The sequence below is a fragment of the Vicia villosa genome, linkage group LG6 (assembly GCF_029867415.1).
Source record: "Vicia villosa cultivar HV-30 ecotype Madison, WI linkage group LG6, Vvil1.0, whole genome shotgun sequence".
NCBI lineage: Eukaryota > Viridiplantae > Streptophyta > Magnoliopsida > Fabales > Fabaceae > Vicia > Vicia villosa.
This window is the reverse complement of record NC_081185.1, coordinates 77,762,176-77,834,264: the sequence shown is the minus strand read 5'-3', so window position 1 is coordinate 77,834,264 and position 72,089 is coordinate 77,762,176. Positions and strand designations below refer to the sequence as shown.

Genomic DNA, 72,089 nt, shown 5'->3' with positions numbered 1-72,089 from the left:
TAGAACCAAGAAGCAAAGCTGCAGAAGCTGGCAGTCTCAAAAGCAATGGATCAGAAGATCAAGTTGCTGCATCCTTGGAAAATCTGAGAATTTCTGAAGAGCCAACAGTCAGAAGATCACCTAGACTTGCCTCAGCTCATTCAGAAGATGTGATCCTTGGGAAGAAAGATGATCCCATCAGAACAAGGGCATTCCTTAAGAACAATGCAGAATGTCAATTAGGTCTTGTTTCTTTGATCGAGCCAACTTCTGTTGATCAAGCTCTAGAAGATCCAGACTGGATAATTGCCATGCAAGAAGAACTCAATCAGTTTACAAGGAATGATGTATGGGACTTGGTTCCTAGACCAAAAGGATTTAACATCATCGGCACTAAGTGTGTGTTCAGAAACAAGCTAAGCGAGAAGGGAGAAGTGGTAAGAAACAAAGCCAGACTGGTTGCTCAAGGTTATAGTCAGCAAGAAGGAATTGACTACACAGAAACCTTTGCACCAGTGGCCAGGTTAGAATCTATTCGTCTATTAATTTCTTTTGCCACTCAACATAACATCACTCTTTATCAGATGGATGTCAAGAGTGCCTTCTTAAATGGTTATATAGATGAAGAAGTTTATGTCCATCAACCTCCTGGTTTTGAAGACTCCAAGTCTCCAAATCATGTTTTTAAATTAAAGAAATCATTATACGGATTGAAGCAAGCTCCTAGAGCTTGGTATGAACGTTTAAGTTCTTTCCTTCTGGAAAATGGTTTCACTAGAGGAAAAGTGGACACTACTCTCTTTTGTAAAACCTTTAAAAAGGATATTTTAATATGTCAAATATATGTTGGTGATATCATCTTTGGAACATCTAATGCTACACTTGGAAAGGAGTTTGCTGAGTCTATGCAGGCTGAATTTGAAATGAGCATGATGGGAGAACTCAAGTATTTCCTTGGGATTCAAATCAACCAAACTTCTGATGGAACATATGTTCATCAAACGAAGTATGTGAAAGAACTTCTGAAGAAGTTTAATCTTTCTGAAAGTAAAGAAGCCAAAACTCCTATGCATCCAACATGTGTCCTAGGTAAGGATGAGGTAAGTAAGAAGGTAGATCATAAGTTGTACAGAGGTATAATTGGATCTCTTCTATACCTAACTGCTTCTAGACCTGACATTCTCTTCAGTGTTTGTTTGTGTGCTAGATTCCAATCAGATCCGAGAGAATCTCATTTAACTGCGGTTAAGAGAATTCTGAGGTATCTGAAAGGTACTACTAATGTTGGTTTAGTTTACAGAAAATCCAAAGACTACAACTTAATAGGATTCTGTGATGCTGACTATGCTGGAGATAGAATTGAAAGGAAGAGCACTTCTGGAATAAACCCTAGTTTATTCATCTTCAACCTAGCATACACCATGAATCCGTCTTCAAGTTCCTCTCAAGAGGTTTCTTCACTGAAAACTCGCTACATTCCTCCATCAGAAATGGAAGTTTTGTGTAAATCTTCTGTGGACTCTGATGACTTGGGTGCTTATGGTTTCAAACCAAAAACGAAGACGAAGGCTCAAGGGTGGTCGATCTATTTGAATAGAACGGTTGGAAGGGTTGTCTGGTTCCAGGTTGAGAAACAAATCTCGGGGATCACTGACATTGATTTCAAGACGGATCTCTCAAGATTCCAAGAAGTCTCAAGTCAAATCTCTTCTGTGATGCTGTTATCAACATTTATCCAAAGGAAGAAGACTTTCTTGAGATATTGGATGAAGTTACGGATCATGTTCTTGACTTCTATGTTAAGGGAAAGCCCCGTTTGAGACATTAACTCTCTTCCTGTGAACTGTCTCTCACTTCCTCCTTGAATTCATGCATCTCTCCTACAGTGGAGGTTCTACTCTGGACAGGCTTATGACTAGGCTAGGGTTGTAGTCCTTAAGTCATTGTAGTTTTCTTTCCTTGATTGCATCTGTTATTCTGCATACATCTTTTGTAATCCTGCTTGTTTAAATCAATGAAAAGTTTGATTCTGTTTCTTTCCTTTGTCGTTTTCTTCATCTGAATCTTTTATATTCTTTTTGATGTTATGACAAAAAGGGGGAGAAAATATATGATAAATGATTTGATTAAATATTATCAGTTACTGGGAAGAAAGCCCCCACATTACTAACAGAAGCTGCAAGCTTCATATGTTTCTAAGTTGTTTTGCAGGATTGAAAGCTCAACATAAGAAGCAACAAGATGAGGAAAAGTAATCCTTTAGAGAATCAAGCTCTTGGATTCATGAAGCAAGCTGAGTGCTATGAAGCTTCAGAATCAGAAGCAAGAAGGAAGAATGTTCAGATATTCTGATGATAGAATATGATCTGAAACATTATGTTTTTGTGTTCTGACACATACCATATGGCTCTGATACATATTATGTGTTATGAAACATACTCTATGTTCTGATTCATTCATGCTGACTTTTGTCGTTTAGTTTTGTTCTGTAATATTTCAGGACGTAGAGATGCTCTGATGATACTCTGGTACATTCAACAATGTTCTGATACAATCTAGCATGAAGTGATGTAAGAAGAAATTCAAGCTCTGAAGCTGTCCAAATGGAAGCAAGAATCAGAAGCTGTGGATGTTCTGAAGATCTAAAGAAATTCAAGTTCTGAAGCTGTCCGATGGAAGCAGAAGTCAGAAGCTGTGAATGTTCTGAAGATCAAAGAAATTCAAGTTCTGAAGCTGTCCGATGGAAGCAGAAGTCAGAAGCTGTGAATGTTCTGAAGATCAAAGAAATTCAAGTTCTGAAGCTGTCCGATGGAAGCAGGAATCAGAAGCTGTGAATGTTCTGAGGATCTAAAGAAATTCAATGTTCTGAAGCTGTCCTATGGAAGCAGAAATCAGAAGTCATGAATGTTCTGAAGATCAAGCACTGTGAACGTCTCTACTGAAATACTCAGGGAAGTCTTTTATTTATAAAATTCTTCTAGTATTAATCTCAGGGGGAGATTGTTAATCTCAGGGGGAGACATATTCACATGCTTATGCTATAGCTATGTAAATTGTCTTTAGCCGTCTGCTCTTTCTGATCGCAAATTCATATCATTTATATATGTTTTTGTCATCATCAAAAAGGGGGAGATTGTTAGAACAAGATTTGTTCTGTTCAATATTCTTAGTTTTGATGATAACAAGGATATGAATTTTGTGTGAGATAATGTGGTACTCTAATACATTGCAATTTCCCTTTCAGGAAATATATAAAGGGTATGCACAAATCAGCGCTCAGAAGCTTTGTCTCAGAAGGTTCAGCATGCAACATCAGAACATGGTCTGGCAAGACATTAGAAGATGGTCAAAGCAGAATCAGAACATGGGTCTATGGAAGCATCAGAAGAACTTGAGATCAGAAGCAGAAGCACTGAAGTTCTCATGGTATCACGCTCAGAAGCACTTCAAGGTCAGAAGACAAGAAGATGCTATGCACCAAGCTGTTTGACTCTGATGATATTCAAACGCTGTATACACAAACATCATATCAGAAGAAAGTACAGGTGGCAGGCTACGCTGACTGACAAAAGGAACGTTGGAAGCTATTAAAGGCAACGTCAGTAGACACAGCGTGAACAACGCTCGAGGTAGTTGACAAAAGCGTGAAACATTAAATGCAATGCTGTACGGAATATGCAAAGCATTAAATTCTCCCAACGGTCATCTTCTCAAGTGCCTATAAATATGAAGTTCTGATGAGAAGCAAGGTAACCAATCCTGAACGAAATTATTCTGAAAAACTTGCTGAAACGCTGTTCAAATCAAAGCTCTGAAACTTCATCTTCATCAAAGCTCACTACATTGCTGTTGTAATATATTAGAGAGATTAAGCTTAAACGTTAAGAGAAATATCACTGTTGTGATTATAGCTTTTCCAGAAGCATTGTAAAACTCTTATTTGATTACATTAATTTGTAAGTAACTAGAGTGATCAAGTGTTGATCAGGATACTCTAGGAAGTCTTAGCTTGTGTCTAAGCAGTTGTAATTAGAGTGATCACGTGGTGGTCAGGATACTCTAAGAAAGTCTTAGCTTGTGTCTAAGCATTTGTTCCTGGAGTGATCAGGTTGTGATCAGGATACTCTAGAAGACTTAGTCGCGGACTAAGTGGAAAACCATTGTAATCTGTTGCGATTAGTGGATTAAATCCTCAGGTGAGGTAAATCACTCCGTGGGGGTGGACTGGAGTAGTTTAGTTAACAACGAACCAGGATAAAAATAACTGTGCAAATTGTTTTTTATCATTCAAGTTTTTAAACTACACTTATTCAAACCCCCCCTTTCTAAGTGTTTTTCTATCCTTCAAGTTTATCTTGTAGTTAATGGTGTAAATCAACAATCTGGTGTTAATTGTTGTGAAATATTCAGCCACGTTGTTAATCAGGCCACTAAGAAAAAACTCAGTAGATCTTCTGGAAATCCATATCATGACCCAACAGAATATTGGAGTCTTGCAGATGTATTGCAATATTTAATTTTAACAATACCAGATATATTTAATGTAATACACACTAAGCCAAAGGAGTGTTTAGGAAATACCCCTTCACCCACGCTTAATTATAAAAGCGTAGGTAAAAAACACGAGGGCATATTAGGCAGTGCATTTGAAAATAAGCATTTAGACATCTACTTAATATAAATCCAAGGTTAAAATGATGACAACCTTGAACACAACCCTAACCCTAATGTTGACATGTCATCTTCATAGTAATTAAATGCTGAGATGTCATCTTCATATTAACTTTGGAAAAAAACACTAAATATACTAATTAGCAATTTCAATTATAAATTAAAAAAAAAAATAAAACTCACAATAATAATACTATACATACTCCTATTCATATTCACTTATAAATTAAAAATAAAAATAAAACTCTTAATTCTTTTTATTTTAATTAAAAAAATAAAAAATTATTTTATAAAATTCATTTTAATAATCACTTAAATTATAAATAATATACTACAATTGTGATAATATAAAAAGTAAAAAACAAAAAAAAATAATATATTAATAATTACTACTCAACAAAAATTTAAAATAAAAGAAATCAAATAAGATTAAAAGTATTTAAAATTTTATTCATATTTTTATATAAATTGTAATTTAGTGACTAAATCATATATTTAATTTTATATTATAATATAATATTTAGCTAATAATAATAATAAAAAATAATAATAATAATAATAATAATAATAAACATAATAATAATATAATATAATATTCTACTAACACTATTAAAAAAAATATAATCGACTATCACTATTAAAAAAATTATAATATAATATTAAGCTAATAAAAATAATAAAAAAAAAAATATAATATAATATTCAACTAACACGATTAAAAATAATATATTTATAAAAGTTATAATTATTTATCTATTAAGATATATTAGAAAAGTAAAAAATCTAAATACAATTTTAATATATATTAATCATTAAAAAAGTAGAATAATTAAAAATAAATAACTTTTATATAAATAATGATAATAATGTAATATACTGTTATAACTATTTAGATAATAATATTAATAATAATAATATAATTAACTATCACTATTATAAAAAATTACAATATAATTTTGAAAACAATTCTACTAACAGTAATAAAATTTCAAAACCGTATTCAATAAAATAAAACATTTTAAAATATTTTTATTGAATAATTTTAATGACAATTAAGAGTGATGAATGGTTAAATTTGCTTTTAATATTAATTAAACTTTTATTGAACGGTATTCTTAAATGTCGAATATTTATTTTCAATACTTTGATTTTGAAACCAATTATTTTCTTAATCAGTAACTAATCTTACCAACGTTAATGTATTATATGAAACGTTCCATTTTGTTGAATGAGTCTTAAATGCAGTAATAAAATTTCATTATGAAATTTTCTTTTTAAAACCAAAAAACAAGAGGTCTTTAATATATAGATTTTGGGATGAAAAAATAGAAAAATGTATACGAGAAAAATTATCTTTTCAAAAATTAATGTATTTTGGGTTAAAATATATCTTTGGGATAATATTTCATACAAATTTTTGTGTCCTCCATCTTTCGAGAAGAGTCTTTTAAATCGTGGAGAATTAGTATAATACTCATAAAATTCTTGAGGACATTGCACTCTACACGTCTCAAACTATCTCATCAGTTTTTATTTTGCAGGTCTTCATAGCAATATCAACTGCAATCCAAAAGCTCTAGGATAGTTTCATTTTTTTTCATCTATTCAAATTAATTCCAAGCACGTACTTTTCCGTATAAATTTTAGTTTTATTATTTTGATCATATTTGAATTTATGTCATAAATATTATTTTGATTCTATTCTAATTCATTTCATACTCATATTCATATTGTGTAATATAATTTCTAATTATTATTTTTCAGGCTTTACAATTTGAATGAGAGTCTAATCGACTTCGCCTTCTACAAATAACAATCTTAGAATGAATTTAAATATATGCTTTAGTTTAGTTTTTTTGTATTATTTTTTTGTCTAATTTCCTTACTCTTTCTTCCCAATTCTAGAACAATAGTACTTATGTTTTCTTTCGAATATAAATTTTAATTATTATTGTAATCATATTTTATACTCATTATTATTTTAATATAGGTTGTTTAGTGTTGTTGTAATTAATTTCTGGTATTTATATTTGAAACTTTATCGTCTACGAATAAAAACCATAACCTTAGAATGAAGATGGAAATATAAGACTGTTGCAATCATTTAGATTGTCAAAATTTTAAAAGTATAATACACATGCTTTCATCCGGATATAACTTCCAATTAGATTGTTTTTGTTTAATTTTCTTCTTCCACCTATGATTTTCTTTTGAATATAACCATCCAAATAATATTTAATTTATATTTAATTGTTAGTCTTTGGTTTAATTTCCTTCATCTCAACTTCAAAATATTTACATGGAATAGTTGATTTGTTATTCTTTATAAAAAAATAATTTATTTCTTTAAACGTATTGTTTCTAACAATCTAGATTCTTACACTATAATTAGTACATATCAATAATATTTAATTTTTATTTTAATTGTTATGAAGTTTTATTTTTTTATTTCTTTTTAATTGTGACTAATAATAATTTATGAATCTAAGTTCATATTCAACCATTGGCGCTCAAGATTGATATAAGTAAGGCCTACGATAGAGTGGATTGGGGATTCCTGAAGGGGATGCTGATGAGATTGGGATTTGCTGATAAATGGATCCATTGGATGATGATGTGCGTTACTTCGGTTAACTATTCTGTGCTGGTAAACTCTGATAGTGTTGGACCTATCGAACCAGGAAGAGGCTTGAGGCAAGGAGACCCACTGTCTCCTTATCTCTTCATTCTTATATCAGAAGGACTTACTACTCTTATAAAGAGCTCGGTGGCCAGGGGCGATATCCACGGTATCCAAATCTGCAGAGGGGCACCCAGTGTGTCCCATCTGCTTTTTGCTGACGATTGTTTTCTTTTTTGCAGGGCCAACATTTCAGAAGTTCACCATATCATGAAGTTACTAGATTTATATGCTAAGGCGGCTGGACAGGAGATTAATATGTCTAAATCGGAGGTTTTCTTTAGCCGTAACTTGAGCACCCCTGCACAAGAGGATCTAGCTAAAATCATGGGAGTCCGACACGTCTTGGGTACCGGTAATTATTTGGGTCTACCATCTTTGATAGGCAGGAGCAAGAAGGCAACTTTTTCTTTCATCAAGGATCGTATCTGGAAGCGTATTAATTCATGGAGAGGTCGGTCTTTATCCAGAGCAGGTAAGGAAAACCATGATTAAGTCTGTTCTACAAGCTATCCCGGCATATATTATGAGTATCTTTCTTCTTCCGGATGGCGTGATCGATGAGATTGAGAAAATGATTAATTCTTTTTGGTGGGGAGGTGGTGCTAATAGTAAGGGCATTAGATGGATGTCGTGGGATAAGCTGACTTGTTTGAAGGCGGAAGGTGGATTGGGTTTTCGGGATTTTAAAGCTTTTAACATGGCAATGGTTGCTAAACAAGGTTGGTTTCTCATGTCTAATCCTCAAGCTCTCGTGTCCAGAATATTTAAAGCAAGGTATTTTCCAAGAACTTCTTTCTTCGATGCAACTCTTGGTTACAATCCCAGCTTTGTTTGGAGAGGTGTTTGGAAGGCTCGAGAGGTTCTAACATTGGGTTGTAGGTGGAGTATTGGCGATGGAAGCAATATAAAAGTCATGAATGAACCTTGGCTCCGTGGCACCCGTGAGGGATGCTTAAGTGGTCCACAAGTGCAAGGTGCGTATAATATTACAGTTAAAGATTTGTTGTTGCCTAATACTAAACAATGGAATATGAGGACTCTTCGTGATTTGTTTGATGTTACAGTTACAAAAGACATCTTGCAAGTCCTTTTAGTGGATGATGTTATGGTCGACCGTCTGGTTTGGAAGGAAGAACATCATGGTTCTTATAGTGTCAGGTCGGGGTATCGCATTTGGAGGAAGGCGAGGAAAAGAAATGGAGGGGTAGCCGTGGATGGAAATTGGAATAGCCTATGGCAGATATTCGCACCGGCTAGAGTTAAACATCTCCTTTGGAGAATTTGTAGGGAATGTCTCCCGACGAGAGTGCGACTCCGATGGCATTATGTTTCATGTGATCCAAATTGTCCGTTTTGTGATAACAACTATGAAGATGATTGGCATGTTCTTTTCGGGTGTGTGGAAGCAATTAGCTCTTGGCGGGCAGCAGGTTTGTTTAATGTCATATCCCCCCGTCTCCAATCTTTTCAGGATGCTAAATCGGTTATTATGGATATATGCAGCAAGGAAGATAGAAATATTGCTGGTAGAGTTGCGGTTATGATAGAGGGATTGTGGAAGAATAGAAATGATTGGGTTTGGAATAAAGAGAAGGAAGAAGCTACTAAACTTGGTTGGCTAGCCTTTCACAAGTGGCAAGAATGGTTCACCGCTCAACAAGTTCGCCATTATCAAGGAAATAATGAGAATCTGCTTCAGTGGAATCCGCCGCCGAGTGGTCTCTTTAAGTGTAACGTGGATGCGGGTTTTAACCGTCAGTTAGGCACAACAAACCGTGGGTGGTGTCTTCGCGATGATCATGGGGTTTTTGTTGTTGCGGGCACTGCTTGGGATGGAGGTACTTTATCTATTTTGGAAGCGGAAGCCTTAGCCCTTAAGGAAGCCATTCACGGTGTTAGTTCTCTAAACTTTGTTCATGTTATCTTTGAAAGTGACTCTCAAATGTTAGTTCATGGACTTAGGTCAGACTCCTGTGGTAACTCAGAGTTTAATGTTATTATTTCTTCTATTGAGATGTTGTTACTAGAATTTCCCCACTTTGAGGTAAAGTTTGTAAAGCGTCAAGCGAATTTGGTTGCCCATACATTAGCCAAGGCGGCCAATTCTTGGACTCGACGCATGTTGTTTGATGAATTTCCTCCTTGTATTTCCTCTTATTTGAATAATGAAAGAAGTTAAGTTTGATTTTGTCAAAAAAAAAGTTCATATTCAACCATTAATGACTTATTAAAAGAATTAAAACTCATTTCTCACTATTTATGAGTATTCATCATTTAGTATTATATTAAAAACAAATACGTTAGTACAATAATTTTTAAAGTTGGATTAGTGTTTCAAAGCAAAATCGTCAAATTTTCCTTTTATTATTTCAATTAATTGGTATTCGAAAGGGTAGTGTTTAAAAATTGATAATAACGCTAATAAATAATAATGTTAATAAATAAAATATTTATTAAATAAAAGTTATATGATCTAATCAATAAAATAAAATCAATAATAGTGCTAATAAATATATAAATTTATGTAATCAATACTATATGATCTAATTAATAAAATAAAATCGATAATTGCATATTTAACCGTTTGTACATTATATAGATTTATTACATGTAAATGTTTTATATATAGAATAACATGATTTACTACAACATAATTTTATAATTGTGCTTTTGAAATTTTGATATCTACATATTTTTAACTACGATTGTTACAATTTGTATAATTGTACTTTAAAATTTTTAATATCTACATATTTTTCACTATGATTGTTACAATTATATTCATTTGTACTCAAATTAATTTAAATTATAAATTAAATGTTAAAATTATTATACTTCAAGTAATATTTCTATACTCATAATGTTTTAAAATAATTTATAAATGAAATCATAATAGATCTTCTGATAATCTAGAAAAAACAATAATTTAAAACACTTTTTGCATTATTGTTTCTCATTAAAAAATTAAAAGTATAATTTCAAACATAATCTAATTGGATTATAAAATAATTTTATATCCAAATAAAAAATTTAATAAGAATAATTATAAAATTATGTAGTTTTATTTCTAATATACTCGTGCGGAGCACGGGTGGACAATGTAGTTGCTTTATTATATAAGGGTTGTTGTATGTGTAACAAGTTTTTTGAATTTTTAATATTATATATTAGACAACGCTATTTTTAGAGAGCACTCATAACAAAAAAACGTTATCTTAAATTGTACATTAGACATCGCTTTTAAACAAAAAATCCCGTCTAATTTAGAAAATATATTAACGCCCTCTTTACTAGTGTTTATTTTAGAAAGCTTTGTCTTATGTAAAAAATATTAACGCTCCTTTATCGGAGCTTATTTATGAAATTGTTGTCTTGTGTTAAAAATATTAACGTGCCTTTAACGGCGACGATTTTTAAAGTTATTGTTTAATGTCAAAAACATTAATTTCCCTTTACCAACACTTGTTTTAAAAAAGGTTGTCTAATGTCAAAAATATTAATGTCTCTTTATCAATGCTTATTTTAAAAAGTGTTGTTTGATATCGAAAAATATTTTAATGCTTCTTTACTAGCACTTATTTTAGAAAGAATTGTCTAATTTCAGAAATATCAATGCCTATTTACCCACATTGGTTTTAAAAGTGCTGTCTAATATCAATAATAATAATAATAATAATAATAATAATAATAATAATAATAATAATAATAATAATAATAATAATAATAATAATAATAATAATAATAATAATAGTAACAATATTTTATGTAATCCGCATAACTTTTTAAATTTAGTTTGGGTTTAATGGATATGCACTGATAGTGTAAAATAGTTTTACACTGTCATCCAATAAAAAATAAGCAATTTGCCATGTCATTAAGAAATTTTAAAGATACAAGTGTGATGGAATTGGATACATGGTTGTGATTGATTGACAGTGTAAAACTATTTTACACTGTCAGTGCATCACCCCTTTTCTCATTTAGTTTTAGTTACAATTTTTTTAGTTTTAATGTTTATTTGATTTTCTCTTATATTTCAATATAACTCTACTATTTTAATTAACTATTCAAAATATATTATTAAATTTTATTACTATTGATTATAATAAATAAGAAAAATAATTTATATTTAATTCTGCCCTTGATATATGAGAAAAATAAATTTATATTTTTTAATTTTCATTTTTCCAAAAGCTCTAGAAGTTTAACTAATTATAAATTTTAAAAAATTGACATTAAATATAATTAATATAATATTAAAAAGTTTCGTATGAGATGGTTTCAACCTCCAAACATTTCGGAAGAGATAAGTTAACTAACCATGCATCTAAATTAACAGGCTTTTGTAAGTTAAAATTTTCCAATACATAATGTATATTAACGGACTTTTAACATTAAGAAATTCAAAAACATCACGTATTATATTTAAAAAAATATATTCTCAATTTTTTCTGAAACTTTAAAATTTATTTAATTATTAAATTTAAATACAATTTCACATTAGAAACTTAAAATTTTAAACTAATTATATAATAAAAAGATGGCATTAGAAACTTCTAAAGTATCACTAATTATATTTTAAACAGTATATTCTTAAAGTGTTAATATAATATTTATTAGTTTAATATTTGCATAAATTTATAAATATGATTTTAATTTAATATAATTACTTTAATAAAGAATATTTTATTTATAAATGAATAATATAAATAAGTGAAAGTGTATAATTTAATTGGGGCAAGTGTTAGAAATAAAGGGGTGTTAGTTAATAAATAAAGGGTTAAATTCATAATTCAATTATTATATAAATAAAGAAAGGGTAGTGTGCAAATGTGCAATTATTATATATATAAACCTTTATAAGATTTTTATATCACGATGAGCCGGAAATGAATGTCACTATTTTTATAAAAGGGAAATGAAACTTGTATTCACTATAAAGTTTATTAAATATAAGAAAAAAAATTTTACCCCACTTTTTGTTTCTGGCTTATCAATTTACTAATGGACCATTACTGTTCTTATAAATTATGTATCCAAGAATGAGTTTATTAAGTTCTTTATTTTGATCCATGTCTTATGCTAAGCTATATCCTTTCAATGTCTTCTTGCTTTCCACATTCTGTAATTATACATTTTCACTATCTTCTTTTTTTTTGTAGAAAAAGACAAAGTGTAAAAATTAATAGAATTGAGAGCAGTTACTAACTTTTTATGAATATGTATATATTTAATTTTTCTTTCAACTTTAATTTGCTCTGTCATATACAGGTATGTTCTGGATGATGAAGGTAGGTGCAATAGAATGTCTTGGTGTTTGTTTTCCATTTAAGAAGGAAGCATGTTGCTTTTCTGGATGTATTTGTGTCCCCCTTACACCAGCTTTAGGCTATTGCAAATATTCAAATGGACCTCAATTATAACTTATGCCAGTCTCATAAAAAGAAACTGGGAGCTTTTGTGCTCATTATGGTAATTCTAATATGAAAATATGAATTCTGTTTTGTTTCTAACTTTGCATCAAAAGGCATGTTTTAAAATATTTCCTCTAATTTGGAATATGTAAAAGTATTTTAAAAAAAAGCCTAATACCATAGTTTGAAATATTTCTTCTGTTTTGTTTTTAACTTTGCATCAAAAGGCATAGTTTGTCGTATTGTGAATGCGCATTGCGATTGTTGCAACATGAATGTTGAATGGAAAATATTAAAATACACAATTGAAAGATCTACTGAAATACAAATAAGGATTCACTCCATTTCTTATATTTCATTTTTTTTCCATTACTATAGTTTTGTGTATATATTACACGTATTTCTAAGACATGTGACATATATTTACTATTTATTGAATTTTATGCACACAAAACTATAGTAATGGACTCTCCATTTCTTTTTAGGAAATGAAGTGGATCCTTACTCCTGAAATACACCATTGAACAATCATTAAAATTAATATTTTTCATTGAACTTAAAGAAATTTTAGTTTCTAATTAAAAGAGTTAAACAATTATCAAAATTGATCTTTAAGAGTTTTTAATGGGACCGCACACTGACATAAAATTACAGTGTTTTCGATAAGCATTTCTATTAAATGCACAATGGGTGCAAATCAATATAAAATAAACGAAACAAAATAAGGAAAACCAACACAAAGAAGAAAAAAACTAGACTACACAAATACATACGCACAAGGATTGACAGATCAAACCTCTCGTGCAATTTCCCATACCTCTAGCAAGAATAGAAAATCAATCCCAACCAAAATTCTTAAGAATGATCAACATTTCGGTTGTATTCCAAACACAATCATTAAAAACCACTTTATTCCTTTCCAAATAAATGCACCAACAAACCAAAAGTTAGAAGAAAGCAAAGAAGGAAGGTTTGACAATCCCACACAAATTAAAACGGATGTATTCCACCATACAAAAACCCGATCCATCCTTTCAAAACCAGCCACCGCCCCCACATCCTCTTCCATACCCTTCCCTAACCAAGCAAACACCTCCTTCCAAACAATTCTCAAATGACCACAACCAAGAAAAACATGACCCACCGATTCCTCCTCCAAATCACATAAAGGACATAAATGATTCCAGAGGAGCATTTGATCCATATCCCAAATGTAAAGCGCCAAATAAGTTTTTTCTTTTAATAAGCAATGGAATTAAAGGGAGCAAAAGGGATGCTCCTCCCTAAAACAAACGGAAAGCTCCTGCATCTCAAAACACGAGAGCGGTAGAATATTCCAACAACAAAAAATTACAATGGTTAACCTTTTTATAAGAAGTGAAAAGTCAACTCTAAGATGTGAAAACAATCTCCGTCATGCATTCGGTCAAACTAAAATACTCATCTTTGAAAATTACCTCATTACGCTTGAGCCGTATACTCCAAACCGTAGCTATCCAAACAATCGCCCCTATCGTTCTCTTAGTCAAGCAATTAAGACTACCACAATTGCGGAAACAATCCACAAAATCCTCTAAAGACAAATCCTCACTGACTCCAAGTCACATAAACACCCTTCGCCAAATACGCAAGGAAACCTTACAAGATCTAAATAAATGCGGTAACGATTCTTCCTCCGATAAACAAAGAACACAAATAGAATTATTTCCCTCAACCAAAATACCCCTTCTCACCAATTGATCTTTAGTTGTAAGTTTATTGAGGATAAATCTCCAACCAAACAACTAAATTTTTGCAGGAACTTTAATCTTCCAAAGATGAGTTAAAGCCTTTACTATGTTATGGTTCATAGGCGGCCCGAAGAGTTTGGCTTTGAAAAGGTCATAACACGATCTAACCGTGAAGATTCCATCCGGATTCGTTCTCCATTTAGAGTTGTCTACTCCATTTTTCTGCACAGAATGTTGCTATAAAATCGCTGCCATACTCTGCATACTAGCTGAAAAAGGATGCCCGACAGCAACAATATCACCAGCGCTGCCAGCCCCGACAGTGGAAACAGGAGCCGCACTCCCAGCCCCAAACAGCAACTCAAAGTTCCATCTCCATTTGCCTCCATCACGAGCACCTGAAAATTTAACATCTTACAAGTAATTTTAAGCCGATAAAAAAAGATCATGATAGGCTCCCATTAACGGTTGCTGACCCGTCCAATTTGCCTACCACAATGGTATCTCAGCCCCATTTCCAATGCTACAAATAATTGCACCCGTGAAATGATCAATAATAAGATTCTCTTAATTATTCGATATGATAATATCTCTCCATCATATGGAGTGTTTCTTATCCAACACCGAACCATCCCCTGTCAAAACTTTCAACTTCGGGCTACCGTATCTAGCCTCTAGAATATCACATCAAACCGCCTCCTTGTCCGTAAGGATTCTCCACTTTCATTTGCTAAGCAAATCCACATTTATTATTTCCAAACTTTTAACTCCCAAACTTCCTTCCCGAGTTTTACTCACTGTATCCCAACACACCCAATTAATCGATTTTTTAAGATCACCTCCACTCCAAAGAAACTTGCTTTGAAATGATCTAATCTCATTCAACACCTTCTTTGGGGCCTTGTAAAAGGAAAGTGAATATATCGGAATAGCATTTAGAGCCGAGTTAATCAACACCACTCTACCCGCAATACTAAGATGCGAACCTCTCCACACGAAAAATCTTTTCCTCTTAACATCATAATAAGATCTTTCCACATTGAGAGCTTCCTAGGATTGTCACCCACCCTCACTCCAAGGAATTTGAAAGGCAATGATCCCACTTTACAAGAAAGAAATGAAGACGCGGCTTCCAAATACCACTCACCCACATTAAATCCATAAAAAATACTCTTATGAAAATTAATCCGAGAACCCGACATCAACTCGAAACCTCTAAGGATAGATTTCATACTCCACAAATTTGCAGTATTTCCTTCGGCTATGATAATGGTGTCGTCCGCAAATTGTAACAAATCCACCTCTTTGTCACCTTTAATCTTAAAACCGCAGAATTCCCCCAACTCTTTTGATTTCTTCAATAAGGCCGTAAGAACCTCCATCACTAAAATGAACAAGAAAGGTGACAACGGGTCACCTTTCCGAAGACCTTTCTCCACTATAAATTCCTTGGTAGTGCTACCATTGATATGAATGGACATCATGTTGGTAAATATACAACTATCCATCCATCTCATCCACCTCTCACCAAACCCCATTCTCATAAAGAACAGAGTCCCCCCTCCCACTAACAATCATCTTCTTCCACTCTACTTCAACAAACTCCTTAAAACCCTCATGTTTAAACCATACATTATTAAACCTAAAAGGTTTCGGTCCCCATTCAACTCTTCCCACATTTAACCCGATTAACGCATGATCCGATATATCTCTTATATCAATTCTTTGATCTAACACCTCCCAATCTTCTACTAATTTCCTCGAAATCTTTTATCAATTCTTTCATCTAACACCTCCCAATCTTCTACTAAAGCATTAAACAAAAATCTCCAACCAATCAGTATTATGACAGCAAAAGAGGGTAAATTATTTCCCTATATTACTACAACATTTTAAAACAAATAAAGAGTTTAGCTATACCTAAGGGTCCTTTAATTTCACAAAAAATTTGTCTTGCGTGTGATTTACAATACAGTTAACTGTATTAACTAATGCATGTTCTAGAAATTTTCAATAACACATGGAAAGACTCATATTAAAAATAATAATAGTACTCAATGATCATTGGACCCAAACCTTATTTATTGAATATCTAAATATTGAACGATATTCGGGGAATACCGAGTTCGATTCCTGGCAGAAACAATGTTTGGCTAGTGCACGTGACTCCATAGCACAAGCCGGATTAATCGATCTACTATGTAGGTCGAACCAGTGCGAAAGCAAAAAAAATTATTGAACTATATTTGAGCTAGATTTCCATCTTTCTTCGTTAACATTCCTTTAGTCTCTTTTAATTTCTATTATATTAACCATTCACGTTTTGGTACATAGTTTTATTCACACATAATTCATATTTATCATAAACAATGTAACAGTTTTTTTTTTTTAATAAGCAATATATTGATGGGGAGTAAAAGGGTTACTCCGCCCCGAAACACAAGGAAAGTTCCTACACCTCAAAACACGATAGTGGTAGGATATTCCAATGATAAAAATTACAAAAAGGAACCTTCTTATAAAAAGAATTAAGCCACCTCCAAGAATTGAAAACAATATTCGATATGCACTCGGTAAAACTAAAAGCCTCATTCTTGAAAATCCTAGCATTACGTTTGAGCCATAAACTCCACACCGTCGAGAGCCAAACCACCGCTCCAATAGCCCTCTTCGAAATGTTCTTGATCTTACCACAATTGTGGAAGAAACACACAAAATCCTCCAAAGACATTATAGACCCAAGGTCCACCCAACCAAACATTTTCCTCCAAATTCCTAAAGAAACCGGACAATTCACGAATAAGTGATTTTGAGTCTCCTCCTCCGATTGGCAAAACACACAAGCTGACTCCACTCCTCCTACTAGGATACCCCTTCTCACCAATTGGTTCTTCGTTGCCAATTTCCCAAGAATAAACCGCCACGAAAAAAACAGGATTTTGGAAGGCGATTTAATCTTCCACAAATGGGCCAGCGTTGCTACAATATCCTGGCCTAATGGAGGACCGGACAGCTTCGCTTTGAAGCGATCATAGCATGAGCGAACCGTGAAAACGCCGTCGTCACACAACTTCCACGTGAAACTATCCTGGCTGCTGACATTAATATGCAGCCTCTGCATAATAGAATGCAGTTCGGCCAGCTCCACAAAGTGATGCTGCTGCATTACTCCTCCAGTGCATGCAGCCACTAAATTATCAACTCTCCAAACCCATCTTCCATTGTGCACTGTACCTACCTTACTAACAGCCTGCAAATGATTAACAGCAGAACGGAATAGTTCCGGAAAAGCCTCCATTAGAGCTTCCGGTCCTAACCAACAAGCATACCAGAGAGGAATATCTTCTCCATTCCCTACCGAACAATCAATTGCTCTCGCAAAATGCTCGTTTTGAAGATACTCATAATTATCCGACAAAATTAAATCTCTCCACCATATAGAATCCTTTCTACCCAACACCGAAATGTCTCCCACTAGAACCTTAATTCTTGTGTTGTCGTATCTAGCGTTAATAATGTCCCTCCATATCGCTTCCTTTTCCACAAGCAACCGCCACTTCCACTTACTAATCAAAGCGACATTCATTATTTCGACATTTTTTACTCCAAGACCTCCCTCCTCACGGGATTTACACACCGTATCCCAAGGAATCCAACTAATAGATCTTTTGAGATCCGTCCCACTCCAAAGAAATCTACTTTGGATGGACCTAATCTCATTTAAGACCTTTTTAGGGGCCTTAAAAAAAGATAGAGAGTAAAGAGGGATCGCATTGAGGACGGAATTAATCAACACAACTCTACCCGCCATGTTTAAGAATCTCCCTTTCCAAACGGCCAACCTACTTTTCAACATATTCAATAAATCTTTCCACAAAGATATCTTCCTCGGATCTCCGCCCACCCTCACACCAAGAAACTTGAAAGGAGTAAGGCCAACTTTACACGAAAGAAAGGATGAAGCGGCTTCCATGTAACCATCCCCCATGTTCACACCATAAACATTACTTTTATGAAAATTAATTCTAGAACCGGACATTAATTCAAAGCCCCTAAGAATAGACTTTATGCACCATAAGTTCTCGGTATCTCCTTCGGCTAAGAATATCGTGTCATCCGCAAATTGGAGTATGTCCACCTCAACTTCATCTTTAACCTTGAACCCTTGAAACTCTCCAATTTGTTTTGACTTTCTCACTAAAGCGGTTAGCACCTCCATGACAAGGACAAAAACAAAGGGGGATAGCGGGTCTCCTTGTCTATGGCCTTTCTCTACCGAAAAATCCTTCGTAGCACTACCATTCACAAGGATAGATAAATGGTTGGTAAAAATACTCCCCTCCATCCAACTCATCCACCGATCACCAAACCCCATCTTCCTTAAGACATATCTAACAAAGTTCCAACTAACTCTATCATAAGCCTTTTCAAAATCGACTTTTAACACCACACATCCTCTCTTCTCTCTTTTAGCTAGGTCCAAAGCTTCATTCACCACAAGCACCCCATCCAAAATATTCCTCCCGGAAATGAAAGCCGTTTGATTCCTAATTCCCAATAACACGTTTCAACCTAGCCGCCACCAATTTTGCAAGTATCTTGTACAAGCTACCTACTAGACAAATAGGCCTAAACTCATTCAAGGATTGAGGATTAGACACCTTTGGCACAAGCGTTATAAAAGAGGATGTACAAGCTTTAGTAAGAGTAGCCTTCCCATGAAAATCCCTCACAAACAACAACACGTCCTCCTTAATCACATTCCAACACACTTTGAAGAACTCTAGAGAAAACCCATCCGGCCTGGGACTTTTATTACCATCACAAGACCACACGGCCTCTCTCACCTCCTCTTCCGAGAAACTACTTTCCAACAACCCCGCATCCTCCTCGGACAATCTTTTAAGATCAACACCTTCCGGCACCAGTCTAGATGAATCCTCTTCCTTATACCCCGAATGAAAATGATTTCTCACCTCATTTTTAATATTTTCCACCCCTTCTACTAAACCATTCTCGCCTACTAACAACGTGATAACGTTCCGTCTTTGTCTTTCTTTGATTGCGTTGTGATAAAATCTAGAGTTTTTGTCACCTTCTTTCAACCATAGATTCCTAGATTTTTGCCGTAGCATTGACTCCTTTATTTGCAAATGTTTCCATAGCTCCTTACTTGCTTCTCTTCTATCATGAACCAAAGGATCAATGAACCCACCAAGATTATCCACCATCAACCTATCCAACTCATTAATTGTCTCCACCTCCTCCTCCATCTTTAGATCTATCCACCCGAACACCTCCCTATTCCAAATACGAAGCTTCTCCTTCAAGGCTTTAAGTTTTGCACACAACACAAAGTCCCCCCGCCCCTTAAAACTCAACTTACCCCATTCCTCTTCAATAAACTCCATAAGCCCCTCTTGTTTGAACCAAGCGTTGTTGAACCTAAAGGGTTTAGGCCCCCAATCGATATTCCCTACATTCAAACGGATAGGCGAATGATCCGAAATGTCCCTCTTCTCTATACGTTGATCAATCACCCCCCACTCCTCCTCAACGTTCCTTGATAATAAAAACCTATCAAGTCTACTCATTGCTTTGCCGTTATCCTTAAACCATGTGAACCTACCTCCCACACAATTCACATCAACCAACTCCATATCCTCCACAAAACTCCGGAAATCTTCCATTCCCCTAGCTTGCTTGTTTCCGCCCACACCTATTCTTTCATCCTCATGTAACACTTCGTTAAAATCCCCCCCTAAACACCAATCCTCTAACCCTCGACGCTGCCTACACAGCAACAAGGTGGACCACACCGAGCGCCTCTCTAAAACATTGCAAGGAGCATAGATATTGACCAAATTGTAAACTTTATTCTTCCACATGACATTAATACCAACAAAACCAATACCAATAAAACTGAAGTTAACTGTAAAAACACCCTTCCTCCACAGTATCACCATTCCACCTGCTGCTCCCACTGAGTTGCTCGCCGTCCATTCCACATCACAACTACCCCAAAAAGCCCCTGCTAAAGAATCATTAAAGCTGGATAATTTTGTTTCTTGAATGAAGCAAACATCAATATTTTTAGCCTTGATCAAGAAACTGACTCTCTTCCTCTTAGTAGACATCCCCCCCTCTTATGTTATATGACATAAGATTCATGGAAAAATTCTAAGTTTCTCCCTCTGCCCACACACCCCCTCTTTGTCCCTCAACTCCATTTGCTCGATCTGCTTCTCTAAGACACAGTTTTCTTTCTCACTCACCACACCCAATTTCGCAATCGAAGACCATATCTTACTTCCTGCCAAGGTTTTACCCACCAGCCTAGAATTGCATCTGACTATATCAGAATCATCCACAGATTGACAAACAGAAATAGACTCACCTGGGGAATTCGGGTCTTCAATAGAATCAGGAGAAGAACTCAATTCTTCGCTCTTGTTCGCGGCAGTGTTAGCTCTCGGTCCAATGCAAGCAAAGTAGGAAGAAGAAATATTGACATTTTCGCCTAACCCGCACACAACTTTTTTCTTCTTTTTCTTTTTTAATGGGGCCGAACAAACTAGGCAACAAGCTTGGTCAAAAGAGATTGGGTCAGTTAAATGGGCCTCTAAATCAGCAGGCCCAGCAGGAAATAAGCCTTCAACCATACCCCCATAAACCCCATTCTCCCCTTTTTTGATACCCTCCCACTTGTCACACGACTCCCCCACTCTACTGACATCACAAATTTCCATGTCTGATGACCCTTCATTAATAGCCGCCTGCTTTACTGCCGCACAACTCTCCACACCCCTTAATACATGTAAGTCAAAATCTACCTTTTTATTGATAGACTTATAGCCCTCCTTATTACAAGAAAAAACCTGGTCCTGTACCAATCTCTCTGCCACCGCTTCATTAAAACCTCCTGTAGTCCCATCAACAGCTACATCCTTCTTCCTGCCCCTAACCTCCAAATTATTATCCATAGCCTCCTCTTCCTCTCCGACGTCTTCACGCAAGGAAGAATCAGACTCCGACTCTCCCATATCCCACGAAGAACCACCTGACTGAAGCTCAAAACCCACCCCACAATCTTCAAAGACACCAATGGTATACGATATGCCGTCGATGACCAGATCGAATGTTCCATTCAAGGAAACCTTTCTATTTGTTTTGATAAAAATCCTAGCCTCATCCATACTGGTTTTCGCCATAGTTCCTTCTGCGCTCTTGATATAAGACCCACGACTTCCCGCTATACTTTTAAACAAATTCTCGCCCCATGCATGACACGGGATCCCTATCAACCTCAGCCAAGTAAACCTCTCATGATCCACGTCTGACGCTTCCCATGGTTTTATAGAGCTAAACCATTGGGACCACCACTCCTTCTTTTCCGAGACAAAAGCCTCCGTATCACCACTAACCAGATCTTCTAACAAGCATAAGTTTGGGCCCAAAATCGTGACTCTTATGGAAAATAAGCCTTCTTCCAAAAACTTCCTCTTCAGACTAAACACCTCTTCTGAATGGGAAACCACCGCCGTAAAAGCACTTTTGAACCTGATAATGTCTTCTTGATGAGGAGTATAATGCATTACTTTATTGATACCCCCAAGTCTATCGCCACCCTCTCCGCTTTTTTTATTTTGAAGAACCTCCACAAAAGACCTGTTGCCAACCCAACCACCATAACCATGACCACGTAGCGTACTACCTCCCCCTCCACTGACCTTTCCTGCATTCGCCTTTCTGCTCCACACTCCCTGCTTCCTCACAACCGACTCAGAATCCCTTGTTCCTCTTTCAAACCTTGGAATGTTAGCAAAAATCTTCTTACCATCTAACATCACGTTGTCCATTTTTATGGATAAAAGCTTCACATCCTCCACGTTAAGGAAACGAACAAAGCCATACCTCCTACCGTATTTGTCTCTCTTGGGCGGGATGACCACCTCATCAATCTCTCCAAACTCTTTAAATTCGAAGAATAAGTCTTTCGCTTTCCATTTGTCACTGAAAGACTTTATAAAGAACGATGTTATCGTGCTCTTCAAATCACCAACCCTCCCTTGTTTTCGCCTACCTCCTTCTATATCCCACTTCCCGCCGTTCTTCCACCCACTCCTAAAACTTCTTGCTTTGGTCCAGCCCCTTTCACCTCCCAAACCCACCGGTTCTTTAGACCCCATGGCGGAGCCCTAGCACAAGCCCCTGAAGAGAGAAGGAAGACTCTCTCTCTCTAGAAAGTTCTTTTTTAAATTTAAGCAATGTAACAGTTATAAAATTTTCAGAAAAAAAAACTAAATATTAAAGCTCAACAATTTCTATTTATCATAAGCAAACGAAATATAAAACTTGAAACAAAATGTAAATTTTTTAAAATTGTTAAAATGCAAACGAAAAACTAAAACTAAGATAAACAATAAGTAAATAAACACTTAAAACAGAGAGGGGTTGAAACTAGCAATAAATAAAACAATAGAGAAATATAAAGAGGTTGTGTGTATTTTGTAAAAAAAAAAAATTGTGTGTAAGAATTTGAAAGAAAAATCAAAACATGTTGGACTTTTTGGGAAAAGCAAACAAATCATAGAGAAAAAAGGAATAGAATCACAACACAACGGATAGAAAACCTTCGATCACGCTGCTTCTACGTTAGAAAACCTTCAATCGCGCTACTTCTACATTAGAAACTGTTCAGGGGTAGCATTTTCAATTTTGACGAGTGTGTCCGTACTATGGTGTTATCCTCTTGAAAGTAGTCTAGAGAAGTTAGTGTTTCATCTACGTCCTGTAATTTTCATTTTTGGAACATTTTACCTCTAACATGTATGAAGAGGTAATTGTTCGTTTATTGCAGCCTTTTGTTCCGTAATTTATACCATTACCTATTGAAAAACAAATCTTTGGATATCTAGCCTTCATGATATGGTTTGATCCTATTTACATTCACTACGAGAATTGTATAAGTTTCTAAGTCGTGTAGTTCAAGACCTCCATGGGGCAACATAGCATTCACCACAAAGGGACTTGACAATTTAGGCTTGAGTCTATTCAGAAAATTCTTCCATTAGAATTAAATATTACTGAGTTAAAGATATTGTTGGTCCCTGTAAATAACTCATAATGCGATTTTAATCTCTATAAAATTTTCTTATAAAAATATTCCTTTTAAAGCATTTCGTTCACATTTTTAATTCATGTTGACTATTTGGTTTAAAGGAAGCTGACGTGGATTTATGATGGAATTTTTTTTTAAAAATGTTGAATAATCAACTTATTGCATGGTAGTTGATTATTCAGCAAATTTTTTAAAAACATCGCCATCGCCATCTGTAGGTCCATGTAATAGAAAACGGGGGCTAAAAGTATAGATGAAAAAATTTAGGATGACTATTATTTAAAGAAAATTTTGATAGAAAATAAATCGAATTTCGGATTATTTATATTATAGGGACCATATACATATTTAAGCCAACAATAATACTTGCTTAGAATTATTTCCTTTAATTCATTCAACTTAAGTAACTGAATCTTATTTGGGTGGCTGAATCAAAATTCATGAATTTAATATCCCAATAAGATTTATGTTCAAGGTTCATCAAATTAATGCAGTCAAATGGTTCGACCTCTACCATGTTGTGGAGAGGCATTTTATTCGTCTATGAGATACCGGCCTTTGCGAATGTTCTTTATTCAATGTGTTGGCCTCCATTAGTTGGGTTATGACAGGGTCATAGTATACTACTTGCTTCTTTTCAATGCACACATCTCTTGATAAATCCATCCACCCTATTTTGAAAATGTATGGATCATCCTAAAGATACGATTTTAACATCATGATATAACTTTTTCTCTACTTCCATGTTTATGTTGTGGTTCTATATTTTGAGCTTAACAATTTGATATGTTAGCAAATCATGAGATATTTTAAATCATAAACAACTTTTTGTATATGAATTCTTCTACTATGCTTCCTCTTTGGTTTCGGTGTTTTATAATCATGACATGTGATATGTCACTACATTTCCACTCCTTTTTAATTTAAAATTTTGAGGTCAAATTCTTCTAGCAATAAAACCCACCTTAGAAAAGTGGCTTTTTTCTCCTTTAATAAACAATTGTCACAATGATGAATGATATGTAAACACAATAACTTTGAAACTAAATAAATTTGAAACCGCCTTTGACTTCATAGCGAAAATCCTTGCCGCCCTTCACGGGGAAACATCTCATTATCTAATTACATGGCAAAGATCCTTACCGCCCCTCGGGGAAACATCTCATCATTGGACTTCATTGTGAAAATCTTTGGCGCCCTCCGGAAAACATCTCATTAGGGACTTCATAGTAAGGATCTTGGCTGCTCCTCAGGGCAGCAATGATAAGCTGCCTAGACTCTCGCGTAAGGGACATAGTGTCTCCTCGAGTAGGATAAAACTCAAGGGTAACTCCTAAGAGGCGCAACAAATGTCTATCCTGAGAGACCTGGTGGCAAGACTTGCTTGAGGTCTCAATAAAAGTCCCGCCCAAGTAGGCCAAACACATTTCCTGAGGGAATGGTAGTCTCGTCAGCTGGGCTATGAGAATTTCTACCTGAGGGATTTAGATTTCTCAGGATAATACTTTCTCCTGAGGGGCTTAGTGTCTCCTCGGTCGAGACAAAACTCAAGAGCCACGGCTAAGAAGGGCGATTGATGTCCATCTTGATAGACCTGATGGAAAGTATTTCTCGAGGGCTCAATGGAAGTCTCGCCAACGTAGGTCAAACGCCTCTCCTAAGGGACTATTAGTCTCGTCAACCAGTCTATGAGCATTTCTTTCTGAGGGACTTAGATTCCTCACAATAATACAGTTTCCTGATGGACATAGTATCTCCTCATGCGGAAAAAAAAACTGAATGTTCACGCCTAAGAGGTGTGTCAAATGTCCAACCTGAGAGACCGGATGGCAAGTCATGCTTGAGGGATTGATGGAAGTCTCGCCAAGTAGGCCAAACGACTCAGCTGAGGGAATGGTAGTCTCGTCAACTAGGCTATGTAAATTTCTATCCAAACGATTTAGATTCTACAGGCCAACAAATCCTCGCCTTAGTGACTCTTTAGTTGAATCTTGTAGAGCAGCTTGAAACCCCGTAAAAGGAAGTACCAGTTATGGGATACTCTCATTATTTGTGCTTAAAAAGACACTCCGTCTTCTACCAAAGGCCTCATGCCTGAGGGACTATGTAGTGTTACTTTTGCAAAAGGCCTCGCGTGGGGAAATGTTTTTAGACCATCCCGGAAAAGGCGACGATAAGATGTCACCCAAAAGGAGAGGTATCGGCTCGCCCTGTAGTCTTCTGACGCTCCTACCTGGGAAACATGGGATATGAAATTTCTCGTGCAGAGATAAAGTCAAGGTCATCAACTGACCCACAACTCTCTTGGAAATAGCTATTCAACTGTCCACTAATGAAAAAGTGAGCGGCGGCCCTTTCCGAGGAAATCATAGATTCTAAAGACCTCTATAAATATATTTCCTCTCAAGGAGAATAGACAGACCCTAAGTAATACATATTCTTAACTCCTCAAAAGAGCATAATGGTTACTACCGTCTAAATATACTACCGTCGGTAATCATACGCTTGCTACCAAGCATCACCACTCAATAATAGAGCCTCTCACCTCACGTGAGCAGATGTCCTAAATCACATCAAAATATCACCGTACGGGGCTTCTCGCCACAGTGGGCGAGCCTTAACCACCATAGTATGTTATGAACCTACTAAGGGAGGACATGCACACTTGTACTTTTTGACCAATACACTTCGATAGGATTGAGCAAAGATCGATGCATACAAAGTTTTTGGAGTTTTTAACACCTTTAGTAGTTCAAAGACTCGAAAAAAGGATATTTGATAGGATAGAGTAAAGATATTTATAGATGGAAATTCAGAGTACTTTGGTAATGGGAAGGTGCTTCATCAAAATATAAAGAAGATCTTTAAGATTGACAACTTTTTGAGCTGGTTACAACACAAGAAATAAATCAAGATTCAAATTTGGGTTGTTGAAGCGATTGGCTTTTTAGTTTTAGTATTGTCTGTAATTATCCGCTGTATCAAAAACACTGCAAATTTTTGTGAATATAGTGGTAGAAACTAATCATTTTCAATGACTTTCCATTATGGACTATTAAAAGGTGGTGGTATATTTAGACATTGTTAGCGGGGATGAATGCACTAAACTAATACAAATCTGGTGCATAATATCTATTTTCATATCTTTTTTATTTTTTTTACATATAATTTTACATGTTTAGTTTCTAGAATAACATGTGACTAAGTCTCTATCTTGCTTATAGAGATTTATTGTATATGTGTAGGTTTGTGATAGATTTAATCATCCGTTCATTCTTTGTGGTGGCTTTAGCAATGTAAAACTATAATGTTTGACTAATAATTTGGTTAATTAGGTTCATTTCGAACATCTCGTGTTAATTGAGTTTAGTTAATTGATGCATCGTTTGTTAGTAATTTTATATATTATGCATCATTTTATCTTTCTGTCGTCTGAAAAAAATTTGAATTCGATCCAAAACGCATTATTTCCAAACTTCAACAACTTTTCCTCTATTACAAACTCTGATTTTGAAAAAAAAAAACGATCTCCAAAAAGTTCACACCATCCAAAAGTTGAAATTTTGCCTTTTTAAAGAGTCTAAGCGCAACATAAATCATATCACAATCTCTACATATCGTGACACTGTAGCTTTTGATTGTGTTGCGATTCACCAAAAAGTGTCAAGATTGCGTCACAATTTGTCAAAATTGTGTCGCGGTTTTTCTAGTGGCTTGAGGTGAATTTTCTTCTTAACTTTCTTATTTTCTTCCCTTTTAACAGATGTTCTCCTTTTTTCATATAATGCTAGTTTTTCTTGTAAGACCATGTAATTTATTGTACTGAAAACACTTGAAATTGCTTCTAAAATTACATGATAACTGATTGTCATAAATAAGGCTTTCCATCTTTTTGTGATTTGTAAGGCATTAATGCACTCTAAGGTGTTAGATATTATTAGAGCCTTAGGGGTTCCTTGTTTTTTTAAATATTTTCTTTGACTATGATTTGAAATGGTGTGATTAGATTAATGGATGTAGATGCTCATATGTGCATAAATCGTTAGTAGCTTGATGTTTGTTTCCCCAATTCATAGTAGTTGTGCTATTGGTGTTCTGGTTGAACTTGGTTCATAATTTTTCCTTTCAGATTGGTTAGAAATTTGGTTTATATATATATATATATATATATATATATATATATATATATATATATTGGTGTCATATTAAAAGGTAATGAAACGAGTTGTTCTTTAGGAGGGAAGGCGATCTACACACCTTTGCAATGATTGTTGGGTCTTTAAGTATTAGGGGGGGGGGGGGGGGAAGTAGGATCAAGAGGGAACGTATTAATAGTATTATTCAAAGAGGTAAAGCGGATTTGTTTTTTCTTCAAGAAACTAAATTGAACATTGTCACGGGTGTGGTGGCTAGGAGCTTTTGGGGAAACTCGGATGTTGATTTCTCTTACTTGGAATCAGATGGTTTGTCGGGAGGTATTCTCATTTTGTGGAAAGCTAGTGCTTTATTGGTTGTTTTTAGCTTTCGTGGCCCGGGCTTCTTGGGAATTAAGATTAGTTGGAAGAATAAATTCTATTATTTTGTTAATGTTTATGCGGCTTGTTCCATGTCCTTTAAGTGTTCTATGTGGAAGGAGTTGGTGGAGTTGAAACTAAAATTTAATGATGGGGATTTGTTAATTGGAGGTGACTTCAATGCTATTAAGAATAGAAGTGAAAGAGTCGGTATTTCTTTGTTGGTCAATAAAACGGAATGGAGGGAATTTTCCAATTTTATTGATAAGTGGGGTTTGATTGGTGCGTGCAAAGGAAAAAAAATATAGTTGGTTTAGTGGTGATGGAAAAACGAAGAGTAGGTTGGACCGTTTTCTTATGATGGGAATATCATTTCCTCGTGGGGAATGGTGGGGAAATTTATTGGGCAAAGAGATGTGTCGGATCATTGCCCGGTATGGGTGGTAGTTGATAAAGAGGATTGGGGTCCCAAACCATTCAAGTTCAATAATGAATGGTTTAAAAATAAGGAGTTCTTGCATTTTGTAGAGATGGAATGGAAGGCGATAATAGTTCGTGATATAGGGGATTTCGTCTTAAAAGAGAAATTTCGAATCATTAAGGATAGACTTAGATGGTGGAACAAAATGGTGTTTGGTAAGTATGATTTGGAAGTGAAGGAAGGGGTAAGAGAGTTGTATGAGGCGGATGATTGTGACCATTTGGGTGAAGAGATTCAACTTATCAAAAGAAAGGCTAGTAGTATATTTTGGTTGAATCTTAAAATCGTGGAGAATATGCTTATTCAAAAATCTAGATTAAATTGGCTTAATGATGGGGATTCCAATACTAAATACTTCCATAGAGTTATGAAAGAAAGGAGGAGAAAGAATCATATTTGTTCCATTACCACAAGAAGTGGTATTATTGATAAAGTGGAGGAGGTAAAGGAAGAAGTGAGGCGTCATTTTAATAGTAAGTTCAAGGAGGATAGCTTTAGTAGACCGGTTCTAGAGAATGTGTTTTTTAATTCTTTGAGCATGGAGGAAAGCGCTTCTCTTGAGTCTCCTTTATCCGAGGAGGAAATAAAGGAGGCGGTATGGAATTGTGATGGTTCGAAAAGTCCGGGGCCAGATGGATTCTCCCTTCTTTTTGTGAAGAAATGTTAGTTTTTCTTAAAGGAGGATTTTATGGCTTGTTTTAAGGAGTTATATTCGGGTGGAGCAATTTCGAAGTCTATCACTTCTTCTTTTTTATCTTTGATTCCTAAGTCTTCTAATCCATTGGGGTTGGACGACTATAGACCTATTTGCTTGGTAGGTTGTATTTATAAAGTTATTTCTAAGTTATTGGTCGGTAGGATTAAAAGGGTCTTGCACTCCATTGTTTCTTCTAGCCAAAGTGCCTTTGTTCCGGGTCGCCAATTGCTTGGTGTGGTGCTAGTTGCGAATGAATTGGTGGATTATTCTACGAAGGAGGGGCGGGGTTTCCTTCTTTTTAAAGTGGATTTTGAAAAGGCATACAATAAGGTGAGTTGGAATTTTCTTAAATTTATGATGAAAAGGATAGGTTTTGTGGAGCTTTGGATGAGATGGATGGAAGTTTTAATTTTCTCTAGCAAAATATCGGTTCTTGTTAACGGTAGTCCTACTAAAGAGTTTATGGTTGAAAGGGGGCTCCGGCAAGGTGACCCATTATTTTATTTTCTTTTTGTTATTGTAGCGGAAGGGCTTAAAATTATGGTTACTAAGGCGGTGGAAAACGGGGATTTTATTGGTTGTAAAGTCAAAGGTAAATTTTTGTGGATGTGCTTCAATTCGCGGATGACACTCTATTGTTAAGAGATGGTAGTCGGAAGCACTTATGGGCTATTAAAGCGGTGTTGAGAAGTTTCGATATTGTGTCGGGTCTCAGCATAAATTACAACAAGAGCAAGCTTATTGGCATAAACATTAACTCTCGTTTCTTGGATGTAGCTACTTCCTTTCTCTCTTGCAAAAGGGAGGAAAAGGAGTTTTCTTTTCTTGGTATCCGTATTGGTTCAAATCCTAGAAGGATAAAGTTTTGAAGCCCTTTGGTGGATAACATAAGGAAGCGTTTGAGTACTTGAAAAGGGAGGTGGCTTAGTTTTGGAGGAAGAATTACACTTTTGAATTCGGTGTTAGGAAGTTTACCTATATTCACTTTTTCTTTCTACTTGGCTCCTAAAAAGTTGATTCGAGAGATTAATAAAATTCAAAGCAATTTCCTTTGTGGGGGGGGGGGGGGGGGTCGGAGGAGAAGAAAAGTGTTCATTGGGTAAGTTGGGATGATGTTTGCGTTCCGATGGATAGTGGTGGGTTAGGTATAAAGAGATTAGAAGAATTTAATTTGTCTCTTCTTTCTAAGTGGAAGTGGAGAATTTTGGAGTACTCAAACTCCATTTGGTATCAAATGATTAAAGCTCGAATGGGAATATTAAGCTTAGGATGGTTATTGAAGGAGGTAAGCTTGATAATTATAGTTCGAAATCGATTTGGTGGTCGGATATTGTCTTTGGTGCAAAGGATGACCAGAGGCTTTTTGTTAATAATGTTTCTTTCCGTTTTGGTGACGGTTTTTCTACTTCTTTTTGGCACTCTTTTTGGTTGGAGGAGGGCATCATAAAGTTGTTATTTCCGTCTTTATTTGCTATTTCTTATTTAGAGGATGTTTTCATTGCTTGTATGGGAGCTTGGATCGATGAGGTGTGGGTGTGGAATGACTTGGGATCCCTTTGTTCCCACAGGGTTTGGAGGGTGAAGAGGCTTTGTTGAGAGAATTGTTGGATCACCACCGTCTAGTAGCGGAATCTCCACCGTTGGGTGGCCGCTTGAAGGACCGTGTGGAGTGGCGTCCTTTGTCCAATGATTCTTTTACCGTTTCTTCTTGCTATAGTGTTATGGTTAATGGCCTTGTGAAGTTCGGTCCTCCTAATCGTTATGATTTTGTTTCTCCTCTCTTCTGGAAGGGTGAAATTCCGCTAAATGTCAAAGCTTTCAGATGGAGATGTTTCAAGCATAGGATTCCCACAAAGGATTTGTTGTTGAATCGAGGTATTTTATCTTCTAATTCTAATCTCGGTTGTGTTTTTTGTGATGATGACTTAGAATCTCCCGTCCATCTTTTCTTCTTGTGCCGTAAGACGGATAAGGTTTGGAAGGAAGTGGCTTTTTGGATTGGAATGGCCAATTATAAGGAGGTGGGTTTCAAGGAGAGTTTTTGGAGATGGTATTCATTTTGTAAATCCAAGAAAGTTAGTAAAGGAAAGGTGGGGTGTGTTTGGTTGGCAATTATTTGGAGTTTATGGGTTTTTAGAAATGATATTATATTTAAGAACTCGATGTGGAATTCCCGCGATGTGGAATTCCCGCGATGTGGTGTGGAGTTGTAAAGCTCTCACATGGAGGTGGTCTTTTATTGGAAATATTCCTCATACCAATTATAACTTTTATGAGTTTGACAAAAACCTTTTATTTTACAGTTAGATTTCAATTGGTGGGTAATTTCTCCCTCGAGGTTTTCGCCTCGTCTTTTATAATCTTGTTTAGTGAACTTTTGTTCCCATCAATATAACTTGCTTAAAAAAAATCAATGACGTGTCCCTGTGTCTACGTCTTAATAGACATTACTATCGACTCGTGTTTTTTTAGATGACATATACATTATTTACATTATTACTGTCTTTAAAAATAAAGAAAGATGGCACATACCAACAGCGATTGTGATGTTGAAAAATAGTTCTAGTAGTTTTTTCTAAATTTATTTTATTTTATTTTTCTTTCTACTCAAACAATCATGTAAAAAATATGAAAATATATGGATTAATTTATTTGCAGAGTTCTTTCTTCATGAAAAAGTATATGAATGAGAAGTAATCACATATTTGAAGATTAACATATAACAGTACTACTAAGACAAGATAGTCTAATAAGTTAAGCTACAACATATCACACTGACACACACCCCAACATATTACATTACCTCACACAACACAGCATCACAAATCAGAGGACAAATTTGCATAAAATTCTGCACTAAAACTCTTTATAAAACCGTTTCCGCCTAACCTCCTGCCTGAAACAAAGCTGATATCATTACAAGCAAGCTTATTATGTAACAAATGAGAAAACTTGTACATAACATCTTGGAATATATCATTTGATTTGTCAACCTAAACTGTGCAAATTTTATGACTGACAAAATTCCACATTTGCGATTGTATAGGCGCGATTCGTAAACATATCCAACCAGCCCCTAACTGCATCACACAAACTCAATAAATGGTCTCTTGATTAATTGGAAGTAGTGAGTGTGATTAACAAGTGCAACAACAATGACAAGGGAAATGTATGTTTCGACCTCTGGTGTATGTTTAAACAAAAGATATAATAAAATTGAAATTATGAAAGTAAAAACTCTATTGTTCTCTATAAGAAACTATAAGAACTTGCCTTCGATTATATGCTATTTTACAGTTCAAAATTCCATGCATAATGCCTCAATTTGATGTATATGTCTTGTAATTGCTATTTTTTTAGGATGTCTTGTAACAAGAAATTAATAGCTATCCATTTAACAGAATGATAGGCTAAGCCATCATGAAAGGAATACATACAAAGTCCAAGTAGCAACTTATATATAAACTAATATAAAAGGAGAACATATATAAAACAAGAATGTTAATTATAAGAGGACAATGATTTCAAAGATAAACTAATATAAAACAAGAACATAAATTCCAATAAATAAAATGTTGAAGAGAGACTTACTTTCAACAAGTCGAAACCAAGGTTTCGATATAATTAAGAGAAAACATCCATAATACATGGTTGGTAATTCTAGTTTTTTCTACACTATTATCTCTCCAATTATAGAGCAATGCTTGCTCATCATGACTGCTTGCTAGTATTATTGTGCCATCATTCTCAGAAAGGCATAATGGATGCACTAGATATTCATAACCATATCGCGGATAGTCATGATCAATTTGAAGATCCATACAATTAATATTAAGGAATTGAGTCCAAGATTGTTGGACTCCAAATTCCATCATCATCCATATAGCAAAATGGGTGGTCTTAATGTGGGAGGAAAAACAAAGACAGTCCCTCAACACACTAATAGTTGGCAAAATAGATGGGACTTCCACGAAACCACTTGGAGGAAGCAACTGTCGGTATGTCTCTGTACACAGATCCAGCGAGATGATAACAAATTGATCCACTTTTGGATAAACAAATGGATCTATTCCTGGAAAAATTAGATATTCTTTGGTAAAATATTCACAATTTAGAATTGCCAGCCAATTAAGAGAGCCATTCAAATAAACACCTTCATTAACACGTTGCTTTCTACGGCAAACCATATGCACATAATATAAAGGAGTTATAGGAAAATGTTGAATATTTTTCCAAACATTATCACGAAAACTGAAAATTTTCACCTCCTTAGGACAGAATGCCACTACTTTATAAGTGTCAGTTGATTTATCATAACCAAATGCAAATCTGAAATAGTTAGATAGGTCCTCGCCGGGCCCATATGGCTGGTCATAGGGATGGGTAATTGAGCCTAATTTTTGAGATATTGTCTTGGTGGCTGGGTTCCACAAACGGAAGTATGTGTTTCGATGCCATTCATCACCTTCACGAATTATGCGAGAATTAAACAAACAGAGCAATCCATTGATGGAACCGATGACTCGGAAGCAGCTCTTGTATCTCATTCGGTGATGAGGAAGGATGTTAATGGTTAAAGATGGATTAAGTAGTAAATTGTTGAGGGGAAATGGTACCACGGAACAATCTCGATCATAATAGTAATCTCTAATATGTGTCATTGGCCTGCACAAGATTAGAGCGAGATGCAAGTTTCTTTTTTGTGATCGACGACGATGCTTTTCGACAAAGAAAGGATCAGAAATGAGGAATTCCCATGGCTTGCAGACGCATTTGAATCGCAAAATGGATTTGGCAGGAAGAATTGATAAGACTTCTGTGATAAGTTCTTCGGGAAGGACTGCTTGGGACATTTGGGCTGTTTTGATTTAATTAGTGTAATCTTATTTGGCTATCCTATCTCTAAATATATTTTCATTCTTTTCTTAACGATTAAGTTTAAATTTTTTTTAAATTATAATAGTACTTTTGCTTTTGTCTCAATTATAGAATTTTTTTAAAAAAAGTTTACCTATTTTAAAATAATCAATGACGAATATATTTGATTTATATTATGCTCATATGCATTAAATCTTCTAAAAGTTACTCTCTTTTTCTTTTTAGGTGTCATTTTAACAAAAAAAACTCTTCAACTAAGATACTGAATTATTATATTTATTTTTTCTATTATACCTTCATTTATTTTCTCTTTTCAAATAAATTTTAATAATCACTCTCTTTTTTAATGATTAATTAAGGAATTTATTGAGAAAACAAGGGTATAATTGACAAATTATAACATTAAACAATAAAACAACACTTAAATAGAAACAAAAAAATTCATCTAAGACTATATTTAAAAAGAAACGCAGGGAGTAACTACTAGCAAAATTATGCCATAACCTGATTACAATTAACTAGTGTGTAAACCCGTGCGAGGCACGGGTTTAAAAATAACCATATAATGATTAGTATACTCACGGCTTTGGATCATCTTCGTGCGAGGCACGGGATAAAAAGATTCAATAAAATTTTATACATAATAAAAATATTTTCTCTCATTTCAAATATTCAATAAAAAATATTTGATAATTCATTTATTTTCCGAAAATATTGACTTTTGAGATAGAATTTTTCAAATATTAAAAATAATTTTTATTAATTGACTCAAGTTTTAAAATTAAGAATTGTTTTTTACAAAGGTTTTTTTTGTAAGCAAGTTATATTAATGAAGAACGCAAATTCTAGAAACTCGGTGACAAAAAGCTCAACGAGGAAAATTACCCATCAAATTGAACCTAGCTTAAGTAATACAAAGGATTTTTGCAAAACACGTAAAAGTTACAATGGGAATGTGTAATTTTCCAAAAAAAAAAACCACCTCCATACGAGCATTTTACAACTCCACACTAGATCACTAGATTTGTGAGAGGAATTTTTGAATATAATTCCATTTCTGTTTAACCAGAGACTCCAAATAAAAGCCAACCAAATGCATCTCTTTACTTCTCTAACTCTTTACTTTCTTGTGATGGCAATACCTACTCCAAGCCCAAAAACTATCCGTGAAAGCCTCCATTTTACTATACTCCATTCCAATCCAAAACACCATTTCTTTCTAAACCGCCTCGGCTAACCGACACTCCAATAACAAATGTTTTAGACATTCATTATAATTGTTGCAAAAAACACACAAAAGGTTTGAAGAAGAAAGATTGATACCTCTTTTCGAAAGCAAGTCTCTAGTTGAGATCTTTTACAAAGGTACAAAAGATTCATATAGTATGAATTTACATTAACAAAAATATCATATGAATATAAAATCCATATATTATATATTTATATTTATTCATCTTTCTTATAAATATTTAATAAATAATAAATTAATAAAATATATTAAATATATAATTATCCATTTGTTTTTTTATAAGAAAGTTGTGATTTCTATACGTCATATTATCTTACATTGTTTTGTTAAAACAAATATTATATCAACTTTTAGTATAAACATTACAATTTTAGAGGACCCATGCACCATTGAATCTCCCCGTTATTTTTTAAATTTTTTCCCTTTGAGTTTGATTTTTTTAACTATATTTTATTATAAATAATATGTTATAATGGTAATAAAGTAATTTACTATTACAATCATATTTCTATGAACTAATATGTCAATGTAACACAATTAAATTCAGATCTTTTAATATATAATTGGTAAACTTTCGTTTAAAAAATTTCCCACTTAGGCTAATAAAATAATTATTAATATCTTTTTAGTCATTTTTTGTGTATCATAACAATCGTAAAAAAAATTATTTAGTTTGTATTAAATAAAATGAGATATTTTTGTATCATATATTTTTTATTCTATTATCATTATATATTTTTTGTTTAATACTAATTATAAAATTACTATTGTCAATTTTAATACAACATCAATGTTAAAATTAATAATATATTTTTTTAAATAAGTGCATTATTTGTTTTTAATCTATATTGATTTATTTTTATGTTTTTCATTCTATTATCTACTATTTAAATTAAAAATGGTTAATCGAAAAAACGTTTATTTCTTCTATTATCATAGCAAAAACTTTCTCTTAGTGATGCAAATGCATCAACTCTAAATATAAATTATAACCTATATATTTGATTTCAATTTATAGTCTAATATTATTTTACTTTATGACTCTCTAAATTCAAATTTTTCCTATTTTGTCGTTCATTATTGTTCTTAAAAGTTGAAAATTATAGATGTTTTTCAACCTCATTCATTTTTTTATTAAATGTTTCCTTATTAATGGGATTTAAATTTAAAATCAGGAATTTAAATTTAAAATCATTCACAAATCACACTTTAAGACCTTTTTTAATAAGTTATATAAATTTGAAATTAAATTATCTTATGATTTTTTATTGTAAATAATAAATCATAGAAAAGTATTTTACTAAAAAAAAACTAATGCTTCAATATTAAAATTAATTATGAAAATTATTTATTATTAAATCCGTTTTATATTATTTGTGGCAATTGAGCTTTTCATACGAATTAAGAACTTCTTTTTGTTATATTACCCTTATTTTAATTATTAATCTTTTAATTTTTATAATTTATTTTAAATAACAATTTATTAATATTTAAATATTGTCATAATTCATAGAATGCCATAAGAGGGAAATCATTATAAATATTGTGTCGCGCATCCATTTCTTCTGATTCTCTGCCTTTTTCTCTCTTCTATTCAACAATTAACCCCAATCCATTATATAATTAAAATACCCCCTCAACCCATATTGGTAAGTGAAGATATGATTTTATAGTATGAGGAATGAGTGAATTTGGGCAGCTTTGAAAAGTGAGAATCAAAATAGAATGATCTTCCTAATGACAACTTCACGTGTTTAGGAATGAGTGAATTTGGGCAGCTTTGAAACGTGAGAATCAAAACAGAATGAGCGATGTTTGATCTTCCTAATGACAACTTCACATGTTTCAAACAATTTTTGTTATATAAATAATTAAGTAAAGATAACCAAATAATTAAATAAATAAAATAAAATAAATAAAATAGTAATAAAATTTACTATAAACAGAATGAAAAGAAATTGTTAGAATGCATAAGGGGAGTGACACATCGCAAACTTGCCAAAGTACTCTTTTGCTTTGTTATATTAAATGATTTGTCATGTTTCCTTATTAATGGGATTTAAATTTAAAATCAGGAATTTAAATTTAAAATCAAAATGTTACAAATCACACTTTAAGACCTTTTTTAATAAGTTATATAAATTTGAAATTAAATTATCTTATGATTTTTTTTTACAGTAACAAATTCAACTGATTTCATTAATCAAATGGAAAGTAATACAAGGAGGAATTACATCAAATAAACAGCGACGAGACCAAGAATTGGCCGCCTTGGCTAAGGTATAGGCAACCATATTCGCTTGACGCTTAATGAACTTAACCTTAATGTTGGGAAAATTTAAAAGTAACAACTTAATATAATTAATAATAGTGATAAACTCCGAACTACCTTTCGAACTGGAACTAAGAGCTTTGACCACATGTTGGGAATCACTCTCAAAAATCAACGGAGTATTATGGAACGTAGAACTAGCTTGGATTGCTTCCTTAAGGGCTAAGGCCTCCGCCTCTAGCACAAAAAAAGTACAGCTATCCCACGCAGACCCTGCAGCAATAAAGTTACCATGATCGTTACGAATACACCAACCTCAATTCGTAGATCCGACATGCTGATTAAAGGCGGCATCGACATTACATTTAAAACAACCAGAAGAAGGCGGACTCCAATGAGCCAACTCTCCATTATCTATCTGCGTTTCCCGAGGATTTTGGGCCAGAAACCACTCTTGCCACTTATGGAATGCTAGCCAACCAAGTTTAGAAGCATCTTCCTTCTCATTATGCCATACAAAGTCGTTCCTATTCTTCCACAAACCTTCCAACATAACCGCAACTCTTCCTGCGGTTTTTCTATCCTACTTCACACAAATATCAAGTATAAGAGACCTGATATCCTGAAAAATATTAAGACGAGGAGATATAATATCAGTACACTAGTGCAAAAAGATTAATATAATTTTTAAATTTACACCCATTATATTAAAAACGGGTGTAAATGAAAAACGCAATGGCAATTTTGTAAATAAAGTATCATTTTAAGTATTATCATATGACAATATACACCCTATTTTCTAAAAACGGGTTTAAATTAAAAATATTATTATAATCAAATTTCAATTACTCCCTTTAATTGAAAAAAGGGTGTAAATTTAAATAAACTACAAATTTTTATTTAATTTTATAACTTAAAATATGTAATCTATTTATTTTAATCTATGTTACATGTTAACAAATAATTTAAATATTATTAACAAATTAATGAAAATTTAAATTTATAAGATAATTTAAACATTATTATGAATATTAATGGTATAATAAATTGAATATAATAATCTAATTTCATTCTAAACCCAGTTTTCAGAAACTCTCGTTCTAAACCCCAGTTTTCAACCAATTTCACCGAAAACAGAATCGAAGAAGAAAGTCGCATCAGAATTTTCAACGAATTTCTGAGTTCTTCTCATAGAGAATCAAAACCCAGTTTCATCGCATTTCACCAAACCCTTTTCACCATCGCAGTGACGACAACGAAGCTGAAGAATGTTCACCATCGCTCATTTCACAGGACGACATCGCATTGGTAAAACGAAGGTAGGGTTTTATACTTTGAGCACATGCATTGGTAGCTGAAGAATTAGGGTTTTATACTCCTGAAAATGGACTGTTGGTTCAGAAATTAGTTCATATTGTTTGAATGTCTTGTGTTGTGTATGATTATTTTAGTAAATTTAAGCATTACTAGTTATTCAGGAAGTGAAATTGTTTTGAGTGAGCTTTTCTTGAGTCTTAGGGATCATTTTTACAGAGTCAAATTTTGGGTTGTCTTGTAGTGTGATTTCGTGTTGTTTTGCGGTTTTCCGCAGGGTGAGAATAGAAGTTATTATTGTGGGTTTTGCAGCGTGTGAATCTCGGTTCTGCAAGGGTGTGAAATGGGTTATTTGCTGCAGATGAAAAAATCTCCATGTTCTCTGTGTTGTCGGGTCAATTATACAGTGAAAGGAACCGCAACTTGTACGTGTGAAGCCAGAGAAAAGTTAGGGAGTGGGAATGGACTGAGTGGTTAGGTTCAGTACTTGAGCTCATTTATGAAATGCCTTCAATTTCGGATCTGTTCTCTATAGTAACAGGTATTAACTTCTTCTCAATACTCAAGCTTATTTCTCCTCCATTTCTTTTATAACTAAGAGCTAAATTAACTTTAAAATTATTCATTGATAGACCACTCTCGTTATTCACAGAGAAAGATGGCTTGCTGGCAGTTATGGGCTTCAAGAGCTGCATCATACCTCAGGATCTCTGTCTTACACAGAAGCTTCTCTTATGGTATGTAATCTCATTCTGTCACCTTCTTCTTTCATTTGTTTTTCGTAATTCACTTAAGATCGTATCATGGCATTTCATTTTGCAAGTTTTGGATACAATATGTAGATTGTAGATTTCGATTCATGTTCTTCGATTTGATATTATTTATTATTTTTGGTATCATAGATTCAGCTTTCAAAGGAAACCCAGCAGCAGTGTGTTTATAAGAACAAGACAGAGACGAGGAATGGTTGCAATCATTAGCTGATGAATTCAATATTTCTGAAACATGTTTTTTAACTCCAATTCATGGTACTTCTGTTCCTCGTTTTGGTCTCAGATGGTTCACTCCTACTACTGAGGTTAGGATCTAGCTTTTCATTATAAACTTTTCAATTCTCTTAAACATGGCTTATTACTATTATTAATATCATTTGGATCCTATTATATTCCAAGTTAAACTTTGTGGTCATGCCACATTAGCAGCTTCACACACACTTTTTTCATCTGGTTTGGTCCATAACAATGTTATTGAATTTGAGACACTATTTGGAATTTTAACTGTCAAAAAGATCCCTTCGACCGATGCTAGCGGTACACCGAACTCGCAGAATGGTGAATCCAAGGACAAAGGAAGGAAGTTTGTTGAAACTATTGAGCTTCAAATTGGCCTCAAGAACTACGATCCACAAAAGGATAAACGTTTCAGCGGCTCCGTCAAGCAAACGCCGAGACATGGATGTCATGAAGCTGTCTGTATTCTTTTGTTTTCTTTTTCTGATTTCTTACATAGTCTTTTTTTGTCTGATTTTCTAATGGGTGTGTGATGAATTTGTATGAATCAGGATGATGACTGATTACAAAGTGGAGACCATCAATGATGGCATGCAAGAATTCTTTGTTGAATTTCACGGACCTAAAGACAGTAAAGTTCTTTTCTTTTGCATCTTTGTATCAATTTTTCAATCTTTTTTGTCTCACCATTGAATGATTGAAATGTTTTTCTTTAGATTGTATGTGTTTGAATTCAATGTGTTTGGATCAGTATTCAACAGTTGCTACTGAGTACTGTGTGCTTCTGATATATGGATTATGAGGGTCTTGCAGTTGTGCTTCAATTTTGTAGCTCAATTGTTTGCTCATTTTCCTCAATGAGGATGAATTGCATTAGGGTCTATTGTTGGTTTTTCTGTTTACTTTTAATATGTGTGCAAGTTGTAAACGGTAAAAAAAAAAGAGATTTTGATGTTTGAATATCACATTTGTAATTTTAATGGTGGAACTGAAGTGGGTTTTTCTTCTTCTGTTTTTTGACTCACTTTTGTTGGGACTTGTTGCAGGTATTTATCAAGAAGGTGTGTGGAAGATAAGAGTGGAGTTACCTGATGGTTATCCTTATAAGTCTCTTTCTATTGGTTTTGTCAACAAAATTTACCATCCTAATATAGACGAATTGTGAGTTGTTCATAACCAACTAAACCTTCTTTGTTTTCTAACGGACATTGAATGAGTTTTAAGAAGGAAGTCTAGGGTTCAAACCCTGGAAACTAACATAACTACTAACTTAATAAAATTTTCATATCCAAAAGAAAGCTTCATTGTTTTGTATTGTATATAAGAAGCACCATTGTCTTCTGTGGAACCTGTATTGGCTGTTGCGCCTGTGCACACAAACTGTTATACTCAATAGCTGATCATGTCCACTCTACTTCAATCCTCTTTCATTTCTTCATCTTCCATCTCTCCGATCACTCCCCGTCTCGCTCGCATCTCCCTCCGTAACGCCGTCGTAAGCAACCTTCTCTCTCCACTCTCTCCCTCCGCTTTTCTTTGATTTAACTGAATTTTCATTTTCATTTTCATTTTCAGAGATGCAATAATGCCGTAGTCTTTTTGAACTCGGCGAACGGAATTCCATATCGTTCCGCTGAACTTTCAGCTAACGGTTCAACTTCCATTCCGAGTTTTCTCGTGGCGCCTAACACTCGTATCCATGATCTCGTTAACATAAATCGTCTTCGCATATTCTCCGGTACTGCCAATCCCGCACTCGCTCAGGTATCTATATCTATAATTCCAATTTTGTCACTCTTGTACTTCAATTTTGATTCTAGGAAAATTTCCGATATCTAACAACAAATTAAATTAAACACTTCTAGGTTAATCACTTATCAAATAAGTGCTTATGTCCAAGCTATTTCTATAGTCCAATAAAATGTGGTCAAGCTGTTATATAACCTAGCCTATTGAAAATAGCTTGTGAATATGCCATTAGTTTTATTTCCATAAGGTCTCCCAAATTCCCTATCAAGTGCTTATACTAGTAGATAAGGCCAGAAAAATACCATGTCCTCGTAGAGATGTTTGGATTCTAAACTGAATCATGATGTAATATGATTTTGGTTAATAAAGAATGTGTAACGAACTTGTGAATACATAAACGTTTCTTGTTTACTAATAATATTTAAAAATTTATGTTATAACACTAGATAATATATGTTTATTTACTAAAATTTCTGATATGTACTTAAATAGGAAATTGCATGCTATATGGGCCTGGATTTGGGAAAAATTAAGATAAAGCGTTTTGCTGATGGTGAAATATATGTCCAACTGCAAGAGAGTGTCAGAGGGTGTGATGTGTTTGTTGTGCAGCCCACATGTCCCCCTGCGAATGAGAATCTTATGGAGCTTCTAGTAATGATATAGAAAAAACAAAGGTACAAGTACATTAAAAATGTATAATGAAATATCTTTCTTAACTAATATTTAATAAACAAAAATTCATGAAAGCTTCTTTCATAATTTAATATTAAAAATTAGGGTAGATGATATTTACAATGGTAGATACAGATAAAAAGATGAGTCAGGTTCACAACTGCCAGGAGAAAATAATTTAGAAATTTTATTTTTCTATGCCAATACAAATATTTATCTCTTGAGTCAAAATTGTATCATTTAATTGATGATAAATGTTTCTTATTGATTGCAGGGATGGATCAGAAAATGGTCTCACCTTTGCATTTCGCTTTACTGATGCTACAATATCTCTTCCTAATCAAGGTATGATAAATTCTATTAAGGCATGGGTCAGAAAATGGTCTCACCTTCATAATACTTTTGCATAGAAAAGAAAGAGAAACACCTTCGTGAACCTTTTTCTTTGCAGATAGGAAAGACAGAAGTTTTTCTGAGAGCAGGTCAAATGGCAGAACTAGATGCATGTTGTGTCGAGGTCATAGGAAGATCCGCAATCATTATTCGGAAAAAGGGTCGCACATATATTTGTCAAAATAGTACAATTTATTGCGATTCTCTGCCATAGAACTACAAAAGGCTAATAAAGGTATCAATTATTTGAATCCATTTGGATATTCATAGTGAATAACATTGTAAATAATTTCTTTTTGAAACATACTTGACAGATTACCCTGAGACGAGTTTTCCCATTGATAGAAATTGAAGGATTGCTTGCCCTGCTAAACACACTGAGTTTCCTTTCTGATCACCGACACTGTTAGGCATATTTTTATAAATGGAATGTTTTTAAGAATCGTCCTATGATATAATATTGCATCTGTCTTGGTTTGTTAGAAGTGACTGTGAGGACTTTCTACAAGATATTGCAAAGCAATTTATGCAGCATCTTCCTTCCAGAGTTGAAACTTACATGGCGTCAACAGTGCAGGTTCTTTTTCACCATACTGGGTTCAACACATGCTGATTTGCATCTTAACTTATTAAATGGTGACATGTTAAACAGAAGAGGATCATATAGTTTAGTATCAGCCTGTGATTCAGAGAATGAGGAAAGTGACGTCGATGATTCTTTGAGTGATGAGGAGGAACAAAGCCACAAGTGTCCAGATTCTAGTGAATCAAATAGTTTGAATAATCAAAACTCTAGTTCAGGAATTCGTGCAAGATGGTTGCATGAACCAGATGAGGCAGATCGATTAGGTCTTGGTATGCAGAGATCTCAATTATTCATTAATTGAGAATGTTGATATGTTTTTAGGGTTTCTAATTGCACTAATTGTATGATTTGTACCTTTAAGAAACTTCACAGTAATTACAAGTTTTGTGTATTCTTACACGGTGGTATTATTATATCAATTTTAGTGTGGAATGCTTGGTTACTTGATGTCTTGATTTGATATAGCTGATGTTACTTGTTAATTACGAGAATGATGATCCAATTTGAGTCTGTGTTGTTCATGAGTAGCTTGAATTCTTCATACTAGTATGATCCATAGAATGATCCATCAAGCTATTATGGTAGTTACAGGCAGTTACATACTAGTCTATTAGTAATATACGTTGTAGTAGTGTCTAAAATATAAGCTTTGTTATAATTTTGTTGAATAGGGAATGCTCTATGTTGGAGTCACGACTTTTAGGCAATTTTTCTTTGTTGTTCTCTGTGTGTGAATTGTGCGGATCTAATAACATTAGTCACTAATTTATCTGTTGGTCAAGTTGGTGTTCTATCCTAGTCTATAGGTGCTAAACTTTACTTATTGTCTTACTCAATTTTTTAATGATGATAAAAAAAATCGGGTGTAAATAGATATAATTGTTCATTCATAACTGGCGTATTTACACCCGATTTTTATTAAAATGGGGTGTAATTAAGAACATATCTACACCCGATTTTTATTAAAACAGAGTGTAATTAAAACGTAATTACACCCGATTTTAATTAAAACAGGGTGTAATTCAAACGTAATTACGCTCAATTACACCCAATTTTTACTAAAACAGGGTGTAATTAAAAACGTAATTATGCCCAATTACACCCAATTTTTATTAAAACAGGGTGTAATTAAAAATGCAATTATGCCCAATTACACCCGATTTTTATTAAAACAGGGTGTAATTAAAAACGTAATTACGTCCAATTACACCTGATTTTTATTAAAACAGGGTGTAATTAAACACGTAAGTACACCCGATTTTTGTTAAAATAGAGTGTAATTAAAAACGTAATTACGCCAAATTACACCCGATTTTTGTTAAAATAGGGTGTAACATAGAACATATTTACACCCGATATTCTTAAAATAGGGAGTAATTACGAACGTATTTACACCCGTTTTAAAATAGGGTGTAAATGCGTTAGACATTTCTCACCCTGTGGATATACACCTGATTTTTATTAAAAATAATGGGTGTAAATTTAATAAAAAACGGGTGTAAATTAACATTTTTGTACTAGTGGTAAGACCTGCCGATTGCCAACAAAATAAAGTTTCTGAACACCCAAAGAAAACATGCCAATCGTCCTCATAGTTATTACCGCAAAGCTGACAGGTAGGATTACATGGCACATAGTGCTGGACCAGACATACCTTAGATGGGAGGCAATCGCTGCAAATTCTCCACAAGAGATGTTTCACTCTTGCCGGAGCTATTATTTTCCAAAGGCTACTCCACTTTACTGCCTCCCTAACCGAACCAACTCTTTCCTGATGCTTCCGCCACATCCTATAACCTGACCGAACATTATAATTACCTTTAGCATCATCCTTCCAAACTATTCGGTCTTCCATCACATCCTCTGCTAACGGAACTTGTAAAATATCTCGAATCACTGAATAGTCAAACAAATCGCGTAAAACTCCCATATTCCATTGTTTGACATTAGGCAACAAAAGATCATTAAGGGTTAGAGTATACACACCTTGATTTTGAGGGCCCATCAAGCAACCTTCTCTACTCCCCCTCAGCCATGGTTCATTCATAACCTTTATATTTCAGTCGTCACCGATCCTCCACCTGCATCCAAGCATAAGGACCTCTCTAGCCTTCCAAATACTCCGCCAAACAAAACTCGAGTTGTAGCCCAAGTTAGCATCGAATAAATTAGACTTCGGAAAATACCTCGCTTTGAAGATCCTGGTTACTAAAGCATCCGGATTTGCCATAAGAAACCAACCTTGCTTAGCCACCATAGCCATATTAAACTCTTTAAAGTCCCTAAAGCCCAAACCTCCCGCTTCCTTCGCACTAGTCAATTTATCCCAAGCCTTCCAACTTATTCCTTTGCTATTAGATCCTCCTCCCCACCAAAAAGAGTTTAACATCTTCTCAATCTCATTAACAACCCCATCCGGTAGAATAAAGATGCTCATGATATAAGTCGGAATTGCTTGAAGAACTGATTTGATCATAACTTCTTTTCCTGCTCTGGATAAGGACCGCCCTTTCCATGAATTGATACGGTTCCAAATGCGATCCTTAATAAAAGAAAAAATGGACCTCTTACTCCTCCCTATCATAGACGGTAAACCCAAGTAAGTACCAGTTCCCAAAACATGTCGAACTCCCATAATATTGGCAAGATCCTCTTACGCTGACAAGCTCAAGTTACGACTAAAGAAAACTTCTGATTTTGTCAAGTTAATCTCCTGACCAGCTGCGCTTGCATATGTATCAAGTAAGCCCATCAGATGTCTAACTTCTGTAAGGTTTGCCCTGCAAAACAGAAAACAGTCGTCAGCAAAAAGTAGATGGGACACAATAGGTGCCCCTCTACATATTTGAACCCCGTGAATGTTTCCACTGGCCACAGACCCTTTAATAAGGGTAGACAATCCTTCAGAGATAAGAATGAACAGATAAGGTGACAGTGGGTCTCCTTGTCTCAATCCTCTTCCTAGTTCAATAGGCCCAATAACATCCGAATTTACAAGAACAGAATAGTGAATCGAAGTAACGCACATCATCATCCAATGAATCCATTTGTCCGCGAAACCCATATAAGATAGCATACCTCTTAAAAATCCCCAATCCACCCGATCATAAGCCTTACTAATGTCAATTTTAAGTGCCAAATGCGCTTTATTACCTTTCGTCCTTCTTTTCAGAGTGTGAATAATTTCTGTAGCAATCATAGCATTATTTAGGATGGATCTTCCTTCCACAAATGCAGATTGTTCCTCTGACACGCATTTTTCCAGCAACACCTTCAATTTATTCGCGAGAGCTTTCGAAACAATTTTGTAAACCACATTACACAAGGAAATGGGTCAGAAATCCTTCATAGAATTAGGATTAACCCCTTTATGGATCAAGCAAATATGAGTGTCATTTATAGAAGGAGGAAAAAAACCACGCTCCGGCCACAAAGTTGCCGCTTCAAAAATATCATTTCCACAAACATCCCAGAAGTTCTGAAAGAACGCAGGATTAAAACCATCCGGCCCCGGTGATTTATCGGCTTGCATAGCAAAAAGAGCAGTATGGATTTCCTCTTTTTATAGTCTAATATTATTTTATTTTATGACTCTCTAAATTCAAAATTTTCCTATTTGTCGTTCATTATTGTTCTTAAAAGTGGAAAATTATAGATGTTCTTCAACCCCATTCATTTTTTTATTAAATGTTTCCGTATTAATGGGATTTAAATTATATAAATTTGAAATTAAATTATCTTATGATTTTTTATTGTAAATAATAAATCATAGAAAAGTATTTTACTAAATAAATAACTAATATGCTGCTTCAATATTAAATTTAATTATGAAAATTATTTATTATTAAATCCGTTTTATATTGTTTGTGGCAATTGAGCTTTTCATACGGATTAAGAACTTCTTTTTGTTATATTACCCTTATTTTAATTATTAATCTTTTAATTTTTATAATTTATTTTAAATAAAAATTTATTAATATTTAAATATTGTCATAATTCATAGAATGCCATAAGAGGGAAATCATTACAAATATTGTGTCGCGCATCCATTTCTTCTGATTCTCTGTCTTTTTCACTCTTTTATTTAACAATTAACCCCAATCCATTATATAATTAAAATACCCCCTCAACCCACATTGGTTGATGGAGGTTATGAGAAATGTAGATGACTTCAAGGAAGTGAAGATATGATTTTATAGCAGGAGGAATGAGTGAATTTGGGCAGCTTTGAAACGTCAGAATCAAAACAGAATGAGCGATGTTTGATCTTCCTAATGACAACTTCACGTGTTTCAAACAATTTTTGTTATATAAATAATTAAATAAATATAACCAAATAATTAAATAAATAAAATAAAATAAATAAATTAGTAATAAAATTTACTATAAACAGAATGGAAAGAAATTGTTAGAATGCATCAGGGGAGTGACACATCGCAAATTTGCCAATTGCCAAAGTACTCCATTTGCTTTATTATATTAAATGATTTGTCATGTTTCCTTATTAATGGGATTTAAATTTAAAATCAGGAATTTAAATTTAAAGTCAAAATGTTACAAATCACACTTTAAGACCTTTTTTTAATAAGTTATATAAATTTGAAATTAAATTATCTTATGATTTTTTATTATAAATAATAAATCATAGAAAATATTTTATTAAATAAATAACTAATATGCTGCTTGAATATTAAAATTAATTATTAAAATTAATTATTATTCAATCTATTTTATATTATTTGTGGCAATTGAGCTTCTCATACGGATTAAGAACTTCTTTTTGTTATATTACCCTTATTTTAATTATTATTCTTTTAATTTTTATAACTTTTTTAATTAACAATTCAATAATATTTAAATATTGTCATTTTTTGTCTCCAAATAATTAAAATTTTCCATAAAATTTTATTATATAAGATAATGAACAATTTTCCATAAAATAATTGTTAAACTCTCTGTTTGTAACGTGTCGCGCGCTCATTTCCTCTTATTCTCTGCCTTTTTCTCTCTACAATTTAACAATCAAAACATAAGTAAAATACCCTCAACCCACAGAATCCCTAACCCCAATCCATTATATAATTTTACTGTTACAATTACATGGCTTGATGCGGATGCAAAAATTAAAATAAGACAACTAAATCGAAGGAAATAAAAAAGGAAAAAATTTAGGTACATCTTAGTTTCTCCTTAATTTCTCCATGATGATGTTTTTGTGATTTTACAGGGTTTGCTGCAACAAGGTTTATGGTGAATGGTTGAGCGGATTTGGATTGGTTGATGGAGGATTTTGGTAGAGGTTTGTTATAATAATTGTAGATGAATTCAAGGAAGTATGATTTTATAGCATGAGGAATGACTTAATTTGGGCAACTTTGCATTGATTAGTTTTTGTCCCAAATAAATTCCAAACGTGAGGATCAAAACAGAATGAGCACTTCACGTGTTTCAAACAATTTTTGTTATATAAATAATTTAGTAAATATAATCAAATAATGGAAAAAATGGATAGAATGCATAAGGGAGTGTCACACTTTGCCAAAGTACTCCTTTTGCTTTATTTACATAATATAAATATAAGTTTGTCATGCATTCATTTCTTCTACAACCTTTTATTGTAGTCTCTCTGCTTTCATTTCTTGTAAACCCATTCACTTTTATTTTTTGTTCTCTCTCTGCATTCATATTCTCTCTCTGCCTTTCATCCACCCCAGCCTCCTCGTCCGTTGTTTCGTTTACTCCATTTTTCTTTTTTGTTTCAGCTTCTCCAAGTTTCCGATTTCTAGGCGAAGTTATTGCTTATGAGTGATGAACACAACAGAAAAAAAGAAGTTTGGGTGCACGGAAAACAAAGTAACAAACGTTTTTCGTTTTCCTTATCATTTTCGTTTTCCTCTCATATTCCTTTTTGTTTTTGTTTATGTTTTTGTTACCACGGTTCTATTTTGATTATAAATCTGTGCAGAGTTGTGAATCCGGCGGAAGGAAGAAACTTGGTAAGAAGCGTATTGAATGAAACCGCGGATCCGAGGATTCAGAAAATGATTTTGAGTGTGCAGAAGAAAAAAACAAACTCAAAGCTTGGGTAAAGCTGCAAAAATGAAAAAGAAGAAAGGTTTTCCCGGGATGGAGAGTAGATCTATATAGTGTGTATACTTGATTATACAGTGGGTATAGCTAATATATTTGAGGTTTTATGGTTTTTCAGTTTTGTTGATGTTTGATACTGCTATTGTTTGGTTAAATGGAACATGTATTCGTCTGTGTGTGTTGCATCGTGGATGAATGTTAATCTATGTTGCAACATGTAACCATTTGATCTGTTTGACCACATGACAAACTCTTGCACATGTTGAACAGTATCAAAATTCAACCATCTATGTATTATTTATCCACTTTATAATGATAATCTATATGAGAAACTATTAATTATGTTTGTTTATTTTCCATTTTGTATGACACTTATAAACATAAACTGTCATTTTTTATGCAGGAAACAAGAAAAAAATGAAGCCATTTCATAAATTTTAATGTTCGATTTGCTGAGAACTCCATTTTCCAACTGGTAATGAAGTGTTGGTACAATCTGGTTTTTATTAGGTGAACCATTTTGAGTATCAAAATTTTCTCCATCAAAACTTTCTGCATTTTAAATTTTAGTATATTATAAAATATGCAAGACATGATTGACATATGACATGGAGTGTGCTTATGGTTTATTGGAACAGTGGTTTATTTCTTCAGTAGGAGATTAATGGCAGGCGAGAAAACTTAGCATACTAGCATGGAGTGTGCTCATGTTCATCTTAATTTTGAGAAATAATTAAGATGCTCAGAGAAAACAGGGTTGAACAGAGGAAATGTGCAAAGCTTGTGTTTTTCATTAGCTTTTGTGAGTTGCTTTTATGTCTATTAATAAGCTAATAACATGTTGTCTTTCATACTTGTGTTTCATAAATCGTCTTTTATGTATTGCTGCATTTTTATACTGATTTTAGTGAAACTTTATGTTGCATTGGTTTTGCATTTTGCTGACTAAGTTGTAGAGGGAAACCCTTCTCCAAATACTTCGCAAACACGATCACTCAATTCATGTTCACAAGGTCCAACTGATGATCGATCTTTCTTCTTTAGCAAGGATGTCAAAAGCATTGGGGAGATTCTTTGTATTCACGATGTCAGTTCTTTTTATTATCGAATAATTAGTGTAACCGTTTAATAGTGTCACGTTATGGTTAATAGCCTAATGCGTGGAATTCTATTTATTCAGCCTGTATTTTTTAATGACTCCTATTGTTGTTTGTAGGAAACTTTCTGCAATAGTGTTGGTATAAGGATTATTGAATGTCCACTTCTCTTATTGTTGGTGTAAGGATTATTCAAGGCAAACCAAAACTAAATTATTGCCTATTGCTTGGCCTTTAAGCTACTCACTCACGATATGCATCTTTGTTTTTTGGCATATGACATACTTTGGTGTAAGGATTATTTAATGTCCACTTCTCTTTTCAACATTCTTGAAGTGCAGCCTTAAAAACATAATTTAGAATATGTGTTCTTAGTTTGTAATGAAACTTCCACTTATTTGGAAATCATGTTTTCTGAAATAACAATCCTTTATATTTCAAATTTTATGAATTTATCTATGATCATGTTTAAGCATTTTTTCCTTCTATTGTATCAAAGATATTTCTCTTATTAAAAACAACCTTCCATGGTGAGGGTATTTTGTAACGGTCATACTACTCATGCTGCTTTTTTATATTTGATACATCAATGATTCTATAAGGTATTTATACTTAGTTCCATTGTTAAAGTGTATAACTATACAATTGTTACTGTATTATTTTAGTGTTTCATCTAATTCCTCTTCTTTATTTTTGAAAACATCATAAGTTATATTTAAAAACTACATAATGTTTTGGCATTCGATTTTGTTGATAAAATTTTCATTGAGCTTTCTCTGTTGTGTTATCGACAGAGAAATAGACAAGGAATAATTACAGTAGAAAATGGCGGTCTTTAGGAGCATTTTTTTGGCCATGGAACAGATTGCTTCCAACATGACAAGTTTGTTCAATTCTAATGAGAACTGCATGATGATTGATGAGGTATGCGAGCCGCTCAACCTCGTGATCTTGCATCACTACATATTTTTGTCTGAGTTTTTAGTTGAAATTTCATCGCAACATATGCTAATTAATGTTATAGAATGTCTTCTGGTTCTTAACTATATAACAAAACCACAGTTGTACGCTTACATAGAATTTTTGATTTAATTATGAATTTTTGTAGAACTGCATATGTTGTATTAATTATAGAATTGCATTAATTATAGAACTGCATTAATTATATATAATATCATAAAATAAGGAATTATAATATATGGACTTTTAGTAAGTTTTGTAAGCTTACATAGAATATCAAATCTCCCATGTGTTGAAACAAATGTTTAGAGTAAAGGAATATAATTGGTATACTCATAAAAAGGTTTTTTCTTCTTGTTTTTCTCATATTGCTGTTATGGTTTTGTTATAATGCCCTTATAATAACATGATGCTTAAAGGTTTTGTTATACGCACTTAAATATAACACTCTGAAAAATTGGAACTTAGATTATAGGTTTTGTTAATAATATTCAATATAATACTCTACAGTAAAATACAGAACCAACTAGCTATTATCTACTATACCAAGACCAGCCTGTCCTGAAAAACAGTGAAAATCCAAGGTCTGCAGTTTCTTAGTATTGGTTGGATGCGACAGAGTCATACATCTATGCGTGCAGGTGCAGATATAGATTGATACTTTTGTGCATTTGGTGTTTGATCATTAATTGCTTAGCTTACTCTACCTTAACCAAGTATGGATTTCCTTGATGCCTGTGGCATGCACTGTCATTTTCCTCACCAACAAAGAAATACTATATTTCCAATGGTAAGATAAAGTGCTTAGCATATTTTTGTAAGTACAACATTATATATTAACAAAAATATAAATGCTTGTACTTTTTTATTAAAAAAATGCCCTGCGATTCTGAAGTTCATCATTATGGTATATACATATTCAATCCAGAGTTCCATCTCAATTTGAGTTTGGTTAGTCCAATTCAATTGTAATTTGTGTTCATGAATCCTTTAAACTAATTAATTTTTCATTTAAGTTAAAACTGAACTTTTAAAAAATTATTTACTGAAAAATCATATTTAAGATGGAGACTTTGACTTTCACACTTTTAGCCAAAGAAGAAGTCAACTTAATATTCATAACTCTGAAACATCCAGGACATTACTATAGCTTTATTATTCCTGCATAAATTACTTATCACATTTTAATATTTTAAAAAACTAACTTCAATATAATAGTTTATAAAATGAATCTAAAAATGAATCCTAAAACAGAATCACTAATTTTAAGCCTTAACAAAAAAATATATATCTCTAGACATGCAACTACTCCAACAAAACTGCAGTGCCATCTAAATAAAAAGCATTGGAAAAATGAAATTGATAAATCAGAAAATTAAAAATAAACTAAATCAGAAAATTAAAATATACTTGTCATTTGTGCTTTAGTTTGTGAGACCATTTAGGTATTGATTATCTAAAATTCAAATTATCAATATTTTAATAAATAATAAAAAGTTATATTAATGATTCTACCACTGCAGATGCACGGGACACAAGGGACACAACCAGTTAGATCCATGCAAAATGAAATATATGAAAGTTTTATTATTTCATATTTTATAATTGCATTTAAATAAATTATATACCAATTAAAATTGAAAACTATTTATCAAAGAAGTTTTCACGGGACACTATCACCACAATATCTTTTTTATTTTAATCGACAAAATATTATAAATATTTATAATTAGCATAAACTCATTATTTTAACGGGACACTATGAGCACAATATATATTTTTATTTAAACACCAAAATATTATAAATATTTATAATTATCATTAATATTTCTAAATATTTATTTATAGTTATTAGTCATATTTGTAAATATTTATAGTTATTAGACATATTAAACTTATCATATTGGTTACTCCCTCCGTCTCACAATAGGTGTACTCTTTGAGATTTTCACACTTTTTAAGAAAATGATTAATTATGTTGATTTCAATGATAAAATGAGTCTCATTTACTAAAATAACCTTATTAATAATAGGTAGTGGAGTACTTAAATAAATTAAAATACAATAAATAAGGGTAAGTTAGTGGAAAAAATAATAAATATCACATTGGTATTCTATATAGACAAATAATTTGAGACAAATAAAAATATTAAAGATGACACCTATTGTGAGACAGAGGGAGTATTTGATAAATATTTCTTTTTAAATATTTCCAGTTAATAGTGATTTTATAATAACAATTATATATCACCAACAACCTAGCCTTATCGAATTACCTAAAACACAAATGACTATTGTATTTCTATTTTTTTTACATAGCTGATATATATAGATTCAATTCATCTATATTATGTTTTTTTAATGTTAAATTAACATTTCTGATTCGAATTTTTAAACTTCATTTTTTGCGTTTGTAATACATTATTCGGTTTAAGATTTGATTTACCCGTGCGGATGCATGGGTCTTCTACTAGTAGCCTCGTATTTATGTGTCATCCTCACAAAATTCTACCTCCCAAAATTCTACTAATTAAATATAATAATAATAAGAATTATATTTAATTTTTAATGGCCAACAAATTAATTTTTACATTAACTCAAATTCTTCCAAATTACTCATGTAATGATGATAACAATATTTTATTATTTAATATTTTGTAACTCTCTATATATTCCAATTATAAAGTATAAAAATATTAGATAATTTTTTTTTATATGTATGTATTTTAATGTTTATATTTTTAATAATATTTTATTATTTTATATTTTATAACTCTCTAATATATTCTAATTACAAAGTATACAAATATTAGATAAAAAACTTTAATATGTATATATTTTTAACTTTTATATGTGTGTATTTTTATATTTATATTTTGAATAAAATTTTATTTTTTAAATTCTACCAATTAAATATAATAATAATGAGAAAAATTATATTTAATTTTTAATGGAGAACAAATTAATTTTTAGGATTTTTTTTTAAAATAACCATGTATTAAAAAAAAATACACAAATAACCACGTTTCGAAAAAAATTACGCAAATAACCAGGTTTCTGAAACCCTTAACACCAAGGCGCCATCTCACATGGCTTATTCCTTTTTTTTAGTCCTAGGCGCCATCTGACATGGCACACTCAGTCCCAATAAGCCATGTCAAATGGCGCCTCCCTTCAACTTTTAGGAGGAGGAGCCATCTCATATGGCGCCTCCTTGTATATTTTTGTTCAATTTTCCATTTGAAAATGCACAAAGGCGCCATATGAGATGGCTTATTGCAGAAAAGTTGTACATAGGAGCCATCCCAAATGGCGCCTCCCTTCATCTGATACAATGGTGGCGCCATCTCACATGGCGCCTTAGTGTCAATGTTTTCTGAAACTTGGTTATTTACGTAATTTTTTCCGAAGTATGGTTATTTACGTAATTTTTTTCTAATACATGGTTATTTAAAAAAAATTCTAATTTTTACCCTAACTCATATTCTTCCAAATTGTCCATCTAATGATAATAATAATATTTTATTATTTAATATTTTGTTACTCTCAAATATATTCCAATTATAAATTATAAAAATATTAGATAAAAAACTTTTATATGTATGTATTTTGTTTATATTTTTAATAATATTTTATGATTTAATATTTTGTGACTCTCAAATATATTCTAATTATAAAGTATAAAAATATTAAATAAAAATAATTTTATATGTATATATTTTTAACTTTTATATGTATGTATTTTTATGTTTATATTTTTAATAATATTTTACTATTTAAATTCTACCAATGAAATATAATAATAATAAGAATTATTTAACTTTTTTGGAGTAAAATAAGAATTTTATTACCAAAAACAGTTTATACAAGCCGATCATTACAACGATCCAGGCAGCCAGACAAACAAAGAACACAAAATTGAAACTAGACACACAAATCAACTAATAACCATGGTCTCCATGTTCACATGGTTTCTCAACACTTTTTTTAGAACTAGCTCTAAGTCCTATAGTGTATTTGATTCTCATAATGATATCCCCAGAATATTGGCTTTGGCTAAAAATCTTCTCATTTCGCAGGTTCCACAAATGGTAGATAACTTCAGCAATAGCCAATTTGAGAAAACATCTTCTCCACCCTTTTTTTGTTGTTTCCATAGAAAGCCACTATTTCTCTTCATCCCAGCTTTTACATCTTCTAACATATCCAATCCAATCCATGATTTGAATCCAAACATGACTAGGGAGACGGTTCACAAAAACTGCATAAGCCATCTGCTAAATATTAATCTTCCTCAATCTATCTTTGGTAGGGAGACGGTTCATAATAGCCAACCAAAGAGTGAAACATGCCCTTGGTCTGGCATAGTTTTGAAACAAGATCTTCCTCCAGCTCTGGTTTGCAAAATTACCCCTCAGGTCTTTATACATTGCATTGGTATTAAACTGGCTCTGATGAACACTACTTTTCCAATACTCACTATGGACAGTAATCTCTCTATTCTTGACTATACTCTTGATCATCCAAGAGCTATATATCTTAGGCTCCCACCGCATAATGCTGACACCTTTAAGATAGTATGCTCCAATCCACCGTATCCATAGCTTATCTGATTTCATATGGAGGTTCCAAAGCAACTTCAGAATAGTAGCTTTGTTCCAGTCACTAAGATAAGTCATGTTTAAGCCACCTGCATTATTGGGATGGCAGATTTTATCCCAAGCTACTAGGGCTTTCCTCCCCACAGCTTTGCCAGACCAGATAAATTTTTTACAAATCACTTCAATTCTCTAGATTATTTTCTTAGGGAGGGGAAATGCTTGCATCCAATACCCTACTATGGACATCAAAGTGCTCTTGACTAGTTGTTTCCTACCTGTATAGCTAAGCAAATTAGCATACCAATGCTGCACTTTCTCAAGCATTTTATCAATAATAGGTTGACATTGGTTGATAGTAAGCTTTCTTGTGGATAGAGGGACCCCCAAATATTTGAAAGGGAGCTTACCAATGCCAAAGAGTCCCACTCCACAGTATCATAGGCTTTTTGAAGATCAATTTGAATAGTGCACCTGGGAGAGAGATGTTTCCTATTGTAACCTCTCAGTAATTCAAAGGCCAAGATGATGTTATCATGAATTGTTTTGCCTGGCAAGAATGTTGTCTGACTGTCATTAACAGAGTTAATCACTTTGTTTAACCTTTTAGTGAGGACCTTGGAGATAATTTTGTAAAGGGTGGTACAACATGCTATAGGCCTCATCTCTTTCATAGATTTAGCATCTTTAGTCTTAGGGATCAGGGTCACAAGGGCACAATTCACTGCTCTATACATCCTGTTATTCACAAAGAAGTCTTGAACCACATTCACAACATCTTTTTTAATTACTGTCCAGCTGGATTTGTAAAATTTAGCATTATAGCCATCCACACCTGGTGCTTTATTATCACCCATACCATTGATGGCCTTCCAAATTTCAGCTTCAGTCACTGGTACAGTAAGGCTTTCTTGTTGCTCCCTATTTAATTGAGCTCCTTCTCTCAAGCTACAAATATCCACCTGGCTTCTCTGCATAGATGTTTGACCAATCAGTTTTAAGTAGAAGGATCTCACCTCCATCTCAATGTCTTTCTAATCAGTGAGCCTATTTCCTTGAGCATCTTCTAGCTCCTTGATTTGGATTTGTTTGTTTTATATTTGAGATTTGCATAGAAGTATGCATTATTACCATCACCAAAGTAATCCAGTCACACTTAAGTTTCTGCTGCAGGATATTCTCTTCCAATTCAGTATTTTTCAGAACTTCATCAGTCCAGAACTTGAAATTTTGGCACAGGGTCTGATTCAGCTGATCAAATGCTAATAGGGTTTGAGCTTTATCAAGCTGCTCTCTACTCACCTTGAGATCTCTGATCCCCTCAGTCATTTGCCAAGTCAATCCTTTCAGACTATATTGTAACTTATATAAGTTCTTCCAGAATTGCTCCATTGGATTGCCTAAGTCAAGATGATTCCAGTTTGCCCTCAGACCATGAAGATAATCAGCATGGCCAGCTATACAATTCAGGAATTTAAATCTATGCTTGATTTTCTTTATTGCTTGATGACTATCCATCTTGATTCTCAAAGGAGCATGGTCAGAGATATGGGGATTGAGCACCTCAACACTAGTATTAGGGAAACCTCTGTACGAGTCTGCATTAACAAGAGCCCTATCAATTATGGAACTAATAGGGTTAGCTATTTGCTTGTTTGACCAGGTGAACCAAGCTCCTATCATTTCATGCTCAAAAAGATTACTATTAGCCATTATTAACTCCATATCAATATACTCAGCCAGATGTACATCATTACCACCAATTATATCACCAACTTTCAAAATGTTATTAAAGTCACCTACAACCATCCAAGGCCCCTGAATATTATTACTGATTCTACTGAGATCCTGCCACAAGCTCCTCCTATTATTGATCTGATTGTGAGCATACACTATAGTGAGGTGATGAGATAATGTTCCAGCATTGGTGTAAACATCACTGTGTACTAACTGTTCAGTTTTCTCAATAGGGGTTATACTCCAAATGTTAGGATTCCAAGCCAACCAAATCCTTCCTTTCATATGATGTTAATAATTATCTATGAACTCCCAATCAAACCCCAACCTCTTCCTAACAGCTTTACTATTATTAATCTTAACACGAGTTTCAAGTAATGCTAGACAACTAACCCGTAATTTCTTGAGTTGGGCTCCAACCTCCAGGCATCTAGCATGTTTATTGAGCCCTCTCACATTCTAGCAGATCACGTAACACCCTTAGTATGAGAGCTTTCCCCTACCAGAAGTCCCTCAAAACCATTCATGATTTCAACTCTCACTTCTGCAGGTTCCTTTCCTTTCCTTCCTTTTATTTGTATAGTGATCCATGGTCCTTCTACAACATTCAATTGGGCTACAGATTTGCTCACTTCATCTGAGCTTTTAGGCTCCTCAGGTGGCTTCTTCCGCTCCCAAACTCTTTGTGGCTCTTTCTTTTTCTTAAGACCATCCTCCTTTTGTTTACATTCATGCCCTACTTTGTTACAGCTTTTGCAAAAGGGTGGTTTCCATTCATACTCCACCTGTTGGATCATTTTCTCACCCCGTGGATTCCCGATTGTGATATGTTGTCGTAGTTCCTGTGTAACATCAACTTCAATTAGGACTCGTGCATACGATACCCGAAGCTTCTTTGTTGTACACTCATCAGTCATGAGTGGCTTTCCTATGGCACTAGCAATTTTACCAATACTCTGATCCCCCCAGCAATACAAAGGAAATTGGGGAAACATCACCCAAATAGGTAACACCCTCAGCACATCTTCCTGCAGTGTGAAATTTGGGTTCCATTCATGAAGCAAAATAGGCTTCTTGAAGATAGAGTACGGTCGTCGCATTAACACAGCATCCCTATCAACTCTATCCTTGAATCTAATAAGGAAGTATCCCTCTTCATTGTAGTACAAATCCGGTAAGGTCACGAAATTCCATGTTGTAGTCATGAACTTCTTAACTGCATTCATAGAAAGCTCATTTCCTATAGCATACATGATAAGGGCATTTTTCCAGAATTCCATCTCTGATGTTACATCCTTTTCCTCAAGTTGAACTTCAATCTAACTGTTTATTATGAGTGGCTCCATGTAGGAGAGTTCACTACCATTCGACGGAAGTCTATTTCCTTTGATTATTTCCACCCATTGGATTCTGGTAGTCGTCCTTCTCAACCTCATCGTGTTTCCCCTCAGCATTCGGTACCTCCTTAATCGTTTCCATCGTTTTCACAACATTCCCAGATTTGCTTGTAATTCCGATAGTTCCTTGTCCACTTGAAATTGGAGTTGACGAGAATACTCTCACACTCGCCGGTGGAGTCATCGCCGCCTTTTTCTTCGGCCGGCCACGCCCCATATTTAACCCAAGGATAGTCCCAAACCTAGATCCCCTCTACCGTGGTCCCTAACCCTAAGGTTAGGAATTTAAACCAACACCAAAGGTTCGCTGTGTCTGTTCCTACCCTTTACCTTCAACTTCTGTACGTTCTTCGCCGAAAAAAGCTCAATCGTCAGAAACCGCCAATCGGAAATCGCCAGAGAAGACCTTTTAAAACAACATTTAATATTAGAATTATTTAAATTTTAATGGACAACAAATTTATTTCTACATTAACTCAAATTCTTCTTAATTACTCATCTAATGATAATAATAATATTTTATTATTTAATATTTTGTAACTTTCACATACATTCTAATTATAAAGTATAAAAATATTAGATAAAAAACTTTTATATGTATGTATTTTTATGTTTATATTTTTTAATAATATTTTATTATTTAATATTTTGTAACTCGCAAATATATTCTATTCTAATTATAAAGCATAAAAATATTAGATAAAAAACTTTTATATGTATATATTTTTATGCTATCTCAAAAGAATAAATTGCATAAAAATTATTAATTGTAGTATTGATATAATCATTTATTTTGGTTTGTGTTTTAATAAATTGCATTAAAAGTATTTTTTTCTATTATGACTACACTAATTTTCTAATTTTTTGTGTTTTAATTAATTTGAATAATGTTCTTTATTTAGGTGTTTCAACCGATTGATCAAATATTAAACACAAATTATGTGTCATCTTAATATTAATTGTAGTAAAATTATGACTAAGAAGAATAAATTGCATTAAAATTATTAATTGTAATAATGATATAATCATTTATTATGGTTTGTGGTTTCAGAAGTTTTTTTTTCTATTATGACTACACTAATTTTCTAATTTTTTGTGTTTTAAATAATTTGAATAATAATGTTCTTTATTTAGGTATTGTAATTGATTGATCAAATATTAAAGACAAATTTATTAAAAAAATATGACTATAATATTATGATAAAATATAAAATATTTCTAAAAACTTTTTAGTTGATGCACCATAATGACATTAATTCGAATTCTTTCAAATCGCACAGTTTATTGTAAAACTGTTTATCTAATGATAATAATAATATTTTATTATTTATTATTTTGTAACTCTCAAATATATTCTAATTATTGTTCTAACTATAGCCGAAAATTATTCATCTAATGATAATAATAATAATAATATTTTAGTGTTTAATAATATTATTATTATTATATTTAATTGATAGAATTTAAAAAATAAAATAATATTAAAAATATATATATAAAAATACATACATATAAAAGTTAAAAATATATACATATAAAAGGGAAAAATATATAAGTATGGGATGGGATGAAAATCTCTCTCTTCAACAATTTAGAAATAAAATCTTAATTAGAAAAGCATGGGATGAAAATCTTAATTGAATATAATATTACTTTTCAATTCCATTAATTTTATAATAAATTAATTTCTTTCCACTTCTGTTTCACATTTGGTGTATCCTTCTGCTTCTTTCAATTTCTACTATCGTTTCACATTTGTTGCATCATTCTCTTTCTATAGGGGTTACAAAATAGTGCAAAAACGATTCCTATAGGGGTTACATATGCATCACATATCCCATAAACATTCCTAAATCCAATAACTTCATTTGCATCTTCCTCATCCTTTTTCTTCTTCCCACTCCCATCGATATATTTGGATTCAAATCTGTTTGCTTATCAACTTCATTCAGATCTCTTCAATTTGAACAAGAGAAAAAGTGCAAAAAGGGTTTCCAAATCACTTTGCTAGAGTTTCCACCAAAACTCATATTCTCTTGATCATCTTTATTTTATTCTTTCTCTATCTTCTTCATACTTTTTCTTAATAAGTTATTCAGTGGTGCTGGTAACTAATGTATCTGAATTTTGTTAGGTGTTTATCTCAAGCTTAAGTTTTTTAAATTAGGCCAGTGTGCTAAGGGCTTCTAATACAAATGATTCTAACAATATTTAATAATATTTAAATTTATTATTTTGTTTTGCATTATTTGAAGTCGATAGGTAACGTTAGTATTATTTTTATGATAAAATATATTAATTTCTAATATAAGTAACATTCATATTTTAATTCTGATTGTGATTTACTTTGCGAGCATGCTGTTGTAATTTATTGTCCTTTTATCTTCGATATAGTAAATCGGATTATCGTTTCAAAGCATTATTGTTGTAACTTTTCAAATCCGTCAATCTTTCCTTTTATTATTTCAATTAATTGATATTTAAAAATGGATAATGATGCTATTAATATTAACAATATATATATATATATATATATATATATATATATATATATATATATGTTATCTTTATTTTATTAAATATTAAATTAACACTATATTAATACCTAATCATAATTTTTATTATTATTATAAAAAACTAATAATAATAATAAAATTTAATATTGAGTGATCTCTATCAATAATTATATTCTACGACATTGAAATAAATAATTAAGTTCGATTAAATTTCTTAAGAGTGGAGGTCCATTTTAGTCCCTCACAAAAATTGCAGAGGTCAGATTAGTCCATGAGAAAAAAAAGTCTCAATTAAATCCCTTACAAAATTTAACCAAGTCATGTTAGTCCATCTACTAATATTTTTTTCAAACCGGTTTTTTTCTTACTTTTGAACCGTGATTGGACTGCCAATGAAGACCCATTTTAGTCCCTCACAAAAAAGGGAGAGTCCAAATTAGTCCCTGAGAAAAAAGTTTCTATTTAATCCCTTACAAAATTTAACTAAGTCATGTTAATTCCTCTTTTAATATTTTTCAAACGATTTTTCCTATTTTTAAACCGTGACTGGACTCCTATTTTACGACTGTTGATTTGAAATTATTTTTGAAGGGGTTGAAGATAAATCATCGCGATACCACAATGTTCGTTTTTGTTGTGTTTATTATCAGGCTTATGGGTGGGTGACTACGGTTTTTCTTGTTATGTATTCTTGTGTATTAGGTGTTGTTATTGTTTCCGTTGTTATTGATCTTTTAGGAAGGTTTAGTTCTACTGCTGGGGTGATTTAGGCCATGATATATGTTGGAAGAAATTTGGTTTATACCACATTCCTTAAGTTTTGATGATAACTTGTACCAAAAAAAAAAATTTTTGATGATAACAAAGTATTTAATGAACAATTAGGTATACTAGGTCCTGTCACAGTTTAAAAAAGGAAAAAATCGTTTGAATAAAATATTAAAAGAGGGACGGACATGGTCCAGTTAAATTTTGTAAGGGATTAAATAGAGACTTTTTTTATTAGGGACTACTTTGGACTCTCTTTTTTGAGAGGGACTAAAATGGGACTTCATTGGCACTCCAGTCACGGTTCAAAAGTAAGATGTGGCTCGGTTAAATTTTGTAAGGGATTTAATATAGACTTTTTTATTCTCAGGGACTAATCTCACCTCTGCGGTTTGTGAGGGACTAAAATGGACCTTCACTCATTTTTTAATCGCTCAATTAATTAAAGTCAGTTTTAAAATATCAATCAATTAAAATCAGTTTTAAAATACCAATTAATTAAAATCGGTTAAAAAACAATTATACAAAAAATTAAATTTGGTTTCATTGAAACAAATATTTAATTTCAATTAATTTTTTTAACACCTCAAATTAATAAAATTGGTTTTAGAATATCAATCAATCAAAATCGGTTTACTTTGACAGTCTATTTCACAAATCCACATTCCTCTATTAATAATAATATAATAAAAATATATACAAGTTTAAATTATAAAAAATTATTGAAATAAATAAATTTAAATTTGATGCAAAAAATAATATAACGATACCATACCAAACAACAAAATAATTGAAATCAAGAATTATATTCTACAACATCGATATAAATAATTAAGTTCGATTAAATCTTTTAACTAGTCAAATTATTAAATTTTGTTTTAAAATATCAATCAATGAAATTCGGTTCAAAAAATTTATACAAAGAATTAAATTTGGTTTCATTGAACCAAATATTTAATTTCGATTAAATTTTTAACCCCTCAAATTGTCAAAATTGGTTATAGAATATCAATCGATCAAAATCGGTTTACTTTGACAGTCTATTTCACAAATCCATATTCCTTTAAAATTTGCACAATATCGAACGCGTAAGATCTTTTTTGTTTTTCCTCTTATATCTTCTTAATTGATCAAACTAAATTTATATTCTTTCATTTTTAACACAAAAATAATTCAAATGATAAGAGTCATATCTTTATCTCAATGATCTCTCAAATTATTGAGAACATAACTAAGCGAAAGGAATTTATTTATATTATAATTTAAGTTTTTTTTCAAACTATTTCTTTCTTTAAATAGTTTAACATTATATTTCTCATCTTTCTATTACAGATATGATATATTGTAATTTTTGTGATATGATATTTTCCCGCTTTTAATTCACATATATTTCTACCTTCCTTTTTTATTTCTATTCATTTTCTCTAATAGGTATATCATTACCCACGTCGAAAATATAAATATTTATTATTTTTATATTCTATATTTTTCATTTGACGTGTGTTTTCATAATTGTTGATTTTTTTAATTTGGGCAGGAGAATAATGTAATATTCCATATTGTCTAAGCATGTATATTTATACTCTATGAAGGATTAAAGAAAATTGATGGATTAGAAGAATCAAATGGAATTGGTTGGAAAGGAACCAAATGGCAAACTTGTGATTATTGCTTGGTTGGAGGGCATTTTGGTAGTTTCACATTTTATTGAGGACTTAAGGGCTGTTTGGATATAACCCTCATTTACCAATTGTTCCAAATCAGATTTTTGTTGACAAGGAAAGGGTGGAGCACGTGAGAACAAGAGAAGAATGGGGAAGGAAGAACAAGCTCATCCACCTCTTGCATGTGTGTGGAGCTTTGGTGCTTTTAGAAGAAGAACAAAGAATCAAACTTGGTTTGGTGATCATCATTATCTCCATTCTCAATGAACAACTCAGAATCATCATTCTCTTCATCCAGTTCAAATTTTGAGGTGAGTTCCATAGTTAGAGCTTGGGTAGAATTTGGGGTTTTGTGGAATTGCATGATATTAGGGTTAGAGTGAGGATGATCAATTGCATGTTAATTTAATCAGTCATATACTTGTTCCTTTGATGCAATTGTATGTTATGGAATGTTGAAATATGATGGAATTCGTATTTGGGTTGTTGGGTAATCTAAGGATGAGTTAGAACACTATTGGAACTGGTATATTGCAAGAAAAATGTGATTTTTTGCTTCTGGTTCAGTAAGCAATCGATTGCAGGGGTCAAGCAATCGATTGCACTGTAAAAAATTGACTTTCTGCGCTTCTGGTTCAGCGAGCAATCGATTGCACACTGGTGCAAATCGATTGCACCTGACAGAAAATTATTCCTTTATTGTTTCGACCATAACTTGAGTTCTACAACTCGAAACGAAGCCCGGTCGGAAGCGTTGGAAAGGTCTTTTGATGATCTTTATGAATGTGCTTAGATATAATGCTTTTAATTGATTTAAAAGTTATGGCAAATGGACTTTTAGTTACATGGTGTTGGATTAACATTAATAGAATTAAGAAATGTATGTTTAATTCCCCGAGTGCGGTTCCGTTCCATGTCGGGAATCGGAAGCCTCTTTGTTATGAGACTAATGTGTGTCCATGTACGTTCTAAATAATTATATGGTTTGATTATGTTTAATATATTCCATGATCGAAACGTATTTAACTCACATGTGACGAGTATGTACAAATGACATGATATTTATGCGATGGATTTTGTCTAATATTATGTGCATATAATACAATGTAAATTGTTTTCCCGTCGTTCCGGTTGGACGTTCGGATGCTTGATTTTTGTGAACTTGCCTTGGTTGAATATGCGTGAATCGGAGTATAACCGTACTACTAGGATAGTAAATCCTGTTTACCCACTATGTGGATGCCCATTGGTAGCCCGTGTGGCGTTTGTGATATGTATTATACACCATGGATGATTTGGCTTTTATGCCTGTTGTATATACGTGTCTATATCCGTATATTTTGCATTACCTGAGCTACTATTGCGGTGGAAGCAAGTGAGGGTCTTTAATGGCGTTTCCCACTTGGTAACTCACCTGCGTGATTAGTATGGTAAGTGGGTGATGCCACGTAGGCAATCACTGAATTACTTGCCTCTAGTAACGTCAATTAGACAATGTTACTAGGCTTTCGCCCGGTGGGCTTGTACGTCGAAAAGGACATATTGCACCTGTTTACTCACCTGCGTACAGAGGATGAATACCATTGCAGTGGAAGCAAGACCGGGGTCTTTAATGGCGTTTCCGACTTGGTAACTCACTGGCGTGCTTGGTGATGAGGTTGTAAATGTCACGTAGGCAATGGTACAACTTAACTCATCTCGGGTGGAATTCCATATAAGAATGACCCGAATTCATCGTGCGGTGTGCTTGTGCAAGTCTTTCGACATATATGTACTTGGATACTCACCGAGGGTACGTGGCAGAGGTAGCCTAGTCAGATGGGTATAACTCCTTGATTCCTCACATAAGGATGTGAGTTTGCATATTGTGAATTGTTGTTTTATTGAACGTCTCATTGGATAGTTAAGGGACTTCCAATTGTGGTGATACCCTTGTTTGTATTTGCACCTAAACCTGAGGCATAACCCCGGATTCTAGGTGAATCCGTTTATGATGCATGCACCCTGTAGAACCGAGTGAACCCATAAGATAGGGGAACTCACTGAGATTTAGTAATCTCACCCCATTCCAATTTTTTTTTCAGGAACAGGTTATAAGTGTTAGATTTGCTAGATGATCGGTTTCGAAGCTGCAGATGTGCAGAAGGCAGGAAGACCTCTGTAGAAGTTACCTTTCCGTTGTGCAATGATGGAGACAAGCTTCTTGGATACTCTATAATTAAGATTTATGTTGTATTCAGTTTTTTTTCAATTCTTGTCTTTCACCTAGTTTGTATGTTTCTTGTATCATAAATAACATTACCGCATATTATTCTAGACATATATGTACGGGGTGTTACAATTGGTATCAGAGCAGGTCGATTCTTGTCCCTGCCATGAGACATCACTAGAAATTCTCTTCTCCCTCACATGTGTGTGTTGCTCGCCTGATTCTTACTATCGTAGTATCCACTCATTGAGCCTGGCCAACTCACTGGCTGTATATGCGATAGATGAGATCATGGTGGAGCCACCACGAGGACGCATAAGATCCAAAGCGACTTGAGCCAAAGTAGTTGACGACCTGTTCATGGTAGAGATCTAAGACGTCAGGAGTTTCTGAGATCCGATGGGGCGAAGTGAGACCTCATCTGGATCCAAATAGTATTGGAGTAAATTTCGTGAAGAACTTGAGTAGGATTATAATAAGGAATTCAGAGATGGAAGGAAGTCTGGGGCTATTAGAAACTTGTTGTCCGATCGTGATGCTAGTGGCAGATATGTTTTGAGAACCTGTCAGATGTAAGACTTTTGGGAATTTTAGCAAAGTAGTCTAAATCTCCTGGTTACTGTGATGTGGGCAGTACTTGGATGAACGCAATGTTTCACTCCAAGTCATTTCGGTAAGTCGTAAGTTGTGTGTGAATTACCCAATAAAGAATCGTTGGAAGAGTAAAGATGTCAGTCTCCAATTGGAAAAAGTTGGATACCCAATTAGGGGAAGAGCTACTATACTCCCGTTTTTGCTAACCTGTGAATGAGTCCTAGAACTACGCTAGGCGACAGTTGAAGCAAGTGAAACCGAGATGTGTTGTAGCCTAAGGTCCGTACTAGTTATGATTCGTCTAACCCCGAGAGATACCACAGAACTACGCTTGGTGTTGGGTATTTAGATGAATGGAAACTAGTGTCATTCCGAAGTATTCGTAGGATGATTGAAGTCGTATTGACTGTTTGAACCTTGGTATTCCTATGCGTAGAGTTATTCATAGAATTTCTTATGCATGCACTGTGCAAGTGGGTACGCGCATGACATAACAATTCGAACCGAAATCTTATCCATTCTGATCTAGCTTATTGTTCCTAGTAAGTGAACCCTGAGCGTGAAGCACTCCTAGGTTTTAGCTTTCTAAGGAGTGTGGTTGGAAGGCTTTGAATAACGATGACCTTAACAGATCCCTGTCCAAATGTTGTCGACCGTGACTATAGGATATGAGTGAAGATCATTATACGCTGTAGAGTAGGTTGCGTGACTACATGGCTTCGGAGTGGGACCACCATGATTAGTACTACCAGACAGATATAACGCCATAGTGTTGCTATCGTACACGAGATCTGACAGATGTAGGACAGTGTTGACCCAGAGCTTAAGGCAAGTTTCTGATTGGTATTCATAAGACGCGAACTCGAATTCTCTTAAGGTAGGCGTTACGAGGACCCATGTGTCGTACTAGGTAGTAGTTAACTATCAAGCAATAGTGGGACATACCAAGTTGTAGTACTATGCTTATGGGGGTGCTAAGTGGTCGTAACCACGTGGATGATGTCAGATGATCCCTTGTAGATGTTATTGTTTCGTAAAGTGGCAAGTGGCGAGGGTGCATGAATTCCAATGGTGGGACTTATGTGAAGTTGTTATCTCTTGGCCGACGTATTGTTTGGATAGCATCTACCATTGGTGAGCAGTGTTGGAATGGATAGAGTGTATTCTGAGTTAGCCAATATGTGATGAGTCTAGGAGAGTATCTGTAGACTCTCAGAGGCAAGCAATGTCAGTATCAATAAGCAGAAGCACGGAGTATGATTTATTGTATCGTGGTCAAACTCAAGACATTAGAAACGTTGCATTTGGGAGCGCGATTGAGATAGTTTGTTGGAGAGCAGCTTCAGAAACAGTGAAGCACGACTATGAGGCAGTGTTGATCTGAAACTCGAGGTAGGATCCTGATTTGGCACTCGTGAGACACGAACCCGAAACTCTCATAAGGTTGGTGAGATAAGGATTCATATGTTGCGCTCGATGATTCAGGATTATGCGAGCGGGTGACCATGAGATGGATTAGATTCTAAATCTACGCCTATGAGGAGACCTTGGGTAGTCTTGGTCACGTGAGAATTTTAGGTTCCTGCATAGTGAATGGTTTAAATCTGTCAGATTGGTAAACCTTTGTGCGTGAGTGTCCGAGATATGAGATATGTGTGAATAGAGTATCCTAGACAACACAATGTGTGGTTATTATATAACCTTGGTGAACAATGTTGGAGTGGATAAAGCGTATTTTTGGATTAGTTCAATGTGGGATATACCTAGAGGAGTATTAGTAGGTCCTCAGTAACGTAGAAATGCCGAACTTGGAAAAGTAGAGGCACATTAGTTTTGGGTGTGTCATGGAATTTCGAAGGGAGATGTCTAAGGCACAGAGTATGATCTCTTGTTTTGTAACTACACCTTAGTAGTTAGAAATGTTGCATTAGGGAACAAAACCGAAGAAGTCATCTTTGTGTCAGATTCAGAGAAGAAAGGCATTGGAGGACTACGTGATTGAAATACGACTAAGAAAGGATTATTACGCCAATTGAATTTGAGGATGTTATCAATGGTGTGGCCATGCTGGCAATGTGAAGTTGTATGGTTAAGGAAGAACGATGGAAAAGTTGTCAGTGTTATCGTAATAGTCGCACGACGTGGAAGTCACCAGTTGCGATGAACTTGTATCCAATGAGTGTTTGATGTTACATATTCTGGAATCGAAGAGTGTAACTAAGTTGTATTCATGGACCTAACCAAGGCTGATGAAGTCAGTGGTGATCTTGTTTTAGAATTACTCAACTTTGAGGAGCGACCGTATTAAGTGTTTTGAGACTCTAGCGAGTATTGTGATTTGGGAATTCTGAGGAAGAGTTGTTGTTTTCGAGCAAAGAGTAATAGGGTAATGGAATCAATGTAGGAAGCAGTGGAAGTATAATTTGGTTTTGAGATCAGAGTAGCGCAACGGATAAAAGAAGGACCGGATAAACTTGTAGTAGTTGCGAGTAGAATATCTACCATAAGTTTTGAGCGGAATAACCTTCTTGAGGTGAAACTCTTGGAGAAATGTTTTGTTCATCCCAATATTTCGAAAATCCACTGAGATATTGTTGATGGATCGACATAAAGCTGAATGTCTGATTCATTTGTGATGAGGTATTCTGGAGACAGTGGTGGTACGATTGAGTATTGAGAATTAACATGTAAAGGGTTTTCGCTCAAAGCGGATATTCATTGTTTCTCGCGAAATTTTGGCCGTACATGAAGAATTGGACGATGGTTATAGAACAATTGTTAGAATTGGATTTTGTTGGCAGGACGTTGTGGGGAGTTGTGGAATGCCAAGTTATGGTTGTAAAATTTTATATTCTTGTGATTCCCGTAGATTTTTTTTTCGTCAAGGGCTGAAGTAGGAGTGGAAGTAAAGGATTGCGTAGTACGAGGAAGGCGACTTGAAGCAAGACTTTTGGGGCGTCAGAGATTTAGAGGTCAGAATTGAAGAACTGACGAGTAGTTATGTGACCTTACTCAGACGTGTGTGGAAATGAATCTGAATGTTATCAGTAGAGAGGCAGTGATGTGATCTAAGACTGAATGAAGGATCTGTTTGGAAGTGAATCTGGAATATCGTCATTGAAGGAAAGTTTTAGTAAGATTTCTTAAAATGGCAGTGTTTCTAGAAACCAAGGGCAAGAGTGGTAAGTCTGTGGATTATGTTAAGTAAGGATGAGTTCGGCAGATATGAGGTACGATGAATATCCAACTACGTATAGAATGCCATCAGTTCCAAGGCTACAGGCTCAGTGTGATGATTAGAGGTTGGGGACCTCGAAAGAGATGCGTTGTTTAAGAGCTAAGACTCACAGTCAAGAGTATTTGGACGCGAGTGTATAAGTGGGTTGTTCTCTTGGATGAAATGACCTTCAACGAAGGTCCTGATGGTATCGGAAGGAGGAATGTAAGGAACATTCATCCCCTTGTTGGAAGAAGATGTGAGAAGCTTGTTATCATGGTGATTGGAAGGAATTCGAGGGCGAATTCTATTTAAGGGGGGGAGCATGTAATATTCCATATTGTCTAAGCATGTATATTTATACTCTATGAAGGATTAAAGAAAATTGATGGATTAGAAGAATCAAATGGAATTGGTTGGAAAGGAACCAAATGGCAAATTTGTGATTATTGCTTGGTTGGAGGGCATTTTGGTAGTTTCACATTTTATTGAGGACTTAAGGGCTGTTTGGATATAACCCTCATTTACCAATTGTTCCAAATCAGATTTTTGTTGACAAGGAAAGGGTGGAGCACGTGAGAACAAGAGAAGAATGGGGAAGGAAGAACAAGCTCATCCACCTCTTGCATGTGTGTGGAGCTTTGGTGCTTTTAGAAGAAGAACAAAGAATCAAACTTGGTTTGGTGATCATCATTATCTCCATTCTCAATGAACAACTCAGAATCATCATTCTCTTCATCCAGTTCAAATTTTGAGGTGAGTTCCATAGTTAGAGCTTGGGTAGAATTTGGGGTTTTGTGGAATTGCATGATATTAGGGTTAGAGTGAGGATGATCAATTGCATGTTAATTTAATCAGTCATATACTTGTTCCTTTGATGCAATTGTATGTTATGGAATGTTGAAATATGATGGAATTCGTATTTGGGTTGTTGGGTAATCTAAGGATGAGTTAGAACACTATTGGAACTGGTATATTGCAAGAAAAATGTGATTTTTTGCTTCTGGTTCAGTAAGCAATCGATTGCAGGGGTCAAGCAATCGATTGCACTGTAAAAAATTGACTTTCTGCGCTTCTGGTTCAGCGAGCAATCGATTGCACACTGGTGCAAATCGATTGCACCTGACAGAAAATTATTCCTTTATTGTTTCGACCATAACTTGAGTTCTACAACTCGAAACGAAGCCCGGTCGGAAGCGTTGGAAAGGTCTTTTGATGATCTTTATGAATGTGCTTAGATATAATGCTTTTAATTGATTTAAAAGTTATGGCAAATGGACTTTTAGTTACATGGTGTTGGATTAACATTAATATAATTAAGAAATGTAGGTTTAATTCCCCGAGTGCGGTTCCGTTCCATGTCGGGAATCGGAAGCCTCTTTGTTATGAGACTAATGTGTGTCCATGTACGTTCTAAATAATTATATGGTTTGATTATGTTTAATATATTCCATGATCGAAACGTATTTAACTCACATGTGACGAGTATGTACAAATGACATGATATTTATGCGATGGATTTTGTCTAATATTATGTGCATATAATACAATGTAAATTGTTTTCCCGTCGTTCCGGTTGGACGTTCGGATGCTTGATTTTTGTGAACTTGCCTTGGTTGAATATGCGTGAATCGGAGTATAACCGTACTACTAGGATAGTAAATCCTGTTTACCCACTATGTGGATGCCCATTGGTAGCCTGTGTGGCGTTTGTGATATGTATTATATACCATGGATGATTTGACTTTTATGCCTGTTGTATATACGTGTCTATATCCGTATATTTTGCATTACCTGAGCTACTATTGCGGTGGAAGCAAGTGAGG

General features: G+C 33.8%; 7 protein-coding genes across 7 annotated transcripts; 2 read left to right on the top strand and 5 right to left on the bottom strand.

Moving 5' to 3' along the window:
* Window positions 1–14,714: 14,714 nt before the first annotated feature.
* On the bottom strand, window positions 14,715–16,015 carry LOC131613933 (uncharacterized). Its single transcript, XM_058885572.1, has 3 exons — window positions 15,464–16,015; window positions 15,239–15,377; window positions 14,715–14,875 (listed from the first exon to the last, which is right to left on the bottom strand). Exons 1-3 carry the CDS (start codon window positions 16,013–16,015, stop codon window positions 14,715–14,717), a joined length of 852 nt encoding a protein of 283 aa, XP_058741555.1.
* A 12,483-nt stretch (window positions 16,016–28,498) lies between these two features.
* LOC131613931 (uncharacterized) lies at window positions 28,499–30,159 on the top strand. Its single transcript, XM_058885571.1, has 3 exons — window positions 28,499–29,255; window positions 29,814–29,882; window positions 30,068–30,159. Exons 1-3 carry the CDS (start codon window positions 28,499–28,501, stop codon window positions 30,157–30,159), a joined length of 918 nt encoding a protein of 305 aa, XP_058741554.1.
* A 2,724-nt stretch (window positions 30,160–32,883) lies between these two features.
* On the bottom strand, window positions 32,884–34,150 carry LOC131613930 (F-box/kelch-repeat protein At3g23880-like). The gene has a single exon (XM_058885570.1). The coding sequence runs from the start codon at window positions 34,141–34,143 to the stop codon at window positions 32,884–32,886; it is 1,260 nt and encodes a 419-aa protein (XP_058741553.1). The 5' UTR covers window positions 34,144–34,150.
* Window positions 34,151–37,603: 3,453 nt separating this feature from the next.
* On the bottom strand, window positions 37,604–38,242 carry LOC131613929 (uncharacterized). The gene is made up of 2 exons (XM_058885569.1): window positions 38,053–38,242; window positions 37,604–37,962 (listed from the first exon to the last, which is right to left on the bottom strand). The coding sequence occupies exons 1-2, from the start codon at window positions 38,240–38,242 to the stop codon at window positions 37,604–37,606; spliced, it is 549 nt and encodes a 182-aa protein (XP_058741552.1).
* Window positions 38,243–40,415: 2,173 nt separating this feature from the next.
* Window positions 40,416–42,428, top strand: LOC131613928 (ribose-phosphate pyrophosphokinase 1-like). The gene is made up of 5 exons (XM_058885568.1): window positions 40,416–40,471; window positions 40,565–40,644; window positions 41,060–41,508; window positions 41,589–41,777; window positions 42,255–42,428. The coding sequence occupies exons 3-5, from the start codon at window positions 41,416–41,418 to the stop codon at window positions 42,426–42,428; spliced, it is 456 nt and encodes a 151-aa protein (XP_058741551.1). The 5' UTR covers window positions 40,416–40,471; window positions 40,565–40,644; window positions 41,060–41,415.
* Window positions 42,429–46,069: 3,641 nt separating this feature from the next.
* On the bottom strand, window positions 46,070–58,183 carry LOC131613927 (uncharacterized). The gene is made up of 3 exons (XM_058885567.1): window positions 57,293–58,183; window positions 56,572–57,132; window positions 46,070–46,687 (listed from the first exon to the last, which is right to left on the bottom strand). Exons 1-3 carry the CDS (start codon window positions 58,181–58,183, stop codon window positions 46,070–46,072), a joined length of 2,070 nt encoding a protein of 689 aa, XP_058741550.1.
* Window positions 58,184–58,365: 182 nt separating this feature from the next.
* Window positions 58,366–59,178, bottom strand: LOC131613926 (uncharacterized). The gene has a single exon (XM_058885566.1). It carries the CDS (start codon window positions 59,176–59,178, stop codon window positions 58,366–58,368), a length of 813 nt encoding a protein of 270 aa, XP_058741549.1.
* Between the last annotated feature and the right edge of the window lie 12,911 nt (window positions 59,179–72,089).

What these genes read in the sequence shown, in the direction of transcription:
- LOC131613930 (XM_058885570.1), bottom strand. Translation starts at nt 34,143, where the DNA reads ATGTCCCAAGCAGTCCTTCCCGAAGAACTTATCACAGAAGTCTTATCA.
- LOC131613933 (XM_058885572.1), bottom strand. Translation starts at nt 16,015, where the DNA reads ATGGGGTTTGGTGAGAGGTGGATGAGATGGATGGATAGTTGTATATTT. An exon ending in AAGATTTTTCGTGTGGAGAG is followed by an intron (nt 15,378 to 15,463) that starts GTTCGCATCTTA and finishes TCCTTTTACAAG; the next exon opens with GCCCCAAAGAAGGTGTTGAA. An exon ending in AGGAAGTTTGGGAGTTAAAA is followed by an intron (nt 14,876 to 15,238) that starts GTTTGGAAATAA and finishes TTAAATTTTCAG; the next exon opens with GTGCTCGTGATGGAGGCAAA.
- LOC131613928 (XM_058885568.1), top strand. Translation starts at nt 41,416, where the DNA reads ATGTCCACTCTACTTCAATCCTCTTTCATTTCTTCATCTTCCATCTCT. An exon ending in TCTCCCTCCGTAACGCCGTC is followed by an intron (nt 41,509 to 41,588) that starts GTAAGCAACCTT and finishes TTTCATTTTCAG; the next exon opens with AGATGCAATAATGCCGTAGT. An exon ending in CCAATCCCGCACTCGCTCAG is followed by an intron (nt 41,778 to 42,254) that starts GTATCTATATCT and finishes GTACTTAAATAG; the next exon opens with GAAATTGCATGCTATATGGG.
- LOC131613926 (XM_058885566.1), bottom strand. Translation starts at nt 59,178, where the DNA reads ATGGAATTCTGGAAAAATGCCCTTATCATGTATGCTATAGGAAATGAG.
- LOC131613929 (XM_058885569.1), bottom strand. Translation starts at nt 38,242, where the DNA reads ATGTTGGAAGGTTTGTGGAAGAATAGGAACGACTTTGTATGGCATAAT. An exon ending in TTCTTCTGGTTGTTTTAAAT is followed by an intron (nt 37,963 to 38,052) that starts GTAATGTCGATG and finishes TTATTGCTGCAG; the next exon opens with GGTCTGCGTGGGATAGCTGT.
- LOC131613927 (XM_058885567.1), bottom strand. Translation starts at nt 58,183, where the DNA reads ATGAAAGGAAGGATTTGGTTGGCTTGGAATCCTAACATTTGGAGTATA. An exon ending in ACTGGATTACTTTGGTGATG is followed by an intron (nt 57,133 to 57,292) that starts GTAATAATGCAT and finishes ACATCTATGCAG; the next exon opens with AGAAGCCAGGTGGATATTTG. An exon ending in AGTGGGACTCTTTGGCATTG is followed by an intron (nt 46,688 to 56,571) that starts GTAAGCTCCCTT and finishes AATAAATTGAAG; the next exon opens with GTGTTGCTGGAAAAATGCGT.
- LOC131613931 (XM_058885571.1), top strand. Translation starts at nt 28,499, where the DNA reads ATGGTGGGGAAATTTATTGGGCAAAGAGATGTGTCGGATCATTGCCCG. An exon ending in CCTTCTTTTTGTGAAGAAAT is followed by an intron (nt 29,256 to 29,813) that starts GTTAGTTTTTCT and finishes TTGTTATTGTAG; the next exon opens with CGGAAGGGCTTAAAATTATG. An exon ending in TATTGGTTGTAAAGTCAAAG is followed by an intron (nt 29,883 to 30,067) that starts GTAAATTTTTGT and finishes TCTTGGATGTAG; the next exon opens with CTACTTCCTTTCTCTCTTGC.